Source organism: Cryptomeria japonica, chromosome 7 (assembly GCF_030272615.1).
Source record: "Cryptomeria japonica chromosome 7, Sugi_1.0, whole genome shotgun sequence".
NCBI classification, from domain to species: Eukaryota; Viridiplantae; Streptophyta; class Pinopsida; order Cupressales; family Cupressaceae; genus Cryptomeria; species Cryptomeria japonica.
Genome location: NC_081411.1, coordinates 646,036,502 through 646,108,590, shown reverse-complemented (window position 1 = coordinate 646,108,590; position 72,089 = coordinate 646,036,502).

The following is a 72,089-nucleotide window of genomic DNA, read 5'->3' as shown; positions in this document are numbered from 1 at the left end:
AGAAAGAAGGAACTTATGGGTTGTAGACAATGGTTGTTCCAATCACATGACCAATGACAAAAATAAGTTTATTAAGCTTGATGATTGGAATGGAGGCTTAGTAAGATTTGGAGACAACTCCTCCATCAAGATAAAAGGCAAAGGTAATCTAAATATTAATAGAAAATTGAAAGCACATGATGTATATTATGTAGAAGGTCTAAAACATAATTTTCTAAGTGTGATTAAGATGTGTGATAAAGGATATAAATTCACTTTTGACTCTACCAGTTGCCAGATAAGAAAAGAGAGTACCGGTCAGATTGTAGCAGAAGGTAAAAGAATAGATGGAAATGTGTACAATCTCAAGGAATTCTATGAGTCCTAATGCATGATGGGACAAGTGGATGAGAGTTGGATGTGGCATAGAAGATTAAGCCACATAAATTTTGATAATCTGGTTGCAATAAGAAAAAAGGGCTCTGTGAGAAATATACCACCAATCATCAAACCGGTAAGCACATTTTGTGATGAATATGTAAGAGGAAAGCAGACTAAATTGAGCTTCAAGACTAAGGAATGTAATACTTCAAGACAACTAGAACTAGTGCATATTGGTTTGTGTGGTCCAACTAGGACAAGAGCTCTTGTCCGTGAGAGATACTTTATGCTCTTAATTGATGACTAATCAAGAATGACATGGGTCACTTTCCTTCATGATAAATCACAAGCATTTTATAGATTGAAGATCTTTTGGAAGATGGTAGAGAAGGAAAGTGGATGCAAGCTGAAATGCCTAAGATCAGACTAGGGTGGAGGGCTCATATTAAAATGAGTTTGAAGATTATTGTGAAAGACATGGAATCAAAATATAATACTCATCCCCTAGGACACCACAACAAAATGGTGTGGTAGAAAGGAAGAATAGGACAATCAAGGAGATGGCTAGAACTATGTTGAATGAGGTAAACTTATCGGATATGTATTGGAAGGAAGTGGTTCATACTGCAGCATATACTTTGAACCGAGTTCAACTAAGAACAAACAACAGGATGACACCTTATGAGTTGTGGTATGACCAAAAACCATCGATCAAGTACTTCAAGGTGTCTAGGAGTAAATGTTGTTGGCATATGTTTAGAGTATATTGACATGATGATATTGTGTTGTCATTGATGTCAATATGCTGAAGAGTGAACCGGTAATATGCTGAAGAGTGAATCGGTAATATGTTGAAGAGTGAACCGGTAATATGTTGAAGAGTGAACCGATTTATTGAAGTTAAGCAACTAGCAAATTGAACCGGTATATGTGCAAAAGGTGAAGCAGTACATTTGTCCAAGTGAACTAGTATATGGAATGTCTTCTATCAAGGTTTAATATGGTATGACTACCGGTTGGTAGTCCTAGCCTCAAGGTTTCCAGTTGAAGTGTTTCAAGCCTGTGTGATTCAACCGATGACATTGTGTGATGAGTTAGCATTGTAATAGAGATCACATTGTGTTGCCACATCATCCTCATGCACGTGAAGGATCTTGCATGAAGGGGATTGATCCTATCTACCTCGGGAATGTTTGAAGTCCCTGCAAACGGTGAAGAACGCATGATGGGTTATTGCCTCCAAGAAGCAGTGAAGAACGAATGATGGAGAATGTCTTGAGATCTGTTCAAGACCATTGTATTCAAATGCAAAGTGTTCAATGGTCAGGATTGAACCGACTGAATTGCTCAACCTAAAGGTTTAGGGTTTATGCTACCAACCTATCTAATTCCAATAAGGTTGATGTTGTGTGTGTATATAAGTGCAAAGATACGTGATTCTTGCCAGACCAAATAAGAGAATTGATACTTGCAAAGTGTGTGCAGAAGGAAGGAACTAAAACGAATCTGCATTGGCATTGAGTGTTATTACCAGATCATTGTAATGCCTGTTGATCTCTAATCACTTCAATAGTTGGAAAATCCCTTAACAAGGTATCTTTAACCAGCTTGCCCTAAATCCTTTAACAAGGTGACTCAAAGCCATTGAGTTCATAAAATCCTCTAACAAGGTAACCTTCAATAGGGTTTAACCCTTAACCGAGTATTCTAGCCATCCCTTAACTGAGTGATCCCTAATAGGATCGGTTCCTAACAAAACCTGTTGTAATAGTCTTTAACCGGACTAGGCTCCTAATAGAGTGAACTTCTAAAGAGTTCAAAAATAGATTGTGGATATTCATCCCCACCGTGGTTTTTCCCAGTTGGGTTTCCATGTGAAAAATATGTGTGTCATGTGTAATGCCTCTTTCATGTGGTGTTTTGTTATTTCCTGTTTAGTGGTGAATCATGTTGATCTAGTAAATTATTGTATCTCTAATGATAGATTATCTATTTATGCATAAGGATAAAGTGGAAATGAGGGAGTAGGTTGTATGGAAAGCTAAGTGTTGTCAGTTTATGTCTTTCACGGTCTCATTATGTTTAACTGGTAGTAATCTAGTTTAGAACGGTATTAGTGTTTGCCTGTCAAGTGCACTATTTGCAGTCAAACCAGTTCAGGAAAAGTTTTTGTGTCTGTACTGATTCACCCCCCCTCTCAATACCGGTTTGGTACTCACTATTCATCATTGAGTTATCAAATGCTTCATTAAAAGAGATCAGGATGGCTTGGGAAACTTTCATTCTAGGAGTGATGAAGGTATTTTCCTTGGTTATTCAACTCACAATAAGCCCTACAAATGCTACAACAAAAGACTAAGAAGATTCACTGAGAGTGTGAATGTGAGAGTAGATGAAGATATGATTAAAGGAAGAAATAATCAAGCCAACCGGTATGTTGATTCTGGTGATGAAGGTGAAGAAGCTCAGTCAGACAATGAACTTGAAGAAGCATCCAATAAGGTCCCTAACTAGTATGTGCAAAAAAACCACCCAGAAGAGAAGATTTTAGGTAATAAGAGTGATGGTGTTCAAACTAGAAGAAGAGTACTTGTGCGGAATGATGAACAAGTCAATTTTTGCCTCATGGCTGAAATGGAACCTAAGACATTCAATGAAGCCAACAAAAGTCAGAAATGGATGGATGCAATGGAAGAGGAACTGCAACAGATTGAGAAGAATAAGACTTTGGAATTAGTTTCTAGACCGGCATACAAGAATATTATTGGCACAAAGTGGGTCTACCAGAACAAGATGAATGAAGAAGGTAAGATTGTTATGCATAAAGCTAGATTGGCATGCAAAGGATATTCTCAATTAGAGGGAATATATTTTGAAGAGATATTTGCATCGGTTGCTAGACTTGAGGCTATTAGAATGTTTCTAGCATTTTTTGCCTACAAGGGATATAAATTTTATCAAATGGATGTAAAGTTTGCCTTCCTATATAGAAATTTAGAAGAGGAAGTATACATGGAATAACTAGAAGGTTTTCTACTATTGGATGATGAAACCTGTGTGTGTCGATTGAAGAAAGCACTCTATGGTTTGAAGTAGGCTCCAAGAGCATGGTACTCAAGGTTAGATAAATATCTAAAGGAGAAAGAGTTCAGAAAAGGAAGTGTAGATAGTAATATATACATTAAAGAACATGGGAACCACATGATTATTATGGTCATCTATGTCGATGACATCATTTTTGGAGGCAACAAGGATACCTTTTCTAAAGAGTTTGATGATCAGATGCCATCAGAGTTTGAGATGTCAATGCTTGGAGAGTTGTCCTACTTTCTTGGTCTGCATATTTCATAGCAAGGTAAAGGGATATTTATCTCTCATACCAATTATGCCAAAGATATGTTGAAGAATTCCAAATGGAAGACAACAAGCCGGTAAGTACTCCCATAGTGTCTAGATGCAAATTGATCAAGGATGATGAATCATCGATAGTGGATCAAACATTGTATAGATCCATTATTGGTAGGTTGTTATATCTTACTTCTTCGAGGTCAGATATAGTGCAGGCAGTATGCATGATGGCTAGATTTCAAGCTACACCCGAACAGTCACATGTGAATGCAGTTAGGAGGATATTCTGATATCTACAAGGGACACTTGATTATGGATTATGGTATCCCAATCAAGGGGATTTTACCTTACATGCATACACTGATGTTGGTTGGGAAAGCTGCATTGATGACCAGAAGAGCACAAGTGGTGGTGTATTATTCCTAGGTAACCAGTTGGTCTCATGGCACAACAAGAAGCAGGATTCAGTTTCTCTATCTAATGCTAAGGAAGAATATATTGTTATTGCCACATGTTGTTCTTAAGTGCTATGGATGATGCAGACCCTAAAAGATATTCAAGTAGAGATGTCTGAACCCATTTCCATCTAGTGTGACAATTCCATTGCAATTAACATATCAAAGAACCCAGTTATGCACTCAAGGACAAAGCATATTGCCATTAAATATCATTTTCTCAAGGAGAAGGTGGTAGATCAGGAAGTTAAGGCAGAGTATGTCATTATAGGTGAAAAAGTGGTTGATATCTTCACCAAGCCTCTACTAGTAAGCACATTTGACTATCTGAGACACAAGTTAGGAGTTGTGTCACTTGCTTCATGCACTTAAATGTGTATGGAGATCTATGGTTCAGGGGGAGTTCACTACCATATGTTTTTTACTCTTGAACCAGTTGATGGAAAAAGTGGGAGATTTGACAAAGAGAGAGCTAAGTACTTGCAAAATTTTTGCCCTTTTCCATTGTTGTGAAAGGGGGAGAATGAACCGATCGAAGAAATGCAGAGTATGTTGACATCAATGCCAAAGGGGGAAAGTGTAGGCATTGTATTATCATTGATGTCAATCAATAAGTATAGAATGTCACTGGTATGAATGGTTACCAGTATGCAAGGTGAACACAAGATGAAAGAAGGAGATGTTACCGACATGGATGTTCACTGGTAAGTAAACATGACCAACAGTAACCCAACATAAGACAATAGAGAAGAGTATAATCCCTCAATACAAATGGTTATCACGAGGTGCATTAATGACATGTTTTACTCAAGGATAATATGGTATGAAGGCAAGTGTAATATCACTAGTAAATATACTTAGTGTATGAATTGGTGTGTTTGATGACAAGTTAGGTTGATCCATTGATAGAAAAAAGGAAAGCAGACATGAAGGATAACCGGTAAGGTGACATGTACTGGCAGGGTTAGTGAATCGGTGACCAAGCACCTATAGTATGTCTTGGTCGGTGAACGAATCTAAACCAACTCGGTGGACTAGACAGAGGTGGATGTCAACAAGGATGACATGTGGATACTAGGTGGCAAGCATCCTGAGGTTGGTGAAGTTTCCATCGATGTGGTAGGTGATCAACAGGTTGACTTTAAATAAAGAACCCGTAAATCATGGGTCAATGAAAAAAGAAGTGCAGCTCGAGGTGGATTAAGATGCATAAGGTTTTTGGTTATATAAACCAAGCAGGACAATCTGATCTTCATGCTCATTGGTCAAAGGAAATACCTGAGGCATTAACGGCGATTGACAGAGCAAGGCCGAAAAATAAGTTGGAGGTTGCTAAATATAGAAAGCATGTACAGATGCCATCATAAATGGTGATGATGTTTGATCTCTACAGATCATCAATCGAGGAGATGAGATCCAATCAAATTTGATATGGATTGAGTTGGCGGGGAAAAGCCCTAGCATGCCACCATTTGAAATTTGGTCTTGGAGGGAAAGCCAAGTATAAATATGTAGACCGAAAATGAAAGAAGGTGATGCTAGATGCTGAAAAGACAGAGTAATTGAGAGAGTAGAGAGTGATCAAAGAGAAGATAGAAAGCATCTAAGTGTTGGAGTTGTCTGATAGAAAGGTTGAACTGGTAGAAAGTTTATTAGAGATTTTACTGGTAAGTTTAGAGCAACCGGCAAGCTGCCAAACAAGAAAACTATTTTGTGAACCAGCAAGGGATATTTAGGAAGAAAGTTGTTGAAGGTGAAGGATAAAAGAGAGTGTACTGGTGGAGGTTATGAAAGAAAAAAATTAGGGTGGAAAGGATATAAACAGAGGATAGTGAACCAACAGAGAACTGAGTAGAGGAGAACCAATAGAGAAGAGTTAAACTGATGAAGTATTTAGATTGCATGTGCTACAAAACTCATTTGTAACAAGGCTACAAAAATTGTATTGATTTGATCTATTGTATCTCACTAAGTTGGAGCTCGGTGTAGGGTTTGGTACTCCTTGGGTTGGTGCCCTAATGTAACCATGTTTATTGTGAGACTGGATTGGAGCAGTAGTCTCCAACAGTATTTCTCACCGAGGTTTTTGCCACATTGGGTTTTCCTCATATATCTGGTGTTATGTGTTGTGTATCCTTGTGTGTTTTGGGACCATCCCCTAAAATTTATTTCGTCATATTTTATGAAACTTATAAATCATTACTCTAGAAAGGTATGCATCTATATTCAAGTAGATGTAAAGTTGATGTGTTTAGTATGTTCAACTAGTTTAGATTTTATGTTGAATAGAGAACTAGTAGATCAATCAAGTGTTTAAGAATAAATAATGGGGGTGAGTTCACATATTTGGAATTTAAAATTATTGTAAGGAAGCCAAGATCAAATGGCATAAAACCATAGTTTGTTCTCCTAATCAAAATGGTTTTGTTGAACACATGAATAAGACTATTTTCTAGAGAGAGAAAGGATTAGGCTTAGTAATACCAAGTTGGAGCAAGAGTTATTGGCAGAAGTAGTCAATATATTATACTATCTAGTGAATCGATCACCATCAGTTGTAATAGATTATAAAATTCCTAAAGATATTATGAGTAGCTCATTCTTGTGATTATTCAAATTTATTTTTTTTTGTTTGTGATGCATATGGTCTTATTTCTAAGGATCGAATTTATAAATTGGACCTTAAATCTAAGAAATGCATTGTCTTGGCTATGGTTATGGGTTTAAGGGATAAAGATTGTGGGATCCTGGTACCCAAACAATCATCATTAATAAAGATGTATTCTTTGATAAATATTCATTTATGAAATCAAACATTGTAGAAGTTGATATTAAATAATAAAAAATATGGCAATATCAATAATTTCAATTGTAAACTCATCCATCTACAAAAATTAGGGAGCACATTTATAAGATTTGAATATAAAGACGCGAATGCAAAAAATACATAGAAAAATGTGGAAATACCACAACCATCTCTAAGGAGATCTACATGAGTAATAAATCCTCCTATAAGGTATGATAATTTTGTTTCATCTGTTGCTTTGATTTTTAATGATGAGAAACCAATTTTTTATCATGTGATGGATGGAATTGAAAATAATAAATAGAAAATAGTAATGAAAGAAGAAATGGATGGCTTGGAGAAGAATAAAATATGGAGCTTGGTAGAAAACGCAAAGAGTAGGAAAGTTGTTGGCTTCAAATGGGTTTACAAAATGAAGAATGGTGCTAAAGATAAAATTTAAAGGTACAAGGCAAGAGTTGTGGTAAAATGATATTCTCAAAATGAAGGCATTGATTTCCATGAAATATTTGAGCAATTGTTAAGCTTGTTTCTATTTAGGTTGTATTAACATTAGTTGCATTACTTGGTATTGAGTCAGATCTAAACTATGTGTTAACATAACATTTTTACATGTAGATCTGGATGAGGACATATATATGGAACAACCAAAATGGTTTGTTCAAGATTGAAAGATAAATTTGTTTGAAAATCAAAAAATTGTTTGGCCTTGTGTAATCACCCAAGAAATATATATTTTTTTAAAACAAAAGTGGCAAGCCACTGAAATATATATATATATATATATATAAGAAAACTGATTCAAGAGCTCAATAGGGAAAGAACCAGGAAGAAAACCCTATATCCTTGCTCAGATACAGTGACAAAGAAGGAATGAGGCTATGAAAAGAAGCCACCCGATCCAAAAAGATAAATAGGGACTGCCCATAGAATGAGTCTCTTAGGGGCCAAAAAGAGGGTAATTGGTTGGGACGAGACCGAAGGAAACCAAAAATAAGCAAACCCCTTAACCAGTTACGTGGTGACCGAGGAGTGTGAATATGATTGTCTGAGAACTGATGAGTTGTGCCAACCGGTTTCCCATTATGTTGTACCAATGCTTTGATACCTATATGATGTTCTTATGATCGGTTCATAAAAAGAGAAGCTTCCAATACCGGTGCTAGTCGACAAGCAAAGAAGATGACTCCTCTATCGGCTTGGTTGTCATTAGATTTTCCATCCTACAAAAAAGAGCATATTCTAGGTAGCAAAAAACAAAACCGGAATAACTTTACTCGTTCATGACGGTGTCTTCCTGGGGCTGAATTGTAGGGGCATCAAAAATGGGCAGAAAGGAAGTAGTCCATCCCGTGACTTCATCCTGCACCAGTACGTTGAGGTCTGGAACCCTATCTGTAGTTCGACCCCTTTCCATAGGTTGCGATGTTTGCAAACAGGGGTCAACATTTTCTATTTCAGGATTTCCATTAGAGCCCCAACTTTAATTTTGACTCTGTGTATAATGTGGTCATCCAATTGTCAGGCGAATTGATGCAAGTCATTCTTCACATGGCAAATTTTTTGTCGTTCCAGGGCATTATTTATTCGGTCATAGAGTACCATGTAAGCATTGCTAGATTGAATAAAATGACATGGAAAGAGGCCCCCAAGGAGATCCGACCCCTGCCATGGATTATATTTTGCCAGGGCTTCATGGAATGGGGCCAGGGGAAGCACATCTTGCCTTATCAATTTGAAGAATACTAAATCCAGTAGAGGAATAGATTGTAAGAGATCTAGAGCATTTGATAGAAAGGAACTAAGAAGTTGATGAGGATACAAAATCCTTTTGGCTTGCGGAGATAACATCTCCTCACCGATGAAGTCTTTGACAACTCTTCTCAATTGTGGATTGTGTAATAGAAAAAGTTGGTCGAGGTCCCTGTCATTGATGTGTCCATGAAAAGCCACCGAAGATTTTGGAATTTGTAGTAAAATCCGGTCATTCCATGGCATATACTCCCAGTGGATTTGCCTGCATCCTGCACAAGAACCATTTTCCATATTGTAGAGCACAGTGATACTTCAAAAATTTAAATTTTTGAAAATTTCGACTGAGAACTGTGTGTGCAATTTTTGAAACTTTCAGCTGAGAATTGTGTGTGTACGAGCAGGCTGGTTCCATTTATAAACAAAAATACCATCTCAAAGTGCAATAAATGATCAGATTTTAGGATCATGTTTGCGATCCTTGCATTAATTTTGTAACCGTAATATAGTCTAGGGGATGTGTGAGAGGCCTAAGTCTATTTTACCCTGTGTGAAGTGATGTATTGAGAATCCCCGGGTACTTCATACTAAATTTCCATACATGCCATCTACAAAATGCATTAAAAGCATAAATGCAAGTGTCCTTTCAACCTTCTTGTTCACCGGCACCGGTTATGTGCTTGCATGCGAGTATTTAATAGGAAGTAGCTTGTGGTAAGAGTGTTGTACGTTCCTTTTGTACTAATTCGAGCAATTTGGGAAAAGAAAACAGTTGAGAAGGAATTGCAATCGACTCCACGAAAATGCCATCGCAACCCATGTTTACTAACAAGTCAGCAACAGACCTGCCCTCTCTTAGTGTGTGACTGACAGAGTACTCCGAAAAAGTGTTGAGAAGATCCAAGGTATGCTTCAAGACATAAGATAGCTGCCAGGTCTTAGATCTTTTAGAGGTAATTGAGTTGATAATGACTAAAGAATCCCCTTCTATGTGTATGTTGGAGAGACCACACTTCCTTGCTAGTACTAGACCGGTTAGTAAAGCATTTTCTTCTACCAAGTTATTCACACCCGGAGGGATGGGTGAAGCTTGGAAAGCACACATTTTGCCAAAATGATCTCGTACGCAAACTCAAATTCTTGATTTCCCTGTATTTCAATGAGAAGAGCCGTCAAAGTTGATTTCCCTGGATCACCCAAGAAATGTTACAAGATGTTCGATTTTTTCATTTGAGATAAAAAAATTATAAGAGGTGAGTGTGACCACTGCATTTACTTTAAAGAATTAAAAAATAGTTTACTCATTATCTTGTTGTTATATGCTCACAATATGCTTGTAGCAAGAAAAATTATGGCTGAAATTAGCAAGTTAAAGGTTGAGTTAGCCAAGATGTTTGATATGAAGGATCTAGGAGTAGAAAATAAAGTTTGGGCATAGAAATAAATAGAGATAGGCAATGAGGTTGTTGCATTGTAAATTATTGCCACTCATAATTTCACATTAGGTTTAGCACTTGTTTTGGTGGACATGCCTAATCATGTGTGAATGCTTCTATATAGAATTTTTTATGGAAAAGATAGGTCTAATTCTCCAGTGCTTGGTCCTTTGAACTACCATTTATGATAGTATTCTAGTGCTAATGTTAGTCTCCTGCACAGTTGCCACAAAATTTCATAGTTCAAATTTTGGTTTTAAGTCCTTAACAAACATTCCAACTTGATGTCATCCTAAACTCAAATAGTTAATACTTGTAAAGGTGTTACTTACATATATATGCATCCCCATTTCTACCTAATAAAGTATCTATATATTAATCTCTTGCAATGTATCTAATCAATCAAACTAAGAAGTGTGAGGAAACAAATGAGAGATGAACTATCAAGCATATTGTGATCTACAATCAAGTATAGTTTCTGATTTATTGTCCTTATCATATTATATACTAACATCTTGTGGAATTTTGAAGAACAAAACATTATCACCTTATGTGGGCTCCAAGCAAGGGTTTCATATCTAAGGTAATTATTTAATTTAAACTTTTTACTTTATTTGTTTTGCCTCTACTTTCTTAGGAGTACACACTCTTTATCGTCATCATCATCATTGTTGTTGTCGAGGTGGGAACACCAATGTTAGGTTTGGATAAGGTGAACCACCATACAAAACAACCTTTTCCCCTCTTTCATGTGTGTAGGATGAGATCTCAATTATTCTAATTGTGAAAATAGTACAATAGACATAATATACTGTGATAGAGATCATTATACTAGATCATACTATAAAACCTAAAGTTGTTAGTGCACTATGCTCAATTCCATCCAATTTTGTTCCAAATTTTAGTGATAGTTATCTAGAGCCTTGGCAATTCCATTCCTGATCATGATTCCCATCTATACACCTTTAAGCTACTAGTACCTAGCACTAGAGCCATACCTAGTTAGCTCCATATTTTAGCACAAGATTACTCTGTATCTCTTTCCCATATCTTCTTTCTAGGGTGATCCCACAATAGTGGTTTACACTTTTTGGCCAACTTTGATACTAAAATGAACATTTTGAAAAAAACTTTCACTTTTTGACACCTATAATTGCTAAACCATTAGGAATTTGAAGATGATGTAAACTAGTGGTTTGTGACATTTTGTTTGCAAATTCTAAATATATTTTTTTTCAAAAATATTTGAATCAGTTTGTATTCATTTTTCCATCTCCTTCGATAACTATTTTTTAACAGAAAACAACATTTTTAAAGAGTGATGTGCATTCTATAATGCAAAAAATAAATCTACAAAGGATTAAATTTGATATTTCGAATTCAAGTTTGTAACATCGATATCTAGGGCATGCAATTGGTTTCATAATGACATGTTGAATATTTTTTATTCTATTAAGTTTTCAAGTCCAACTAATTATAATTTAGACATAGGCGTATCTTTGAACTCGTAACTTATTCTGAATACATATTGAAATTCAATTTTATTTTTTTGGTTGGAAAGATGATATCAATACTTAGGACATTGATATTTTTTAGAATTTTTATGAAATAGTTTACAATTTTTCCATGTGTTGAACAAAGAGTTTTAATTTCAGGGAAATTCCTATGTTTAGTAAAATTTTAAAAAATCATAATAAACTCAATATGTAATAAAATTATAGTCATTAGAAAGCTTTCTTCGAGGACTCCCATCCTACATTCTAGGTTGTCAAGATTGTTCCATTTAAGCCTTCAACTAGAGATTGGGCAAGACATGCATAGAAAGCATGTTTGAGAGAACATCCCTTCGATCGAACCCATGTTCAATCAAACATGTTTGACACAAACATTTTTGTAACTGACGCGTTCACATGAACATAACTTATTTTAATGGTTGATGTTCATACAAACCTGTGGCCAACCAAAAATAAAATTTAATTAAAATTTCCATATAAATATAAAAAAAAAATTCATTAAAAATAAAATAAAATAGTAGATTAATTCACATTTTTTTGTTAGAGAAGGCATATTGAGGTGAATTTTTTTGTGTGAAATTTTTAAAGGTCATAATTTCAAAGGAAGGACATGGGAAATAAAAATACAAGGGCAAATAAGACACACACATCTCTCTCTCTCTCTCTCTCTCTCTATATATATATATATATATATATATATATAATTATAGGTACGGGTGAACTCACAATACTAGTTCCCACTTTTTGACTAACTTTGACACTTAGATGGACATTTTGGAAAAAAACTTCACTTTCTAACACCTATAACTTTTAAACCGTTAAGAATTTGAAGATGATGTAAACTAGTGATTTATAAAATCTTGTTTGTAGATTCTAAATATATTTTTTTCATTTTTTTTTGAATAAAATTTTATTGATTTTTCCATCTCCTTCAAAAAGTAGTTTTTTACAGCAAATAGAATATTTTAAGGGTGATGTGCATCCCAAAATGCATAACATTTTTTTCTGTAAATGATAAAAACCTAATTATTTTGAATTTTGCTTTGTAACATCAATACCCAAGGCATGCAGTTGGTTTGATAGTGATATGTTGAATGCTTTTCATTTTATTAAGTTTTGAAGTCTAACTAATTATAATTTAGATGTAGGTGTATGTTTGAACACATAACTTGTTCTATATATATCAAAATTCAATTTTACTTATTTTGTGAGAAAGAAGACATCAATACCTAGTGCGTAGATATTTTTTGAATTAGTTTACTATTTTTCCCAATGCATTGAACACAGAAGTTCATGATCGGTGAAAAACCTACATTCATAAGAAATAGAATAAAAATATATTATTGAAATTAAATATATTAAAAATTATACTATTTGGAAAGCTTATAATAAGGACTAAGACTTAAAAAAACAAAACTTCTAAATGAAATTCATTTGACCCCCCAAAATCTAATGTAAAATTAGTTTTTTATCAGCATTTGATAGATGCAAAGGAGACTCCATTGCAAGTATGATTTAGAAGTAGAGAGGTTCTATCCAAGAAATTTTGATCTAAGAGCCTTTGATCTAACTCTCTTAAATTAATTACTTCAAATGGGACCTCTTAAATCTTAAATCATTATATTTTATAAAACATGTATGATTTTAGCAAAAATGAGGATGTACCAGAAAGTGGGAACCATATATATATACACATACACACACATATGTATATATATACATATACATATACATATACATGTACATGTACATACACACACACACACATGTATATATATAGATATACATATACATATACATGTACATGTACATGTACATATACACATACAGATACACAAACATATACATATACATATACATATACACATACATATACACAAACATATACCTACACACACACACATGTGTGTGTGTGTATGTACGTGTGTGTGTGTGTGTGTATGTACGTGTGTGTGTGTGTGTGTGTGTGTAAGTATATATATATATAGAGAGAGAGAGATGCATGCATACATACATGCATTTAACTTTTGTGTATAGAACAGGCTCAACAAGAAAAATGTTCGCAAGCGGGAGTTGAGGCAAATTTAGATATTGGAGTAAACGAGGTTGAAGAAAACATCGTTAAAGTTAGCGAGGAGGCCCAAGTACAAATAATGGAGGTTGGAGATGGGTTAAGATCACTTCATTATATTGGTATGGATGAGCATATTGTGAATCTAGCTAAATAGGTCAAGAGAAATATTTCTTATAAAAAATTAGATCATTTACTTGAAATGGATGTGGAGCAATTGAAATTTATAGTGAATGACCTAGGCATACTAAAAGAAGGTCAATGATTAAAAGTGCAATGGAAATAATTTCTCATTTTGAAAATCTTGATACACTAGATAAAGCTCAAATATTATCAATTGTACTTGTTCATAATGAGTTAAAAGATGTATTTATCACAAGTACAAATAATCACCTATGGACACTATACACTAGGGATTACTCATGTTTTTGTTGTGACCATATTTTTTAAAACTATGAAAAATGTATCATCCAAGAGCTTGGTTATGTCAGTGAATGGAATTTGGTGCCACTAGTTGTTACTGACGCATATGATGAAGATGAGAATGAAAACTTTGAAGAAATTCCTATGATTTCTAGTGGTTATGACCATATTTTAGGACCGATTAGAAAAGGTGCACACGTGTAGAAATGTATATCTCACATGCAACTTTATAACTTAAATTATATTTAAGTCTGAGTTTTTCATGTAAATTTGTTGTGCAAGATATGTTTTTGTAGTCATAACAGAGGCTGGAAATATAGGATGTGTTAGTTATTATTTATTCTATTGCATAGAAGATAGTAAGAAGTTAACAAAATCTTAAACAAGTGATGGAATCTTGTTTCCAACAGGTTCATTGATTCATGTGTAAATTATTTGAAATGCATATTTTGAATTTATTTAAAAAATAAATTGTACATCTTATGTTCAAAGTAATTTTAAAATTATATGTTTTAAATATATTTTACAAATTCTCACCTTGGAATTTGTTGCTACCCATGCAGGCTTAGTTGTAGTGAAAGGGACGTATTTGAAACAAATCAAAATTGTTCAACATGGGATCCATTTTACTTAATATCAAACTGACAACAAGGTATGTCAGTATAGCCACCTAATAATTTCTATTGACCTATTTCTTAATATAGTTCCACGTTCATGTGGACGTCAAAAGTGGAGACTAGATAGTGAAGATCATGAGAAAATGTTAAATATTATTGAAGAACAAGTTGAACCACTTGACATGGTATGAGTATTTAGTTCTCATGTTAGTGTTTGAACTTATGAATTGAACTTATATCTAGAGTAGTGTTTTAATTCATAGTACAATGTTTAAACTTTTCATGATATGGCTTAAGGGGATGATGTTTCCTATGTGATTTTGTTTAGTTTTCATTGCAATTTTTTATGTGATCTATTTCAATTATTGCATCTGAACATGTTTAACATGATGTTTACTTGTCTTAAGTGGATGTACAGTTAGGACATGGCTAGAACTTAAATTGACATTAAATCAACAAATTGATTAATTGAATCCAAGTAATCTACATAAGACCCCTTAGGCCATGATGTCACATTGACCACAAGTAAGACATAAGACCCATTAAATTGATATTAAATTGAAAGTAGTTATGCATGTATGATATATTTATAATCTTTTGAGTTTATAAATTTAGCATATGATATTTATAAATTCTTATATATTTATAATTAGTTGTGTCTGTAATTGTTTCAACAATGAGGTATATTTCAAGTTAAATTCATGATATATGGCTAAAGGGGATGATGTCTCTTATGTAATATTGTTTAGTTTTATAAAATTTTCATTGCAATTTCTTAAGTGATCTATTTTAATTATTATATCTTAACATGTTTAACATGATGTTTAAATTTATTAAGGGGACGTACAATTATAACATCACTAGATCTTAAATTGACATTAAATTGATTAATTGACTCTATAATCTTTATTCAAGCTAGATATTAAGAACTACATAACTTATTTACACATGTATAACAACATATATTTAAATACTGAAAATTATATATTTAATAATAATTAATGTACAATTTAAACACGTACACATCTTCTCAAACAACATAAAATTAAAAATTTTCAGAGTTTAATACATAATAAATTTAACCTTGTTCACATACTCAAATTTTCTAGTTGACAATAATTCTAATTGAAATAAAATTGGTACACTTGTGACAAATTCAAATCCATGTATATATACATGTGTGTGTGTGTGTGTGTGTGTGTGTGTGTGTGTGTGAGAGAGAGAGAGAGAGAGAGAGAGAGAGAGAGAGAGAGAGAGAGAGAGAGAGAGAGAGAGAGAGAGAGATTCAACTTTAAAAGATTTTTGAAAAATCACCTTTTAAAGGATTCAACCAAAATTTAACAATGGTATCCCTAATAGTTGAACAAAAAATTATTATAACAAAAATGATATTTTTATTTAAAATTGTTGGGTGTAATTAAGACATTTTACCTTGGTTTATTTTTTCTTAGGTCCTAATTACACTTAACTTAAGCTTACTTAGGGAATTGTATAGGATTAGTTGGAGCATCTCCACTTTAGGTGGACATATCACTTTATCAATTTATCATATCCACCTTTAGTGATTTCACTTTTCCACCTTTGGTGGGTGTTCCACCTTTAGTGGTATTATCATGTGACCACTTTTCCACTTTAGGTGGGATGATAAATTTTTTCTCTACTTATCACATCATGAGACAATGACACCTGCCATTGTCTCATTCACTCACCTTGGAAATATAACCAAGGGGGTCTTTTATGTATTTTGATTTTTTATTTCATGTCTTTCTATTGCAGGTCAAAATCAAAGATTTGCAGGTGAATTCTAAGGCCACCATTGGATTCAGGAGATTCGAGAAAGTCAAAATTGCCTTTTGTTTCATCCAAAATGGACATTAAAGGCCAAATCTACAGTTGTTCAAAGTTTGGAGGTGGTTATCAAATTTGGGAGGAACCTACAATTTCTTAGCACCTTGGGCCAAAATTGACCCCACCATCATGCTTAAAAGGACCAAAACCTCCAAGATTACCTGTTCCTTTATCCAAATTAGAGTAGTTGACTTGGGGGCATCAGAAAAATCATCTTCTATGGAGTTATGAGCATCATAATAACATTGATCTAGTCAACACCAGCTTGGACCACTCAACACATAGCACATGGTAAGCACAAATTGGCGACACATAAAGTGACACGTGGTAGTACCACATCAGTAGTTGTACAAAGTGAAGGCTCAAAATTCTGAGGACATGTGGCAATCACCAATTTTCTAGTGATGCATAGTCAATAGCCCAATTAGATGCTCAGTCAATAGTTTGTGTCGCTTCCACATCAACATTGACCACCCAATCACATACTTATCTAGTTGGCAACACAATGTTCAAAAAATGGATGGGTATAGACTCCTGCATGGATTTTCCTATCACTTTGTTAATGATATTGTGTGTTTGAACATACAAAATTAAAATTATTTCCACCTAATGCATGTGGGATATTTTTTTTACCCCTATCATAGTTGATTGTTTTGGTTTTAAAGCTAATTTTCAAACACCCATATCTTGGTCATCCAAGCTCCTTTTCCTAATAATTTTTTTAATTTGTGATAATGTTTTGTGTACTCCATAATGGTATTGTTATTTTATGATATTGGTGGACGTATATTCTAGAAAAATGAGTTTTTCATATTTGTACCTATCCAATCCTCATTTATGGAACTTTTGAGGCTCCATTCAGGCTCATACGACCTCATTTTCAGGTGTTGTTTTTAAAGTGCATTTTTTTTGTAAGGAATTTAAGTAGAGGAACAAATTCCTGCACTAACCTTGAGAGGAGGGTAATGCAAAAACTTTTACACATTGTTACAATAGTCATAGAAACATTAAAAAAATTAACATAAATAACATTCATGCCACAACACAATGATTTATGTGGGGAAAACCCTTTTGGGAGAAAAACCTCACACACCAAAAGCCACCCAATATATTATTCAAAAATCAATAATATATTACAATATACTTGTAGAGAAATCTTATCACAAGAGTATCACCAACTAGAGGGTCAGTGCAAGAAGATGAGTCCACTTTTTGGCCAAAAAGTGGAAGTGTTTTCCCTGTTTTTCAGATTTTGTCTCACTTGAGCTTAAATTTTGAAACACTTAGAGATTGAATCTTGAAAAAAGTCAGTAATATAAAAGATAGCTCTCTGAGTGTACTTTTCAAATATGTAATTTATTTTAATACCCACATAATAAAAAATAACTTTTTGAATGAAGTTCTAAAAACTATGTTTTAAAAATGCCTGTTTCAGGACCATACCATGCATGTGTACGACCCACACTTTTTGACACAATTAAAATTATTTTCTCAAACCGTTTTGGGAAATGGTTTGTAACACACTGAAGATTGATGAGCATATTTTTCTGTATTTTTTTTTCAAATATTTTTTTTTTAATTAATTTTTTAATGACCGTAATTATCTTTTTAAAAATTTGACGTGTACGACCCACATAATTTGACATAAACTTAGTATTTTTTGAAATTGAAAAGAATTTTGTGTAGATTGATGACATATAATTTTTTTTTCAAAATTCATTAAAATAAATAAGTTATTAAATTAAGAAAATTAGTTAATATTTCAAATTTATGACCCTGATTTAGTATAAATTAAATGAAAAATATTTAAAATAATCAATTTTTAAATTAATTTACATATTTAGAATCTAGACAGTATAATCTGAAATGGGTTTCAATTTCGTATAAAAATTCTTTGATTAAAGGCACGTAAACTATTTCATTTCATCATATTTGTGCTTTCATTCATGGAGCTTTGAATTTGCAGGTTCATGTCTCAGGTGTGGCCATCCCAGGCCTATCCCGGGCCTAATCCCGAGGCAAGTGGCGGGTTGTGAATTCAAATTTTACATAACGGGCCCCCGTTTTATAAACGGGGGCCCGTTTATAAAACGGGGGCCCGTTTCATTTTCTGCCCGTTGGATTTAACAACGGGCCCCCGTTTTAATAATGGGCCCCCGTTATTTAAATAACGGGCCCCCGTTTTATAAACGGGGGCCCGTTGTTAAAATAACGGGGGCCCGTTATTAAAATAACCGTTGCTGTAAAAAAAAAAAAGATTGCATCAATTTACTACAATATCATTGAAATCCGTACTGACAAAGATTTTTTACATCATTTGGCAGTACTTTTTAATATTTTTTACGCGATTTTTTGAAGACAAGTTTGTAAAAATGGGTTCTAAGCAACGTCAAAAGAAAAAAAAGAAGACAATGACAGTGGACGAAATTCAAGCACAAAGAGAGAAGGAGGCAAAACGCCAAAGAGATCGAAGATCACAACAACGGCAATTGAATAACACTTTTGAAGCATCTAGTTCAGTGCCCGTTGTAGATGAGACCATTGAAGACATCATGATGGATGCAAAAAATATAGAACCACACACGGGTATGACTGTTGATGCAAATGTTGATGTGGATGCGAATCCTGGTATGTTTTTAAATCCTGATGACTATGATGCCAATCAAATTGCTGATTTAAATGAAGCTGGATATAAATTTCATACACCAATACGAAAAGAAATAAAAATTGAAAATATTACACCACCATCTCTAAAAGAAAATGAATGTAATTTGTTTACTATTGATAGCAATGTGCTAGATAATCTTAATGGGTTAGTTTCTTGGAGACAAATCAGAACACATGCAAACAGATTATATAAACAATTTTTCTATAATAAAAAGTTAGGATTCCAATGTCAATTAATGCTACAATTAATAAAAATGTTAAAAATGCGTAAAGTCATGAAAAAAATAGGTATTTATGCAAAACCAAAAAGAAAAGATGAATCATATAAGCAAGTTGTATCTACTGTTGCCAGTGCCATCGATTCTATAGGAAAAACAAGTCGATCTAAAGATAAGAATGCAGCACGTAGAGTTATAACGACTGCTATAGTTGACAAAATGATTGTTAATAAAAGAATGTTAAGTGATATAAGTGGCTATTTGAACTTACATCCTAGAACCTTGTCAAGAGCGGCCAAAAGAAGAGACACAATTGAAATTGATCCACTAAACCATTGTTGGAGTTTTAGTGGTAGACTTCAAAGGTCAGACATGAAATTAAATGATGAAACTAAACAATTAATTACAAAATTTTGGCATGATAACACTAGAGTTTCATCAAATGTTAGAGATGTTTTAAAGTTAAGGGTGGGATCAAAAATTCGTGATCCTCATCCAAAACATCTTCTTGACATGACTCAAACTGAATTCTTTAAAAAATTTAGTGATGAATCTGTGTTAATGAATTTACGAATTAGTCAAAGATCATTTGAAAAATGCAAACCCTGGTATGTTAAAATCAATAAACAAAGAATATCTTGTTGTTGTAAAACTCATGTCCAGTTTCGTTACTATTATGATGTTTTTCGATATATTCGTTGTATGTTGCATGGTAATGATCTTGTGCAGGATTGTGGTGTTTATGTTCCACCTAAAACTGTAAAAGATTTTATTGGAAGTTTATTTTGTAAACCACCTAATGAACAATTATTTCTTTCCAGTTCATGCATTTATGGTCTTTGCAATTTATGTGGGAACTATTCTTCGATAGGTGAATGTTTGCATGAACATGTTTCATCTGAGTTTGGACAAAAAATGGTTGATGTTAGGAGATTTAAAAATATAGAATACCCTCTAAAGGATGGAAAGATGGGGAAACGTTTAGAATTGATTACAGAACATAATAGTGTGAATGCATTTATTAGTGAGTTTAAAACTCATATTGTTCCAAAATATGTGAAACATTCCCAACATGCCCGATGGCTTGATGGACAGTTTCGCATATGCAAGAACACATTTCCAATTGGAACAATAGTATCAGTTGTGGATTTTGCAGAAAATTATACTCTAAAACCACAAGAGGAAACTCAATCACAATACTACAACTCAGTGCAAGTGGCCATATTTGTGCACATTATATATAGACATGACCATGACAGTACAGAAGATAACAGAAAAATTTTGAGGGAGTATCATTTCTATGTTAGTGATAATCGATTACACTCTTCAGAGTTTGTCCAACATTGTTTCGAGGTATTTTATGATAATCTTAAGGAAAGATAAATTGACATGAAACAACATATGATATGGTCAGATAACTGCACTGGACAATTCAAAAATGCAAGAATGTTTTATTGGCTATGCAAAGTTCACAAGATAACCAATGTCCAACATTTATGGAGTTTTTTTGAAGCGGGACATGGTAAGGGGGAACACGATGGAGCCGGTGCTTGTATAAAAAGAGCTCTTGCTAGAGAACAATTGAAATTCGAGGATGTATTGAAATTCAGAGATGCTCGTGCAGTTGTAGATTGGTGCAATTCAAAGTTGTCAAAAGGATCAACTGAAAACTCTGCAATTCGACGTTTCTTCTGGTTGATAGAGGAAGATAGTATTCCTATTCGGCATGATTGTAATACCATCATTGGATCAGCTAAATGGCATTCGTTTAAGAGTTCTAATTCAAACACATGGACTATATTCACAAGGCAACTTGCTTGCTTTTGTCAGTTTTGTGTTTTCGGAGATTGGGAATTTTGTGAGAATAAAGAATGGGTTGAAGAATGGCAACAAAGATCATTGACACCCATAGATGCAAATGATCCGCATGAAAGAACTGATGAAGATATGGATCAAATGTTTGCATCAAATGACTATGATCGCATTTCAGATCTTATACAACAAGGTAAAATTATTTTTGAAATTTGTTTTGATTTATTAAATAGTACATAAATTTATGAAATCTTACAGTGTATATTTTTGTTTTTATTTCTCATTAAATATTAAAATAAAATTGTTTTGTGCACAGGACATGTCTATGCTGTTGTTGCACCAGAGGACAATGAAGAGGGGACAGAGTATTGGTTGGCTCGATGTGTAGAGCCAAAACATAAGCTAACTACTCCTCGAGTAGATGATGATGGTTATGACTATCCAACAGGATCTGTGGTTGTTGTTGGCACTTGGCTACGCAAATATCTAACAAGAAAGAATGGATTGCCCGCATTTGAAGATTATGAATTAGAGAAAAAGATTATACATTACTCACATTTGGTATTTGGTAGTCTAGTGTTTCTTGGTTAGTGAGGAGGATCAGTAGATGTACATCATTAAAGTTTACATAAGGGTTGCATTCAAGTCTTGAAATATTCCATCTCTTGTTCAAATATATGTAAGAAGGGGAGAACATTGGATATATTACATCATTAGATAGTGGATATAACCATTGAGTTTTAAAATTAATTAGCCTCAATAAAAAAATCTCAATTTCTATATATTTCATAAATGCATAATTAGATAAATTATTACTTATAAATAAATCAATATGCATTTCTTTCAAAGAAACAAGAAACATACAAATAATAATAAGTTGTGATCTATATATCTAAATATGAAAATAATTCCATTAAAACTTTTACCTAGGTTAAGCATAAAAGTGATAATAAAACATAATCACCATGTTTTATTTCAACCTTAAAAGTAAAAGAACTCTACATATCCTAAAATTAGGACTTAATCACATCAAATAATTCTAATATAACTCAAAATACTCCTTCAACATATAAGATGATCTATGCTAGATGGCCATGTCTTACTTTCATTCCATTTATGGATTTCTTACATAGTAATACAAAAAATAACTTTCATCGAAATTAAGCATCTTTAACCATGAGATTATATATATCCTCAATTGTATATTCAAAATACTTCTTGGGAATTATATTTTTCAAATCTTTCAGATGTATATATAATTAGCACGCCATTTAGAAAACTCATTATCAATCAACATTATAAATCAAGAATATTTTTTATTTTGTATTAATGAATTATATATTTGGCATATTAGCTTCCTTTATGAACCTATGTAAACCAAACTCTAATTTTAGTAACTTATCTAGTTTTGCTCTAAAATTGTGTCCATAATTGATCCTTTTATACCATCACATGACATAATAGGACCTTTATGCCATGACATGGCATAAACCTAAGCCTAAACTTTCATATCTAAAATTTGAATAACTTAATGTTAATTACTTTTAAGGTTATATTAATTTAGTGGTAACTTTTGTATTGCCTAATGAGGATTAAGAACAATTTAGGTACATATGTTCGGTTTTATGTCAATTTCATTTTCGAACATTTTTGTTTTTGTTTCCATTTCATTTTTGGTTTTTTGTTTGTGTCGATTTCATTTTCGAACGTTTTTGTTTTTGTTTCCATTTCATTTTCGGTTTTTTGTTTGTGTTGATTTCATTTTCGAACGTTTTTGTTTTTGTTCCCATTTCATTTTTGGTTTTTTGTTTGTGTCGATTTCATTTTGTTAATTATCTAGGTTTGGTTTTGGTTTCTAAATTTGTTGATTACGGTTTAGGGTTAACTGTTCAAAAATATTTTACATCAAAATCAAGAATTTACAAATATAAAAAATAATTTATTTATATGCTACTATTAAAAAAAACTAAAATAATAAAAAAAAAACTAAATAATACACCAAAAAAAGAGAAAAATATACAAGAAAATTATGAACTGTGAAAATAGGTGACAGAATGTGCACCTGGGATAGTGGTGGAGGTTTGAAGTGGAAACCACAGCACGGGGGCCCGTTTTCGATATCTTCTTGTCCAACAGTAAAATGAAAAATTATCCAAAAAAAAGGGTAAAAATAGCTTTTCAAAACGGGCCCCCGTTTTTTAAAAACGGGCCCCCGTTTTGTTTAAAAACGGGCCCCCGTTTTGTTTAAAAACGGGGGCCCATTTTGTTTACAAATGGGGGCCCGTTTATTAAAAAACGGGGGCCCGTTTTATCTGGCTTCGGCACCCCGTGACCTTTCGGCTCGGGAGCCCGAACCATTAACGGGCCCCCGTTTTTTATAACGGGCCCCCGTTTTTTAAAAACGGGGGCCCGTTTTGCGGAGCGCATTTTCCAACGCGCAGACTTCCGCGAATTTGTGACTCATTAGCTTGCACATACCCTAGATATTCAATGTAACTCAGTAGCTATAAGACTATTACACACAACCTCCATCTCATGCACCTCATATTTAGGAGATACAATACATGAAACCGTCAAATGGTATTACAAAACCATGGGCTCAAACCATTGAATAAAGTGGATTTGATATTATCTCCAATCCTAGATACCCTATTGTAGGATTTTGCCAAGATCAAGGGCACAATGAAAAGCATAAAAGAGACAATAGAATGATAAGAACAAACTGTATTCTCATCAATATGCAAAATGATCAACTGGATTAACCAATACAATGAATAGAGGCCTGCTTATATAGGCAAGGCCATATGGATGTATGAGCACACAAATATGACATGTGGCTCAATGAGAAACAAGGGTAGGTAAGAAATACTAAGGGTAGGTAGGAGAAATAATATAATATTCCACAAGAGGTGGATGACCCACCGAATGTGGAGTGTAATAGCAAAATAAGACCACAAAAGGTGGAATTTCTCCTATAATCTCTATCCCTATGTGCACACTTCCCTAAGTGTCTCAAATCCAAACTATGAAGAGATGCATTATCCTAAGTTAACTTAAGTGTAATAATATCCAAAATGAATATTTATTTACACCAACACCCCCCCTTAAGTGCAACTTAGGGGAATGAAGACTCAAGTCAACAATGCAAGATGGGTCCCGACTACTAGGCCATGATAGGTACCCATGTACAATATGCAAATGCAAGCAAGACTATGCAATGCAATATCTCACAAATGGAGAAAGGGAGAAAACCCTATGGGAAAAAACTCCCCCCCAAAAGAGAGATGAATGTACAGAAGACTCTCAAAGAAGAAGGACAAAACCTCAAAGAGGAAAAAGTCCCCCCCATAAGAGAGGAAGGAGAAGTCAGCTGACCCCCCCTAATGACACATCTTGCACCCCCAAGAGAGCTTGCAACTGCTAGAACTTACTCTCGGTGAAAGGTTTGGTGAATATGTCAGCAACCTGCTCTGCTGTAGGACAATACTGCAAATCAATGACCTGCTCCTGGATGAGCTCTCGGATATAGTGCATATGAATCTTGATGTGTTTGGTCCACTGGTGCTGGACCGGGTTCTTCAAGATTGCAATAGCACTCTAATTGTTGCAATGTAGAACTGTCGGCCGTGGAGTGGTGAAACCAAACTTTGTGAGGATCTGCTGGAGCCAAATGGTCTCAGTCGCTGTGTTAACAGCGCCTCTATACTTAGCCTTAGTTGAAGAGAGAGCAATAGCATGTTGCTTCTTGCTCTGCCAACAAATGGGGCCTGAACCAAGGTGAAAACTGTAACCAGAAGTAGACTTACGATCAACTAGATCGCCAGCCCAATCAGAGTCTGTGTAACCAACCAAGCGAAGTCTTGTGCCTGCTACATAGTGAATCCCATAGTGATGTGTACACTAGATGTAATGAAGGATGCATTTGGCGGCTTTCCAATGAAGCTCATGTGGTTCCTACATGAAGCGGGAAACCATGCCATCTGCAAATGAAATATTAGGGCGTGTATGAGTCAAGTAGATGAGACTACCCACAAGCTGACGATACAAAGTGGTATCAACTGGTGGAGAAGAACACTGAGCCTCAAGCTTGACTCCTGAAAGAAAGGGAGTCAGGGCAGGCTTACAATCAACCATATGAAAGTGTGCAAGTAGATCAAGAGCATACTTGGGTTGTGATAGAGTAATCCTGGAAGGTGACTATGAAATCTCTATCCCAAGAAAGTCTATGATGAAGTAATTAATCCAAGAAAGTTTATGATGGTAAGTCTACTTCTGGTTACAATTTTCACCTTGGTTCAGGCCCCATTTGTTGGCAGAGCAAGAAGCAACATGCTATTGCTCTCTCTTCAACTAAGGCTGAGTATCAAGGCGCTGTTAACACAGCGACTGAGACCATTTGGCTCCAGCAGATCCTCACAGAGTTTGGTTTCACCACTCCACGGCCAACAGTTCTACATTGCAACAATTAGAGTGCTATTGCAATCTTGAAGAACCCGGTCCAGCACCAGTGGACCAAACACATCGAGATTCATATGCACTATATCCGAGAGCTCATCCAGGAGCAGGTCATTGATTTGCAGTATTGTCCTACAGCAGAGCAGGTTGCTGACATATTCACCAAACCTTTCACCGAGAGTAAGTTCTAGCAGTTGCAAGCTCTCTTGGGGGTGCAAGATGTGTCATTAGGGGGGGTCAGCTGACTTCTCCTTCCTCTCTTATGGGGGGGACTTTTTCCTCTTTGAGCTTTTGTCCTTCTTCTTTGAGAGTCTTATGTACATTCATCTCTCTTTTGGGGGGGAGTTTTTTCCCACAGGGTTTTCTCCCTTTCTCCATTTGTGAGAGATTGCATTGCATAGTCTTGCTTGCATTTGCATATTGTACATGGGTACCTATCATGATGAAATCTCTATCCCAAGAAAAATTAATCCAAGAAAGTTTATGATGAAGTAATTGTTACCAAGAGAAAAACAAAAACCTTGGAGCATCACCCAAATGTGAAGAAGGAGGCACAAGAACTTTTGAAAGGGGAAAAGCAAAGAAAAACCCCTTGTGATATTATGAATGAGGCAATGCCTAAAAATGAGAGAGAGAGAGAGAGAGCAAGAAGCTCTTTACAATATTGTCATTAAGAAGAAATGAGGAGACATCTCTTAAATAGAGATGAGGAGAGGAGTTACAAAGTAACTCCCAAATCTATGAATGCCACCATTCATAAAATGTGTGTGCCATGTGTCCACATCCTCTTATGGAGGAAATCTAATATTCCTTAATAAAGGAAAATAAAAGAAATGACTTGTCCTCACACATGTACTAGAGGACAAATTACATGTAGGAATTCCAAAGGAATATCCTAAACTAAATACAAATAAACCTAAGCTAAGTAAAGATTAAATATTCTAACACCCCCCCTTAAGCTTTACTTGGGGAGCTTACATCAAACCCTTCAATGGGTTGTAATCCAAGATTTTTACAATGAAATTGGAACTTTTCTTTACAAAGTGGCTTGGTCAAAATATTTGCAACTTGGTTTTCCCCTTTGCAATAGAGGAGTGAAACTTGCTTGTCTTCAATTTGTTCTCTAATAAAGTGGTGTTGGAGAGCAATGTGTTTTGTCCTTGCATGGAAAACTGGATTTTTAGCCAAGGCAATGGCACTTTGGTTGTCACAATACAATGGAGTTGGTTCGTGTTGAGGTAGACCCAAATCTTCAAGTAGTCTTCTAAGCCACAAGACTTCTTTGGAAGCATTAGTGCATCCTTTGTACTCAGCTTCAGTGGATCCAAGAGAGGTAGATTGTTGCTTTTTACTATTCCAAGAAATTGCTCCTGAACCAACAAAAAAACAATAACCACAAGTAGATTTCCCATCATTGGGATCTCCACCTAGATCGGAATCAGTAAAACCTTTTAAAGTAAAATCAGAATTTGTATCATAAAACAAACCTACATTCATTGTTCCTTTAATATATCTTAAAATTCTTTTAGCAACTTTAAAGTGTGTTTGTTGAGGTTTAGACATGAATCTAGAAACCAAACCAACACTATAAGCAATATCTGGCCTAGTAAGAGTTAAATAATTTAAACTTCCAACTAATTGTCTATACAAAGTAGGATCAACAAGAGGAGTTTGCATATCAAGCATTAACTTAGTGCCTAATTCAATAGGAATTGAAACATGATGAGCATCATTCATTTTAAACTTATCTATGAGATCTTGAGCATATTTACTTTGAGATAAGAAAATTCCCTTAGAGGTTTGCCAAATTTGCATTCCTAAGAAATAATGTAGAAGACCTAGATCAGTCATTTGAAATTTTTGATTAAGTTGAAACTTAATATCAGAAATCAAAGTATTGGAACTTGAAGTAAGAATCAAATCATCTACATACAAGATAATAATTATAATATCATCTTCACTATGTTTAATATACAAGTTAGGATCATTTTTACTTCTAATAAAGCCTTGAGAAAGAAAGAATTCATTAATCTTTGAATACCACTCCCTAGGAGATTGCTTTAATCCATAAATTGATTTCTTTAATTTACAAACTAAGTGTGCATTACCTTCTTTAATAAAACCAGGAGGTTGAGACATATAAATTTCCTCATGTAAATCACCATTAAGAAAAGCACTTTTAACATCCATTTGGTGAATAGGCCAATTCATTCTAGAAGCTAAAGCAAGCACAAGTTTAATTGTAGGCATTTTAGCAACAGGAGCAAAAGTTTTTGTATAATCTAAGCCTTCAATTTGAGAAAAACCTCTAGCAACTAATCTAGCTTTAAATTTACTAACTTGATTATTAGCATTCAATTTAGTTTTATAAAGCCACTTGCAAGAAACAAGATTTTTACCATGAGGCAAGGGAACTAAATCCCAAGTTTGGTTAGAAGTTAAAGTATCATATTCTTCCTTCATTGCTTTTTGCCAATGCGGTTGATTTTTAGCTTGATCAAATGTTTTAGGATCATTAGAATTCATAATAGTAGTCATTAAAGCATAATTACAATAATTAACTCTCCTAGCTTGAAGTTTATCCATTCTAGCTAAGTATTCATCACTATCTTGAATTAAAGATTTAAACCATTTAGGTCTTCTTTTAGAAGTAATGGATTCATCACTAGAAGAAGAGTCATGAGGAGTAGAGTTATTATTATCATCATCACTATCACTAGAAGGAATAGAAAGAGATGCATTAGGAGTAGGGTTAAGAGAAGGAGGCTGGTCCTCCACAAGCACAACTTTGGTTTGACCAAGTTCATCATCCTCCACTTTAGAACAATCATGAATGCCTTTTTCTGCAATACAAACATCTCTTGCAACTTTTACCTTGTTAGTAATAGGATTGTAAACTCTATAACCTTTAGTATTTTCATCATAACCAACAAAAATAAAAGGAGAAGATTTAGCATCTAATTTTTTTCTTTTCTCCTTAGGTTTGTGAACATAAGCTATGGAACCAAAAATTCTTAAATTCTGCAAATTAGGCTTTCTACCAAACCAAGCTTCTTCAGGATTTTTATCCTTTAAGGATTTGGTAGGTGTTCTATTAATTAAATATGTTGCACAAGCCATAGCTTCAGCCCAAAACTTGTAATCCATATTTTTAGCATGCAATAAACATCTAGCCATTTCAACAATTGTCCTATGCTTCCGTTCTGCCACACCATTTTGTTGTGGTGTATAAGGAACGGTAAGCTCATGTTTAATTCCAAAAGATTTCAAATAAGCATTAAATGCATTATTGACATATTCTCTTCCATTGTCAATACGAAGAATCTTAATTTTAGAACCAGATTGCCTTTCTACAAACATATGAAATTCAGTAAAAACATCAAGCACTTGATCCTTACTATGAAGGAAATATATCCATGTTCTCCTGGAAAAATCATCAACAAAGGTAAGTGCATACCTTGAACCTTGGATGGAGGGATTCTCCATGGGACCCAAGAGATCACTATGAACTAGATGCAATTTAGTGTATGCCCTTCAAGATTGACCATAAGGAAAGGGTTCCCTATGCATCTTACCACTCATGCAACCATTGCAAACAATTTGAGAAGGAACAATACTAGGCAATCCATCAACCATATGTGCTTTTTGCATCAATGAAATATAATCAGAATTGAGATGGCCAAGTCTTTCATGCCATATAGTAAAATCAATAGTAGTAAGCAAAGAATACTTTGGAGGAGCAAATTCATAGAACTTGAATAAGTTATCACTATCCATTTTAGCAGTAGCAATAACATGATTAGTGTTTGGATCAATGATATAACATATGCCCCTATAAAAGTTAATCTTATAATCTTGACAAAGTTTAGGAACTGAAATCAAATTTGATTTTAATTCAGGAACATAAAGAACATCATGTAATTTCCCATTAGGAACATTCACATCACCAATAGCTTCAACTTTACAACTATGATTATTAGCTAATTGAACAGGAATATTAGAAGTATCAGGATGCAAAGATTCAAAACATTCTTTATGAGAAGTAACATGTTGAGATGCACCAGAATCAATAATCCACTCAAGTGGTTGAGAAACATTATAAGTACATGTAAATGCATGACGAGATGAATTACCATTATTATTACCTTTCTTATAATGAGGTTTATGTTGATTATTTTGATTATTTTGATTCATGGGCTTTTTACCATTTTGTTTCTTAAAACAATTATTAGTAATATGTCCATCTTTCCCACAATATGTGCAATGGGGTCTTGTTTGAGAATTATTCCTTGGATTATTGTACATATTATTATGATTATTATTATGAGAATTGTTATGATAGGATTTAGAATGAGATTGATAATTAGAAGATTTATGATTATTATTATGATTATTATTATGATTATGATTATGTTTATTATTATTGGATCTAAAATTATTATTATGATTTTGATTTTTAGACATAAAAGCATGTTCACTACTTTTAAGAGTACCAAATTGAATTAATTTAGCTTCCTCTTGACGCAATAAATTACGAAAAATATCATATGTTAATTGAGTAGCTAAGCTAGGAATAGCAAGTTGAGCATGAATATTCGTAATAAATTGTTGAAATTGACGAGGAAGACATTTTTTAAGAATAAGATGAATTAAACATAAATCAGCAAGAGTAACTCCTAAACCAGTTAATTGACTATTAACAGAATCAAACTTTAATAAGAATTCATCCATAGTTTTAAAATCCGTATACCTTAGATCTTCAAGTTGATCTTGAAGTTGAATTTTTCGGGATTCATTTGAGCTATCATAAGTAGTTTTTAAAATTTCCCAAGCTTCATGCGCTTTTGTACAATTTCCAATTAAAATATACAAATCAGGAACCATTGAAATACCAATTAAACCAAGTGCTTCCTCATTTTGAGCCTTCCATCTATCTAGGTCAGCTTGAGGAGCAGTTGTAGCGGTTTCAAATGTTTTATCAGTCGCAACATCCAAAAGGTGTTTGAAACAAAAGATAAACGAGATATGTGTTTTCCATGAATGATAATTGGAACTATTTAATTTAATTTCCGGAATTAATGTAGACATGATAGCAAAATAATGAACAAATTATGCTTAATATTGAAAAAAATGCCCTCTTGGATAAAAATAAAAAAAAATTTAACCTCCTTGATTAAAAAACTAAACAAATTTGATTAACAAAATTTATTTTATTTTATTTTTTAAAATAACAAAATATTTTAAAATATTTATGAAAAAAGAATAAAATATTAATTTGAAATTTGTAATAATAAATTTTTAAAACTTAAATTTTAGTTAAACAAACTTTATTAAAAAACTTTAAATTTTTAATTAGAAAGAAACTATTTATATAAAAAAGTTTATATAATTAAAAAAATTGTTTTTTTAAAAAAACTTTAAAAAAACTTTTTATATATTAAAAATATGTATAAACTTTTTAATGTATGAATTAATAAGAAAAGAACTTAAACTTTTTATTTTAAATAAAGTAAGCTATACTTTATACGTGGAAGATAAAGACTTAAACTTCCAAACATTTAAAGAGTAAGACTTTTAAAGACTAATGGCATGAAATGAAATACGAACTAATAAGTTTTTCAGAAATAACGCATGTAACAAACTGTTACAAAGGAATCAAACGTACAAGCTACTGGTAAGAAAAATGATTGATTCAAAGACAAAGGCGTTTTGATTGATTCAAAGACAGAGGCGTTTTGATACAAGGTATGATGGGAGTGGAGTAGTCAGGAGAGGAGTTTATTCTCTGCAGCTAAAATGATGGGTATCTCGCAAGATTCAATGCACAAAAGACATGCAACGGGAGGAAAGAAGAAGCAATGGAGGAAAAAAAATGGAAGTACGAGCTGGGAAGACAGCCTGCAATGACAAAGCTCTCAAGCAACAAGACAGTTAGAAGGGTACGTGTGAGGGGAGCAAATTTGAAATGGAGAGCTCTAAGGTTGGATTCTGGTAATTATTCCTGGGGTTCTAAGGCTGCGACTAGGAAAAGAAGTAATGAAAAGATTTTTTTTTTAATCTTATATTGTCCAACGTTTATGCTGTGAAAGAGCAGTTTAGGTCTGAGGATTGAATATTAGGTTATAGTTTTTAAGTTTCAAGACTCGTCCAATGTTGCGATGGATGGAGAAATTTAAGAAAAAAAATGTTTTGCTGTAAGAGCGAATAACAGTGAAAGATACAAAGTGGATGGAGATTTTAGTAAATATGTAATAAAATTATTGACTTATTGCACATGCGAAGTTATGACTACAACTGAGTAAATGTGCCAACTTCCAGCTTTCCTACCATGAATGGTATAACTGTGTAAGAATGCAGATATTATTCCAAAAACACAAAACTCATGAACAACATAGCATAAATATTTTGAAACATTGAAAATGGTGTACAGATGCGGTGAATCAAATGACAACTATACTGTAACAAAGCAGACGTAGAACAGCCAGAATATTGAGGGATGCATTAATGCCACCAGAACTTAAGAACTACTGGTAGAAAATGTAAGATTTATTATGTAAAATTTAAATGTAAGATTTAAACCAGGCTGAAATAAGCACAAACAAAGATTGAAATAGATCAATAGATGTTAAAAAAAGTTAGTATTCTGTGAATGAGGTTAGAAAATGAGAAAATTTGATAACAAAATCCTGTAAGGAAGCTTAAATTTCTTTTTTTTTAATAAAAAAAGCTTGCAAGTAAACAAAATGTGAGAACCTGCAATATGAATCAGAGAAACAACTTTATGATTAAACTATTTTGGCAGCAAGCCTTCCAAAACAAATGAATATGAAATCTAAAGTATGCAGGAAAAGAAGTTAGCACCGGAGTTTTGGCGGCAAGCCTTCCAAAACTTTAAAAATAATTAAATTTAAACTTGAAAGAAGAAACTTTGGTGGCAAGCCTTCCAAAGCCCTTTTTTTTAATAAAAACTAACTAGAATAGGAGATTAAACCTACAGGCAAACTTGTTAACAAGTTTGAAAAAAAAGTTAAAATCTGAAACCAAAACCTGCACAATAGGAAATATTAGAAAAAGAACTTCTTCTCCTCTCAAGAATACCTCCAACAAGGTGAACTCCACAGAATGGTAACCTTCATCAATGTCAACTTAAAACAAGGATTAGAAACCTGCTCTGATACCATGAAAGGAAATAAAAGAGCAAGGAAAGGAAAAATTAATCCAAGAAAGTTTATGATGAAGTAATTGATACCAAGAGAAAAACAAAAACCTTGGAGCATCACCCAAATGTGAAGAAGGAGGCACAAGAACTTTTGAAAGGGGAAAAGCAAAGAAAAACCCCTTGTGATATTATGAATGAGGCAATGCCTAAAAATGAGAGAGAGAGAGAGAGCAAGAAGCTCTTTACAATATTGTCATTAAGAAGAAATGAGAGAGGAGACATCTCTTAAATAGAGATGAGGAGAGGAGTTACAAAGTAACTCCCAAATCTATGAATGCCACCATTCATAAAATGTGTGTGCCATGTGTCCACATCCTCTTATGGAGGAAATCTAATATTCCTTAATAAAGGAAAATAAAAGAAATGACTTGTCCTCACACATGTACTAGAGGACAAATTACATGTAGGAATTCCAAAGGAATATCCTAAACTAAATACAAATAAACCTAAGCTAAGTAAAGATTAAATATTCTAACAAGACCCAAGTCAATCATAGCAAATCTGTCATGCAAAGCAGATTTGACCCTGCTAATGATGGATGAAGTACTCCCTGTAATGATCAAGTCATCAACATTGAACACAAGTATCAAGTGAGAGTCATCCTATCGCAAAATGTAGACATTCGGATCGGAATGACACCTGGTGAACCCTGCAGAGAGAAGAACTGAATCCATCTTGGCGTACCAAGCCCTGGGGGCCTACTTAAGGCCATAGAGAGATTTCCTTAGTCTGTAAACCAAGGAAGTATCCTGGATGAAACCCTATGGCTGCTCCATATAAATCTCCTCATCAAGATCACCATGAAGAAAAGCACTCTTCACATCCATCTGATGTACAACCCAACCATGAGTTGCAGCAATAGCAAGTGTCAAACGAATGGAGTTCATCTTGGCTACAGGTGCAAAGGTCTTAGTATAGTCAACACCTGCAACCTGCGAGGAACCTTTCACAAAGTCGAGCCTTATACTTATCCACACTACCATCCACTGCAAACTTGGTCCGATAGATCCACTTACATCGAACCATCTTTCTCCCCTTAGGGAGATGGACTAGATCCCATGTGTTGTTCCTCATCAAGGAACTATACTCTTCCTCCATAGCTTGGTCCCACTTAGGAACCCCTGATGCTTCCCTAAATGTCTGTGGATCAGAAGTGGTAGCAATGAATGCATGTGGAAGATCTTGATGTTGTGATCGAGTTCTCCATGTATCTGAAGGATCCCCAACAAGAGAACCTACGGACTCAAGTGTCTGTCGAGCCCAATGAGGTCTAGGTGGAGGTGGAGAATGAGGTTCCTCAACTGCAAGTGGACCCTGCAGAGGTGTAACCCTGCGAATCAGAGTTGTAGGAGTCTCATCATCTGAATCACTAACATCACTATCCATAATGGAGAAAGGTGGAGGAGGTAGAGAGGCTAAGCTAGGAGAGCTTTCCTCAAAGTGAACACTCCTCTCAATGAACACCTCATGTGTCTCTAGATCCATCAATCTGTATGCCTTAACACCCTCAGGATATCCAACAAATATGCAAGGTCAACTCTGAGGTTCCAATGCATTGCATTTCTATGGAGGAATGCGAGCCCATGCTGGACACCCAAAGACTCTGAAATGTCTCACAACCGGTTTCCTACTAGCCCAAGCTTCAAAAAGAGTAATACCTTGCAAAGCTTTATGAGGAACCCGATTTTGGATGTGTGTGGCACAAATGATAGCCTCTACCCAAAAGGCAGGATCAAGAGAACATGCATGTATCATACAGGTAGCCATTTCTTTGAGAGTTCTATTCTTGCATTCTGCAACCCTGTTCTATGTGGAGTGTATGCAATAGAATGCTAAAGATCAATCCCCTCAAATGTACAAAAATCCTCAAGTCTCTTGTTCACATATTCCCTTCCATTATCTATGCGAAGAATCTTGACCACTTTCTCTGATTGCTTCCCCACACAAGTCTTGAAGTCCTGAAATCTATCAAATACTTCACTCATATGAATGAGAAAGTAGACCCAAGTGAAGCGGGAGTAGTCATCAATGAAGGTAAGAACATAGCAGGCCTTACTAAATGAAGGTGCTGGAAATGGACCTGCTACATTGCTGTGAACAACTTGAAGAACTTCCAAAGCTCTCCAAGTTTTCCCTTTATCAAACTTCTCTTCGGGATGCTTGCCCATGGAACAACCTGAACATACACCCTTTGAAAAACTGATTCAAGGTAGACCTGTGACCATGTCTTTAGTGCTGAGCTATTGAAGATAGCGGTAGTTGAGGTGACCAAACCACTCATGCCATAGCTTACTTTCTGAATTTGAATGAGTAAGCAAGGCCTTAGAAGGTGAACTTGGCACAAAGTGGGAGAATGAATAAAGCCTTGAGTTGTCATTGACTTGTCCCACTGCTACCAAGGCATCATCATCAAGTTCCTTTACCACAACTGAATCTGGTGTAAACTCAACCTTTTTCCCATTCCCATAGTGAGTGATTTGGTAGATGGAGAGAAGGTTGGTAGACAAGTTAGGAACATAGAGAACATTCTCAAATGTTCCATCATCCATGTCAACTGAACCTTTCCCTTCAACCTCTACTTGTGTGTCATCACCTATGTAAATGTGAGGAACCTTAGATGGCTCCAATGAAGAAAACTACTCCTTTGTAGAACCCATGTGATATGAGGCACCCAAGTCAAGTATCCACTACTGTGAAGAACCTGTTGTAGCCACAAATGCTTGCCCTTTTCCCATAGACTGTGAGGAAGAAGAAGGAGATGAATCCTTCTTTCTGTAGGTGGATGGCAAGTTGATGTTGTTTTTCTTGAGAAGATTGGTTAACTCATCAACTTGCTTTGCGTGGCATCGATGCTCATCATGACCATACTTTTCGCAATATGCACAAGTTGGTTTATCCTTCTTAGGTGGTGTCCCCTTCTTGGAAGAGGATGAAAAATCACCTTGTGATGGAGAGGATGATGGTCCTTTTTCTTGGTGTGGCTTAGACTTGGATTGCTTCTTCTTCTTGTTGGAATCTTTGCCTTGACTTCCTTGATTCCCTTGATTAGCCACCAAAGCCTTGGACTTTGAAGACTTGAGAAACCCCATGTTCAACAACTTAGATTGTTCCAATATCAACATTTCTATGAAAGCATCAAATGAAGGAATAACATAAGAACTCCCCACTATCAAACGATGAGTTTGGAAGCTAGATACAAATCCTGCATATTCTGGTGCAAGCTTATCCACAAGTTGAATATCAATTGAGCATCCTTTTTGTGAAAAATGAGGTCATCTGATACATACTTGTGTAAGGTTCCAAGAGCCATGCAATTATTTGTGAGCCATTCTAATTGAGCAATTGGATCAACCTTAGGATCAGGTGGTGCTGTTATTGTTCCATCTATGTAGTGTGTGAGACCCTTTTCCATTATGTGGAGTTAAAGGTGGAAATTTATTAGGACTCATTGCAACAAAAATGGAAAGAGCACAAAGAGAGGCACAATCACACAAGACACCCCCCAAAATTCACTCAATCAAAGAACCCCCCCCAAATGTGATGATTTTGGAACTTTATAAGTAGTGCGTATACAATGGGCCACTTGCAAAAAATGGCAAAGTGGACTTCTGATTTACAATTTTACAACTACCTCAATAAGGCCAAAAGAGTCTCAAACTGATAATGCAAGAGATCTAACTAAGATCCAAGCAATTTACAAGTACCTAATAGGCCAAATAAGACCAATATCTTAAAGTACAATTTCCACTCAAAATCTCTAAAATCTGATCATAGATTATGAAAGTAGACAAAAAAATAAGCACTTTCAAAAAAAAACGGCACCTGAAAAGGAGGTCGTATGAGCTCAAACGAGGCCTTTGAAGTTGCAGAATTGAGGATTAGATAGGTACAGCTGAGAGAATCCAAAAATTCCGAAAAACATGTGCACCAAAATCAGAAAATAACCACACCACTGCGAAGATCATGAAATTTTATCCCATTTCAAAAAAAAATTGTACCAAAAAAGGAGCAAAAATGAGCAAGATATGGCCTTTCAAAGTTGGATTGCAAAACTGAAAAGCCCAATGGAGAGGGGTCAAAAAAATTTCAAAAAGTACTGATGTGGTGCTGATGTCAGCAATTCACTATGTTAAATTTGATGGCCATATGACCATCGCAAAAACTTCACCTTCCTGCTGACTGGGCAGGTGACTGTGCAAGTCGTACGGATGATGTGGCAATTTGACAGTGCGTACGGAGGGCCTACATGGCGTGGGTGATGTGGCGTATGGGCGGCTGTTTGAGAGCCACGTGGCGGGGTCCTAGAAGCCGATTGGGCTCCTACGTGGCGACCGAAGGTGACTGGGTGGTCGCTAGAGAACCTTGGCTGGTGGCATGGACAGGACTCGGTGGCGTGCAGGTAAGGCAGCCGGCGGGAGAGAACCAAGACAGCCAGCAGGGAAGCGAGGCGGCTAGCAAGTACACGGCGCAGTGGCCAGTGGGTACAAGGCATGGCGACCTACGGGTACACGATGCAGTGGTCAGTGGGTACATGGATAGGTATGCTCCACCTGCGATACTTGCAACTCACGTACAGCGGGGGGAGGGGGGGGGGGGGTCTGCGGACCCCCAAAAAAAACACTTTTTGTTTTTGTTTTTTTAATTTTTTTTTTTCAATTTTTCGAATTTTTTTTTTGAAAAATAAATTTTATTTTATTTTTTTAAATTTTGAAATCCATACGATAATAGCCAAAATGGGGAAAAAAAAATTCTCACCAAAATAGGTCGACTTTATAGTCAAAATTCATGGAACCGGACTCCCGGATTCAACGGTGATGTCCAAATCGCTGTATGATGCCCCCAAAAAATGAAGATCCCCAAATCCGAAAATAGAAGCCTTCCACGATGTCTCCAAAAATCGATCAATGAAGCCCCAATAGCTCTAATACCATGTAGGATTTTGCCAAGATCAAGGGCACAATGAAAAGTATAAAAGAGACAATAGAATGACAAGAACAAACTGTATTCTCATCGATATGCAAAATGATCAACTGGATTAACCAATACAATGAATAGAGGCCTGCTTATATAGGCAAGGCCATATGGATGTATGAGCACACAAATATGACATGTGGCTCAATGAGAAACAAGGGTAGGTAAGAAATACTAAGGGTAGGTAGGAGAAATAATATAATATTCCACAAGAGGTGGATGACCCACCGAATGTGGAGTGTAATAGCAAAATAAGACCACAAAAGGTGGAATTTCTCCTACAAGCTCTATCCCTATGTGCACACTTCCCTAAGTGACTCAAATCCAAACTACGAAGAGATGCATTATCCTAAATTAACTTAAGTAAGTGTAATAATATCCAAAATGAATATTTATTTACACCAACACCTATGATATGTCAAAACACACATTAACACATGTACCTCCCTTTTATAGCTCATTTATGTGTTCTATGCATTTTTATATTTACTATTTCAAGAGACCAAATTTCTGAAGGCCATAACTTTTGAAGCGAGTGTCTGATTGATGAATTATTTGAAGCACTAGAAAGCTCACAACGTGTTCTATCACCTTGTAACCTGCTACCCCCGGTTACAACCACCTTTCAGGCCATTTCAAAGCCTCTAAAGCCCTCAAAATTGAATTTTAAACTTTTATCACAACTTAAAAAAATAAAAACTTTAATTTATCTTCAAATCTAGTTATGATCTTGCAACAAAAATTACCTGCATGCTTATCTAGTCAATCCAAAGCTTTGGGAAAAATTTCAAACCAATTTGTGCTCAAATGAAAAAATGTACTATAAATAGTAACCTTGTGTAAATGCAAGGTTGAGACACCATTTTCCCAACATTTTTGTCTACGTTGCTTTGGTTCTACCAGTTTTTCATTATTGTGAGTAAAAATATCACTTTTAGAATTTGGTCATTTTTGGCCTATTTTGTCATATGTGATGCTTAGATCTTAGTTAGGACTTTTGCATCAACAATTTTAGTTTGCTATAGCCTACTTTCAGCATTTGTAAACATTGAAATTAGAAGTCCATTTTTCCCTGGTTTGCAAGTGGCCTTGTGTCCATGCACTAAGTATAAAGTGCCAAATCATCTTTTTGTTTGGTGGGGGGGGGGGGGGGGGGTGTGGGGGTTCTTTGATTGAGTAAATTTGGGGCTCTCTCTCTCTCTCTCTCTTAGTTATGGGTTCTCCTAAGTTTCAACTTCTTACTCCACATAACTATGCATCTTAGAAAATACATGCTTGGAGTAAATTAATATAAAAATGACTAACTCATTACATTGATGGAACAATTGAAGCATCATTAGATCCTAAGGCTAATCCAAATGCTCAAATGAAATGGCTCACTAAAACTTTTATGGCTCTTGGAACTTTGAGGAAGTATGCATCAAATGATCTTATCTTTCACATTCACAAGTGTAAGACAGTTAAATATGTTTAGGAAAAGCTTGGTCAATTTATGGACAAGTTGATGAGGTTAGGGGCTATATGCTTGACAATTCACAAATTTGGATCCTAAGAATTTTGATACAATCCAAGACTATGTAACTAAAGCAGATGAGATAAGAGAAAAACTCTGTTAGGATTCCCAAAGATACTGAGCAAGGGGGGTGAATTAGTATCTAACTTGTTATAGAATTTACTTGATTTAAAACATGTAAAGCATATCAATATAGTATACCGGTAAACCAAAAATAATGTAGTAAACAAAGATAACAACAACCACATGAAAAGCACACCATAACACAGTAGTTTAATGAGGAAACCCGGTGTGGGGAAAACCTCGGTGGGATTTGTGACCCACAATATTCGCTTACTAGCCAATAAGTGAATATTACTCTTACAATAGGGGCCTGCACATGCAGGAAGGCCAAGTGCCTAGAGCTCACTACTCAACTACAAAATAAGAAGTCACACTAAATTACAAAATGGACTATACAAATCCAATGTCTTGTTGGCCAGGGTGTCGGTATCCTTCCTTTGTCTGGTGGTGTCATGTGTGTCGGTGTAGAATCTGTCATTGCCAGTGCCGGTATATTGTCTTGCCGGTATCATATGATTGCAAGATTGCCATCAATGACAAAACCTTCAATCACCTACAATTTCTCATTGGAGTGTGCATTTGCCAACAAACTCAAGGATTATTGCATTGATAAGAAGGATGCACAATTGGTCTATAATGTGTTGGAAAAGCTTCCATTAGAGTATGCGGCCTTTGTTTCTAGTTTCCAAACCCATTGATTGACTATGGGTAGTTCTTTCTGACGAGTCCTCAATTTTACTATTTTATTGATATATTTTATGCTCATAAAAGTCTTAATACTTTGATAATTAGTATGGATGGCAATAAACTGAAGACTCATATGTTATATGTTTTATGTTTTGACTTTCTAATTAAAAATTAAATTAGAAATAATATTTTGATACAAATGTTTGTTGTATGTGTGTCAAATTCACGATTATTGCAAGTTTGACAATGATTCTATGAAATAATGTTCATATCTATTTAAAAGGGAATTTGTTTCAAATTTTATGAGATAGTCGTTACTTGATGTGGCAATTTATTTTGGATTTGTGCTCACTATGTAGAGTTTCTAATTGCTCCAAAGCACTCTGATCCACTATTTTAGTTATGTTGGACTTTTCCTGAGTGTTGATTCATGTTAGTCACAAGTCATGGAACTCCTTGTTTTACTTCCTATTTCCAGGTGCAACATCTAGTTCTATGATTTTCATATTACTTGGAATTTAGTTATCTAAATGAGCACCATTTGTATTTGAATTTCAAATGAGGGTATATTTACCCATCTCTATAGCTAAGTTAGAAGTTAGTCTTTGGTCGGGTATTTTGTTTCCTTTTGTTGTATCATTTTCATACAGTTATGTCAAACATTTTGTTCTACTCCCATTTGGGGGCCCATTTTTATGCAAGTTTGAAGTAAGTTGATATAATTTCAATGTTTTAGTCCCTCCAAAGGAAAAGTAGGACCCGCTCTTTTAAAGAAAGGTGACTTTGTTTCATTTTGTTATTTTCATTTATTGGCGCAAATAATTTGTATGCTTTGTTTCAGTATTTTCATAATCATGGTTTGTTTTTTAAGCCTTCAGATTAATTAAAATAGAATGAATGTTGTCATTAAGTTAGTTTAGTTTTATGATATTATTCATGTTCTTAAAAAGCTTTAGTGTAATTTGTTGAAGTGAAGATTAGATAGAAGATTTATTGTGTTTCACTCATGGAATCAATTCACTTTCTACAATGTGTGTTCTTATATTAAAAATGTTTATTTAGTTCTTGCAATTGTAAAATAGGTTTCTTTATTGCAAAGTAGAACTAGGACTTTGCTTTCAATATAGTAGAAGTTAACTTAGAATTAGTTTATTTGAATTGTTAGAATAGATGATTCCATGATGGTTCCTATGAATTCATGTTTAGTCCAAGAGGTTCAATTAAGCCTTTACTTGTAAAATAGATTGCTAATTTATTAGAGTGATTAGAATTTATTGTTGAATATATTGGAATACTAAGTGGGGGGGGGTGGATTAGTATTCTCCAAATAAACACTCTCAAATTTTGAAACTTAATTTGATCTCAATTAACCTTAACATAAAATGATATGTGTAATAGAAATGAAACACAAAACATACACACCATATGAGACACACCAGATTTTTATATGTGGAAAACCTAAATGGGAAAAACCACAGAGAGAGTTAACTCTCAAGATAATAAAACTAGTTATATGGGATTACAAAAGGCTCATTGTTGGAGGGCTCACTACCCAAAATACAATGACTTACTGCTAGAAGGCTCATTGCCAATGAAAATAAGAATGAACTGATAAAATTACATTTACATATGCATTTGATCAGTTCTCGTGAATCTCAAACATCACATCAAATACTTGTAGTAGATCTAGTTAACAAACCCTGCAACTCATTCACTATCGGCCTACTCCATTCACACATAACCACTGTCACACTAAATATGTTCTTCTTCTTTGCCCACAAATATCAACTCTCTCACTCTATCACTCATCACCTTCTTTTTACTCATACCATGCTAACATAATATGTGTATGTATATATGTGTGTGTGTGTATTGATAATAAAATACATCAAGTCGGCCTCAAAGATACTCCAACTACAAGATCACATACTACAATCAACAGAGCAAAAAAACAATTAAAACATTCAAGGTCGGCTTGACCTAGAATGAACATATCCTCTAATTTCCACAAGAACACACTTCAGAAGCATAAAGAGAACAATTCAACTAAACATAAAAAAATTAAAGAAATGAATAGAAAATCATCAAAGGATTATCATTAGATATCAAAAAATAGACGAAACCAGAGTTCATAGAACCGTCAAACACTACACAACTTAATATATTTCTAGAGCACAACATCTAGAGCATGACTTTTAGAACACCAAAAATACAATACAATAATCTCAACTAATTAGCACCAACATACCAAAAATGTGCTATCATAACTAGAACAAGATGAAAATGTAGAGCGCTACAATCTTGGCAACTATCCACTGAATACCACCAGACTACATTATCATTCAATCATATGCATTTGAAGCATGAAATTGATTTCCACAACCAATACCAAAACTCATACACAATGAAAAACATATCCATGTACTAAAAATACACAATTTCAGAGCAATAGTCTACTGAGACTACACAATTATGGAGCAAAAGTCTACTGAAAGAGTATACTATCAAATACTTGCAACTACTATTGTTTGCCTTTCATACATACATACCTATCTTCCACTATTTTGCACTTACAATACTCTACACACTCAACATATACTACAAACACTACATATTGCAATATCTAGACCAATTTGGATAACCGAGATTTACATCAATGACAACCAATAGATTATTTCTAACAATCTCCCCCTTTGTCACTGATGGCAAAACACTTATACTCAACTTATCAAAAAATCTCTCCATATCTCCCCCTTAGATAATATTTCCTTAACTCTCAATATTTCTCCCAATACTCAATATTTCTCTCCCTTTGACATCAAGGACAAAGGGTAACAAAAGGTTACCAAAACTTCACTACAAAAAGTTCTTCAATTACGTTTTGCTTGAAAAATTCTCTTATACTTCTCTTTGAGTTTTGGAAGAAAGGTCTTCAAATAATTCATGATCAAAATAAGACTCATGCCTAAATTGTCATTTTCTACCAACACGTCAATAGCTTTTGATAAGGAAATTGGTACAGAAGGGTTCTATGCACAATTTTTTGCTTCAAAAAGGAGACTAGAAAGATGTTCCAATCTGCCTTCAACTAACTCCTTCGCTTTCTAGAAAGTATTTACCACATCTTCTTTCTGCCTCTAGAAATATATAAGGTTAGACTGCAAAGAGTTTATCTTCTTTCTTTGTTCACCATCTCTATCACTAAAAATGTGTAGTGCCCCTCCCTGATCCATCCTTTATGATAGGATGTGATAGTTACTTATGGACTTGTTCATGCTCTTGATGCTTACTGTTTCATTCTTTATATTGATATTATCTTTGACAATAGTGGATTCATTATGATTTCTATGGTGATATTGACTCTATGTTCTAGTTTAAATTAGTTTTATGATTAGCTTTGTGATTATTTTTCTATTTAGGACATGTGGTTCATGTTTATTTCTAATAATGATTTATCTTGTGCTAGACATGTTATATTGACAGTTGATACATTATGGTTTTATGTGGATGATGATATCATGTTATGTGCTAACCCTACTTCATGCTCATATTGGATATGTTGAGGTTATTGATGATGTTGTGGTTGCCATGATTTTATTACTAATGCAGTCATGAAAGGGATGATGTTATACCACTGATTTATGAGCAAGGTGTGATGTCACAACTCTCTTTCACTTGTTTGATTATCTATGATATATGCAAGTGTATATACATTATTGTATAGACGTGTGGTGTTTCACAGGATGCAAATACTAGACATCGACTCCATCTAGTTTCACAGGTTTGAGTGTGTCTCTAATCCCAATGGTAAGTTGATTGGAGGTGGAACAAGGTCTTATGAAACTCAAGGATTAGTTGGTGTCTTGTTAGTTTTAATTATTAGCCTTATTGTCTTGCTGGGTTCTTTTGTGGTCCTAGTTGGATTGTTGATTGAGGTGATAGTTCATGGTGTTATGCATATCTTTGTGTGTCAGTAATTAGTTATTCATGTGGGAGTATTGCAAGTTCTATATTATTAAAGTAATAGTATTATTTTGTGGACTATTATATTGGTCATTTTTCATGCATGGAAGATTCTTTATTTATTGTATTTTATATGTATGTAGGAGATAAAAAATTATGTAGTACAAATTAATATTTATAAAAAAAATGGGGAGCGAATTGCATGAGGATGCTCGCGACAAGAAGACCGATGTTGCGAAGGACAATAGCCCAAGGAAATCTATCAAATGGGGAATCCTGGAGGTTGATTGAGATAGCAATGGTGTTAAACAAAATGGGTTTGAAGAGAGTGATAGAAGCATTGGCCGGAATATAAACCGTTGCACTGAAGCGGGAATGGGCTCTGCATCAGGTGTTTTTTAAATTGATCTATCTGAATGTATTAAAAATGAGAAGGTGATTTTTGACCAACATGCGATCATTGCAAATTTTTTAGGGCCAAAACTGTCAAGAAAGGAAATTCATGCATGGGTATTGGAACAATGGGGGAGGCACATAATGGTAAAATTTCTTCCTAAGGATTTCTTTGTTGCAGTTTTTCCTTGCGAGGAGGGAAGAGACCACATCATTAACTTTTAGAATTGGTTTCGAAATGATCATCTCCTGTACATTCAGCCATGGTCCCCAAATTTTGACCCTACTTCGATGGTGGCGTATGATAAACTAGTGTGGATTCGCTTATATAACTTGCCAATAGAATATTGGAGCAAGGCCTGCCTAGAAATGATTGGAAGATCCCTTGGCACATTGTTAGAAATTGATGAAGAAATAGTGGAGGGAAACCTATACACATACGCAAGACTCATAATTGCAGCCATAAATGTAATACCTCCTTTAGTTATGCTCCTCACCACGGACGGGAATTGGAAGAAACATATTGAAATTGAGAAAGAAATTGAGGTATGTTCTCAGTGTGGAAGCAAATTTCATGACACCGCCAAATGCAAAATGTTTGTAAGAAAGGCATACAAGCACCTAGGAAAAAAAACAGAACAAGTATGGAAGACTAAGGAAAAAACACAAGTACAGGAAACCCTTCTTTTAGAAGGCCCTAAAACCAATAAATGTAAGGAGAATCAAGATGCCCGTTCGGATACTCCCATCAAAAACACCTCAATGGATGGTAATCAAATCCCAAACATTGACATAGTGGTGTATCCAATTGATGATCTCATTGTGGAGGAAGACTTGCAGATATCTGAATCGGACACTGCTGAGTAGGGAAGTGATGACGATGACTTGAATGTTGTAGACCCAAGACACATTAGCCAATCTGCAGACATCATACTCAGAAGAGAAAAAGCCACAAGAGGAAGTAAAAGTCACAAAACATTTCAAGCAGAGGGCAAATGAGAAGGGCATTGTTAGCATGATGAAATTATTGAATCCAGACAAGGGAGGCAAGGCCTCCCTTAGGGGAAGATGAGGATGACTTCATGGAATGTCAGGGGCCTCTCAGTTCCTAACAAAAAACACCTGGTCAAGAGAACATTGGTCAGGCTTGATTCAGACGTTTATGTTCTATAGGAGACTAAATTGAATAAGGACAAGGTGCGTGAATTCATCAAATACTATTATAAGTGGGAAGGTATATTCCAGGATGCTAGGACTTCGGTTGGAGGCTTGGGAATCATGTGCAATGCCACCAAAGTAGATGTACATCCCATTGCTTCCTTTGATCACTGGATGGCATGCATCATTGTCTGCAAACAATCCAGCATATCATATCCTCTATTTAATATCTACGGCCCCTACAAGACGGAGGAAAAATTAAAAGTTTGGAATGCGGTCTTCAATCAAGAAAGCCAATTGGACAGTGGTAAGGTCATCGCTGCTAGGGACTTCAATGCTCTCTTAGACATTGATGAGAAGTTAGGAGGCCTCCAAAAGCCCACCTAAGTGATGGATGATTTTTCAAGATTTTGTAGCAAACTGCAAATTGGTAGATATCTTACCAAAGAATGGTAGATTCACTTGGACTAATAGAAGATTAAATTTTGCAAATATATTAGAAAGGCTTGATCACTTCTTGGTGGGGGAGTGGTGGATAAATGGAGATTACTCTTTAGAAACTAAAATAGTGCCTCAAGTTGGATCAAACCATTTACCTTTATCTTTATCCATTGCATACGAAATGCGAAATCAGAAGAATTATTTTAAGTTCCAAAACATGTGGTGGAGGGATGAAACATTCCTTGACAATCTAAAAATTTGGTGGAAGGAAGGCAATATATACTCTGGCTCCCCCAGCTTTAATTTTATCAAGAGAATGCAGTATTTAAAAAGAGGGATTAAGGACTGGAATAAGAACTCATTCAAAAATATCTTTGCGGAGAAAGGTAGAATCAAGGAAAAGTTAGAATAAATTGGAAATAAGGTAATGCAATCTAGCATGACCAATGAGGAGTTTGAAATGGAGAAGGCCCTAAAAATGCAATACTTGGAAATTCTAAAGAGGGAAGAACTTTATTGGAAGGACAAATCTAGGGAACTTTGGATTTCTAAGGAGGATCTCAATACAAAAAAATTTCATGCATCGTCAAAAGCTAGAAGGATCAACAATAGAATTTGCTCAGTTAAGGATAAGAATGGGATATTAAAAACCTTGGATAAGGACTTGGAATGAATTGCTCTTGAATATTATGAAGAAATTTTGGGCAGCTCAGTGGTAGGAAATATGGGCATGCAACCAGTCATTGACCCCTTGATATCTAGCCCTGACAGTGACATGCTCGTGGCTCCTTACTTGTTGGAAGAAATCAAGAAGGCTACCTTTGCACTTCACCCACACAAGGCACCTAGACTAGATGGTTGCACCATTGAACTCTTTCAAAAAGGATGGGAGTTCATGGGAAAGGATATATGGGCTATGATGGAAGAATTTCGGAAAAAACACAAGTTTGTTAAAGAAATGAATCACACTGTTATCTGTCTCATTCCCAAAAAGGTGGATTGTGACTCCATGTTTGATTATAGGCCAATATCACTGTGCAACACTATCTACAGGATAATATCCAAGGCAATGGCTGAAAGATTGAAGAAAGTGCTCCCAAAGTTAATCTCTGAAAATTAAAATGGGTTTACTTTGGATAGGGAAATTACGGACAACATTATCTTAGTTTTGGAAGTCATTCATTCACTACACAAAGAAAAACTAAAAGGTATGATCATTAAACTTGATGTTGATAAAGCTTATGATAAAGTTATAAGGAGTTTCTTGTGCGAAGTCCTTGTCAAATTTGGGTTTCCAGAAAAATAGATTGAATGCATAAAGTTTTGTATTAGTACTGTTAAGTTTTCAATACTCATGAATGGAAGTTTAAGTGGTTTCTTTGAAGCCATGAATTGCCTACGACAAGGGGATCCTTTGTCTCCTTCACTGTTTGTTCTGATGGTAGAAGTATTGGGGAGAATAATAAAAAAGAGGCATCATGAAGGCATTTGGATGGGAATCAAAGTCCATGATCAGTTTGAGGCAATCACACACTCCCAATTTGCTGATGACACTATCATATTTGGTGAGGCTTCCATTTGGGAAGCTTCAGGCATTAGGAACACACTAGAGGAGTACACCTTGGCTTTGGGACAAGTTATGAACAAAGGGAGGTCCCAATTGTTCTTCTTTAACACCAATAGGCAAGCACAGGGCAGAATTGCACAACTCTTGGACATAAGCATTGCGGAGCTTCCGATCAAGTATTTGGGGGTGCAAATTAACAAAGGGTGTAGGCAACCTCAAATTTGGGAAGATGTTACTAAGTCTTGTCAATCTAAATCTGAGAATTGGAAAAATAGATGGCTGACTCAAGCTAGTAGAATTACCATGATCAAGTTCGTTCTATCTACAATACCTATATATAGCATGTCATGTTTCAAAATGCCATTTGCGGCTAGAAAAAGTATGAACAACTTATTAAAGAAATTTGTGTGGGATGGAGCCAAAGACAATAGGAAAATTCCACTGATCAATTGGGACACTTTATGCCTTATTAAGGAAGATGGTGGTGTTGGTCTTAGGAAAATGGAAGTACAAAATTCTGCTCTCGGGGCAAAGCTAGCTTGGAAAATGTGTAAGGAACCTCAGAAAGTATGGTGTATGTTGTTCCAAAAGAAGTATCTTGATTCATAAGACACTAATAGAATTCTCACAATGGCTAACTCGGAGAGGGGCTCAACAACCTGGAACTTCTTATGGGATAGTAGACATATTATCATAGACCACATCTCATGGAAAATTGGTAATGGTTGCTCCGCATTGTTTTGGAGAGACTCCTAGGATAGGTTTGCTGCATTAGCAGATTCATTTGAAGACAATGGATGGGTTGACATGGTGGAGAATTGCATAGGATAGCATGTGTGCAACTACATGGAAAGACTGGTTGATCAGAATGGCCTGAGGAAGTGGAAAAAAATCAACACTGAAAATCCTTCATTATGTGAGCAACTATGGAAAGCAATAAAAGATAGGAAAATACCAGAGTCTATGGAAGAAGATATCATAATTTGGTATGTAGTGAAATCCAGGAGCTACTACTCCAAACTTGGATATGAAGTTCAGAGGCAAAGAGGCTCCATCAACACTTGGCCACACAAATTGTGTTAAAGTCACAAAGTACTCCCAAAAGTCAGGGCTTTCCTATGGATCGCTCTTCATAATAGAATCCTAACCGGGGATAGACTCAAAACTATAGGTATCTTGGGCCCTAACTGTTGTGTTATGTGTTATGCAGAGGAAGAATCATCAAATCATCTACTTCTTTGGTGTCCAGTGGCAGAATATTGCTGGAATTGGTTCCTTAAAAGTATTAATTGGGTGAGAGTTAAAAATGAAAGACTTTTTGACTTCATTCTTGCTTGGCCAAACAGATAGAAGACAAAATGGTGTGATTTATGGCTAATTGGTCCTTCATTAGTAGTATGGCATATTTGGAAAGAAAGGAATAGGAGAATCTTCAAGGAGGCATCATTGTCACAAGTCATGCTTGTGGAAAAAATCAAAACTGCAATAGAAGAAGTAATAAATGGAAAGAAAATACTAAGCAGTCCTAAAATATACACTAATTGGGATGCACAAATGGAGAAGAGATGGACCTTTAAAGAACGACCAATATATGTCCCCCCATCAAAGCGTCTTGATAGAAATACTATCAGATGGAAGGCCCCTCCAAGGGGTTGGACAAAATTGAACTTTGATGGTGCCAGTAAGGGGAATCTGGGGGAATCAGGTATAGGAGCCATAATCCATGATGAGCAGGGCACTATCCTTCATGGGCTATTTGGGGGCATTAGAGTCACCATGAACAATGAAGCAAAGATTCGTGCACTAGAGGCAGGACTCCATATTTGTATTAGGTAGGGACTATCTCGAATCATAATTGAGGGTGACTCACAGATTATAATAGATGGGATCAATCGGTCAATTTTTCATAACTGGAAGCTTAATAAATGGGTTCCCATGATAAAAGAGCATCTAAGAATAATTGAGAGCTACAAGATTGGGCATGTCTACAGAGAAGGGAATCAGGTGGTTGATTACCTTGCGAACCTCGGAGTTGGAGGAAATGATGACCTTGTTTACTTTTGGGAGGCTTCTGCTATGGAGTATATCAAAGGACAATGCTTGAAGGACTGCCAAAGATATCCACGACAATGGATTGGGTAGCATGCCTACGATAGTTTGACACTACTAGCCTACCAGGACATTGTGGTGGCACCTTGATAAGCACTCGTGAAGTACGAGACTAAAACTTCAAGCAAAAAAATAGGCTCTTTTGGTGGTAGGATCACATGGCCCCTGAATAGTCCATCATGATGCCTAGAATTAGCCACCACATCGATAATGGTATTATGCAAAATGGGAGATCCTAGCAGGATATGGTTAGGACATAAATGATTGATGTCTCAAATCATGGCCTTATATGTCGATCCTCCCGATGATGGCAAGCTATGAAAGTGTGAGTGTCATTTTTGGGAGATTTGCAGAGACAAATTTGAGCAATAACATATTTTGGAATGGTCAGTTGCATGAACTATGAAAACACATTGAATATGTAGTTGAGAAACATATTCCTCATAGAAGACTATGTGTATGACTCTGTTCGGGGGCTCATGGGCATCACTCTAAATTTTGGAAGGCACTGGTGTGATGCTTTGGTGTTGGAAGTTGTTCTCCTATCTTTAGTGGATATCATCGACTCTGGGGAGCATGTGGTTGAATTGCTTGCAGGATTTATAAAACCATTCATCACGGACAGCATTGCCAACGCCATCTTAAGCATGGAGGAGGCTATCAAAGTGAGCATACTAAAAGTGTACTTCCAGTTTAACAATTACCTACACTCTGATACTGAGGATGACCACAAAGAAGAAATCAATGTGGATGGTGAGGATAGTGAGAATTTTGCAGGGGATGATTTATCTGTTGACAGTGATACCATTCGAGAGATGGCCCACAAGGAAGTCTGGAAGGAGGAATGTGAGAGATTGAAGACATTCAGAGATAATGTGTGGGAGGTATTTAGATGTGCAGTATTCAATTGAAACATGGAACCTTTTCAAAGAGTGACTGAGTCTGATGATTTGTGGCTTTTGAAGAACTCCACCAGCAATGCAATCAAGATTGGTGAATTTGCTACTGTGATATATCAAGCCACTGGGGGCAATTATAATTTTGGGGTAGTGTTGGATGATATATGTAATTATGGTCTATTAGTATGGGAAAAAGCAGGGAGTGTACGGTTGACAAGGTTTCTCTTGTCTAAACTATATGTAATTTTTCATAGTTTTAAGCAATATAGGGTGCTATCCCCATTAATGATAGCACATACCTTAAAAAAAATGTATGTAGGAGATATTAATTAGATTAAGTTTAATTTATATTATTGAAACATTTATGATTATATATGAATTTGATTATTTGTTTTATTGGTCATTTGGAGTTGTTGAAATTAATTAATTATTATATATAGCCCATTGGTGTATATTATGAAATGATGGTATATTTATTTTGGGAGTTCGTAATTATTTGGTGGAATTATATTGGTTAAGTATTTATGCTTATTTGTGCATTTATTTATTTATGGTTTTATTTATTTATTCATCTATTGTTTTATTTATTGTTTATTTATCTATTGATTTACTTATTTATTGTTTATTTATTGTTCATTTATTTTATTTATTGTTTTAATTATTTAGTCATTTGCTTTATTGTTTATTTATTTATTGGGTTATTACTTATTTATCTACTTACCCCTTGCTATGATTGGCCTTTTGGGTGTTGTGGTTGTGAGATAATATTATTTAATTGTTTATTCATTTATTTATTTATATTGCTTACTTCATTTTATTATTGGTTTTGGGAGTTCTAATTTGGAGATTAATATTATTTTATTATATCTTATTTCATTTGTCGTGATGGTTGGTAGAATTTGTTATATTTTCCATTATTCGGAGTTGGTTGTGATGGGTTATTATTTTTTATTAATTTATATAAATATAGAGTTTTAAGATTTTTTGGGGTTGTTGCTTCGTTGAATATTTTTATTCTAGAATTTTATTGCTTTGGCTAGCAACAAAGTTTTCTGTGATTGAATGAGGATTGGAGATTGTTTGTGATTTTGGATTGAAGTTGAAAATTGGTCTTCTACAACTTTCTTTTGTCCATTACTTCTGTAGACGTATAAAAATGACCATATTCCTAAATGAATATTTTATGTTCATTTCTCTATTTGATTAAATCCAATTAAATTAAATTATCCACATTCCTCTATTTAATTAAGTAAATTACTCAATTTATTTAAATTAAATTCACTATACCCATTTAATGAATAAATCATTTTATTCAATTAAATTCCCCCTATCCACTTTTAATTAAATTCAAATTTAATTAAATAGTTATCCTAAATTAAATAAATCTAATTTATTTAATTGCAACCAAATTGAATTAAATTATTTCAATTGAATCCTATTATCCCTCCATCCACTTGCAAAATCCCAAACCCCTTTCTAATCCCTTCTAGAATCTTCTAATCACTTCTAATTAACCTAACCCTCCTCTAAACTTTGTCATATCCCTAAGCAAAGGGAAGTCACTTCTCAAACCCTCAAAGTCTTTGATAGCCATTAAAGGCTTTCAACCTTCAACCACTAAATGGCTCAAAGTCTTTGATAACCATTGAAGGCTTTCAACCTTCAACCACTTAATCCCCAAAGTCTCCAATAACCATTAATGGTTAACTCAAACCCTCCCACATGGTTAAAACATTTGTTTTGACTCAACCTCTACCCAACCCAAAGGTCTCATCAGGCCATTAATGCTTTGACCATGATTATCTCTTAATCATTTGCACAAAGGTTTATCCTTGGATTAACTCTTAATCTAGTGGGTAATCTTAATTTAGACTTGACCCTTAGCCTTTAGATAACCATGAGGTCTTCTCAAGCATTTAATGCCTCCAACCCCTTCTCTCAACCCAACCGTATGTTGACACTGGTCACCATTTCATTGGTGCCAATTGTGCACATGGATCCCCAACTTTCAAACTCAACCCTTGATTAAACCATTCAAACTTGACCATCCATTGCCCTATTTGTGCTATAAATAGATCCCTCATTCCTCCATTCTAAACAATCATCTTTCAAATTTGAAGCATTACACTTATGTTCAAATTCTTTCAAGCTTTCTCATTTCGTATATGCTCATCATTTAGCCTCTTTTAGATCAGGAATTAGATTAAATATGCATGTTTTCTTTATCATTTTAGTTCAATCATAGACTAAATATAGTATGCTAGGATAGTATTCATACTAATCTTGTCATCTTATCATTTAGTTTATTGCATTTTAAAATCATACATAGCTTATAACACATTTCATTTTAGAAATCTATCATAGCATCCCTCATTCTCACATTTGCCATCCCTGAACCATTTTGCTTAGCGATCTGAGAGTAAAAACATTGGTTTGAGGGACATTGTGAGATAGAGAACCATGGGACCCTCCTTGGGAAGCTGAGTAATACGTTATTACTCCATAGCTTGCACCAAGAAGTCCTGTATGTGTGTGTGGACTAGTTATTTTAGAATATTTTCACATATTAAATTCTACTAGCCCACTTTTTGATCGATTGGAGAAATTCACGATATGCATGATTAATTTTCACAGTATGAGCTTCACGAAGGTATTTGTGGCACACATTCAAGTGGCACTACTCTTGCTAAAAAGCTTCTCAGGATGGGATACTACTGGCCTACAATGGAGAAAGACTCATATCATTTCGCCAAGAAATGTCCTAAATGCCAAATCCATGGCAATCTGATACATGCACCAGCCCAAGAACTGCAGCCATTCACAACATCTTGGCCCTTTTGTTAGTGGGGACTAGACCTCATTGGAAAAATTCATCCTTCATCATCAAATGGACACAAGTTCATTATAACAGCAACAAAGTACTTTACTAAATGGATAGAAACAGTTCCCATGACCACAGTGACCGGGAAACAAATTGCCTCTTTCATCCTAAATTATCTGATTTGCAGATATGGTATTCCAAGTTCAATCATCACAGATAATGGATGGCCCTTCAAGAATCAAGATGTCCAAGAACTATGTGAAAAATTCAAAATCCAACATCGGTTCTCTACACCATACTACCCATAGGGAAATGGTCAAGCAGAGGCATCTAACAAGACAATACTGAAAATCCTCAAGAAAATGGTGAATGATGCAGGCAAAGATTGGCATGTACAACTCAATCCAGCACTTTGGGCATACCGACCCCTACAGGTGCAACACCATACTCATTGGTATATGGATCAGAAGCCATTTTGCCCCTAGAAGTAGAGATTCCATCTCTCAGAGTCTCTTTGAAAGGCTTAATCCCAAATGAAGAGTACTGAGTTAACCGACTGCAAGAACTTGAGCTATTAGATGAAAGACACCAACATGCTTATACCCATCTCAAAGCATATCAGCAACGCATGTGCAGAAGCTACAATCACAAAGTCATTCCCCGCAACTTCAAGGTTGGTGACCTAGTCCTCAAAGAAAATCCAAGAAATCAGCAAGATCGAGAAAAGAAAGGGAAATTTAAGCCTAACTGGTTAGGTCCCTATGTCATCATCTTAGTTTATAGATCAGGTGCCTATCAGCTAACAACTTCTAAAGGAGATGTGCTCGATGACCCAACTAACAACATTCATCTGAAGAAGTACTATACTTAAAGTAGCCTAATGCACAAAAAAAGCCAAAAATAAACAAAAAAAAATTCAAAAAACCAGAAAAAGCAAAAATACAAAGTACAATAAAAACAAATGGTGAAAACCTGGTAAACAAGCGCCCTTGTGAAAGAACGGCTCCTCTATCTATCTCCATGCCATCTTATCCATCAAAACACTATCGGCCATCGCTCGACACTAAGCATATATTCATTTAGGATATACTTAACGTAGTCGCTATCCTAGGTTATCCATCTATATCTATCCTCTTACCACATCCCACCATGGCTTGGTAATCACTATACATGATCACATCAAGAGGCACACTCAGCTAGGGGCATTCATTGGTTCACAAACTTGCAAACATTCCAAACATCATAAAATATCGCAACAAAATCAGAAGCCGGACATCCAACAAACAACCCTACACTTCATCGCAAAGACCAAAACAAAAACAATTCACACAAATACCAAGGATGGATGATTTTCTGAAGTACTAGATGTTGCATTCTTGCATAAAGTCTTGACTAGTTTTTCATTTTGAACTTTTTGAATTTTTGGATTCTCTTCCTTGTCTCACTAAAGGCTTCATAGTTAGAGGTCAACAGGAATTTCTAATATTTTCTTAGTCTTCTGTCTGGGAGGTGATCACTTGTACTATGTGAATACATGCCTCGAGATGTGATACGTCGAATATCACTGAAGGCTTGATTCCACTTCACGCATACAAATGATCTAATCTTGTCTGTTTACGCAATATGCACTCAGGTAGTCCTGGTTCAATTATACCTTGACGCTTGTGCTATCTTGCAAAATCAAATATCATGTAAACTTTACTCAGGTCATTATGGTTCAATTATACCATTATGCTTGTATAAATTTTCAACATATCCTAAACAAATCAATGCTCAATGAGGATATTTACAAAGAAAGCAAACATATGGTTCTATCAGATGGCAAATACCGAATGAGGGATGCTCCAAAAACAATTAGTTGCATTTCATTATTGCATATCACTTTACCAGTAGTTTGCATATCATTTAACATCATTTACATATCACGATACATTTAGCAGCATATTAAAAACATACATCATTTACATTTTCAAGATACATCTCACAACATATAAAAAGCATACATCCTGCATCATACATTACATCATGTATTTAAAGCATTACATCATCACATAAAATAAATGCATCCATATCAACACATCACATGATCAAAAACATGGTGCCGTATATATATATATATATATATATATATATATATATATATATATATATATATATATATATATATATATATATATATATATATATATATATATATATATCTCAAAACTGATCAAAATCTACAAAATGTGTCCACACACTGTGTCCCGTACAAATGAATAACAACTGTTCAAAAATACAACAGAGGCCATGTCTCTCAAGTATGACTATCTCCTGATGGAGATGGTCTCGCTCCAGATGCACTCGCCCCTGGATCTCCAGGAGGGTCCTGTCTCGGTGGACCAGTCACACCTCGGCTCTCAGACCATGACCCAGTAGCTCGAGATCGGCTAGATCTCGACTGAGCAAAACTCTCAACTCGGCGATCCCTGGGTACCACCACCTCATAATGCCGCCTATAGTACTCTGTCTCCTGCACTCTCAGTGCTAACTCTCTCAGGGTGTCTCTCATGGGACCACCCGCCGCTGCTCTCTGCATGCTCGCCACCACCTCCTCCGCTCATCCTCTCCGCTCTATCTCGGTATCTCTCTCAGTAGTAAACTGAGAAATCTGCCACTGATAGGTCAAAATCTGTGCCTGCAGCTGCTGCACAGTCACCTGTAAGGTCCGGATCTGAGAATCCTCCACATGTCCTGGGACACGAACCCGTAGTGGTACTTGTATTGGAGGAACCCCTCCCACTCGGCCTGTCCTCGGTGCTAGAGGTGGGAGCACATTTGTCCTCCTCCTCTAAGCTGGTCGTATGGCCTCCTCTACACCACCCACTGCAGCTAACACCTCCCCCACTCTCCCCTCTCCACTGGCTCCAATAGCCAATCCACCTCTCCCCCTGTCTATCCTCCCCTGTCTGACTGCTCTATCCACCCCCCTCCTACCTCTATCTCCTCACCTCCCTCTGGCTCCTCTAACTCCTCCTCCTCCTCCATCATCCCTGTCATCTCCATCATCTCCCCCATCTCCCTCCTCCTCATTTGAGTCAAATGCTAGCCTCATCTCCTCCGGATTCGAGATCCTAGCCACCACCCGTGCAGCAAACAATCGAGCGAACTTGTCTGTCATTCCCACATCCTGGATCTCTGGGGCATAGTCCTAGATCTTCCCGGCCAACCCCACAAACTCCTCCACTGCCACGACACTATCAATAGTCGGCCCCCAATCGGCCACATCCTGTTGCCGCCATGCATAAAGGCACGCTCCCTGTGGAATACCCTGCTGGCGCCCGAACTGCCTCAAACCTCGGGTCACCACAAACCGCTCAATGACGAATGAGGTCCTCCCAATAAGATACCTTGTCATGAATACAAAGGGCATCTCTAGCCCATCCTCTTCCCATACCTCGCATCCTGTATACGGTCTCCAGGTGACCGTATCTATTTCATCAAAAACCCTCCTCCAATGTTCTAGTTTGCCCAGCTTACGCTGGACAACTAAACCTCTGTATCCGTAGGCATATGCTGCACCTACGGGCCTGTCCCTGTCTGCCAGTGGCCTCGCTGCTGGAATGTGCTCCTAGCACCATACCTGTAATAGGGTCACTCCCGCTGACAAGCTACTGTAACCGAGGTATACTACCTCATGCAGACTCCTGTATAGGTGAGCTAACATAGCTGACCCCCATGCAAATCTCCAGCCCTATGTGACCATCTCCTCCAAAACTAGTCCCCATCCCACCGAGAATCCCTTTGACCTGTGATCAGGACAAAGGAATCCCCCAATGAATCCTGCCAGTACAGATGGTAGTGGTGCATAGTCCAAATCTAGAAACTCCTGCCATGGAATCTCATAGCCGCAGACTATATCATCATGGAAAATCCGACGCAGTGCCTCTGTGCCACCCTCCTCTGACTGCTCATATGGTAGTAGTGCACCTACCACAGGAATGCACAGAATCCGGTAACAGTCCTCAGGTGTCACTGTAATCTCTCCAGTGGCAAAATGAAAGGTATTCGTGTCGCTATGCCACCTCTCTGCCAAAGCTATCAAAAGCCCTCGGTTCACAGTGAACCGAGGCATATCCAAGAGAGAGGTCAATCCACATCTCTCAATAATGTCCAAATCTTCCTGTGACAACCGCGATATCAATGTCCATGGTCTGGGGAATCTCTCCCTCGACTATACCACACTCAATCGCTCCTGTCAACAAACAAAACATATCCAATATCAATTACCACATCACAACAAAGATCTCAAAATCAAACTCACATCACCAACATGAAATAATTTGCTCATCTACAATCAACGTTCAAAATCCTATCATTTCATGTCAACTTGTAAAATAACTCAAGTTCTCAAAAACCATATCAAAACTTGTAATACAACTCAAGTCTCCACAATCACATAAACTTGTAAAACAACTCAAGTTTCCCACCCATATCAGCTTGTAATACAACTCAAGTTTCCAACCCATATCGGCTTGTAACACAACTTAGGCTTTCACACACATTGAACTTGAAACAGAACACGCAAATACATCATATTCTAATTAACAAAACACATTGATATCTATACATAACTTGGAAAATCGCAAATCACAACAAGTTATACAAACACTCATATTGAATAAATTCATCAAAACACGACAGGCAAACAAAACACATTTTCAAATCAGCCAATTCTGCAAAAATTTTCAGATACGCTAAAATAGTTATCCCATGCGCTAAAACATCCCCACGCGCTAAGCTGTCTCTCCTACGCGCTATTCTATCTACCCTATGCGCTAAACTGACTCTACGTGCTAATATTTTTCCCACATGCACCACCTAACCAATCCTATGCGCTAGACTCTGTCCACGCGCTAATCTACCCCTCCTAGGTGCTACCCGTTTAGCCCTATGCGCTAGGTTAGTCCTATGCGCTAAACCCCCTTCCCTATGTGAACCCCTGCGACCCCTATGCACTAGGTCACACCTATGCACTAACCTGTTGACGCGACGCGCTACCCGACACTTTCTCTGCGCTATTCTACACGCACGTGCTAACCTACTAGTTTTATGCGCTAGCCTATCTTTTTTGGACGCGATCCCTAAATTTAACCACCATGCGCTACTTCACACTTCGTATGTGCTACTGTAGACTCTAGACGCGCTAAAACGTCAAACCTGAACTTTGAAATTCGAAAAATGCCTAAAAATGACAAAATAAAAAATCAAAAGAGGGTCAAAAGCGTTGACTTACTGGTGGTCCACGCGCTACAGGTCTTCGGTACCTCCGAACACGCTCGAATCGGTGTCTGTGATAAGGAATAGGCATTTTCTCTCCAGAGCAAATTCTCTTTCTTCAAAGTCAACAAAGCACAAATGACTTTAAATCAAGCCCTTTTCCCCTTTTATAGGAGGAAAATGAAATTAGGGTTAGCCGTATGGACCTGTAATATAGTCGCGGTCTCCCCTATACCAAAACAGTTGTAACTTATTGGGAGATGAATCAATTTTCACACTTTTCACATGCACGAAATCATATACATCATTCGCAACTCATCAAATTAAATAAAAAATTATCAAAAATTGATTCATCTTCCGAGGGGGCATCACCATCAAATATCAAATCTGGGGCATCACATAAAATCTGGGGCACGACTGACAAATTAAAAGAGTGACACAAAACTTGCATTTGATCATAAATCATGATAAGGCATCATTTTCTTTGAAATAACATGTGCACACACGTCACTTCAAAGAGGGGCAAAATGTAGACGTATAAAAATGACCACATTCCTAAATGAATATTTTATGTTCATTTCTCTATTTCATTAAATCTAATTTAATTAAATTATCCACATTCCTCTATTTAATTAAGTAAATTACTCAATTTATTTAAATTAAATTCACTATATCCATTTAATGAATAAATCATTTTATTCAATTAAATCCCCCTATCTACTTTTAATTAAATTCAAATTTAATTAAATAGTTATCCTAAATTAAATAAATCTAATTTATTTAATTGCAACCAAATTGAATTAAATTACTTTATTTCAATTAAATCCTATTATCCCTCCATCCACTTACAAAATCCCAAACCCCTTTCTAATTCCTTCTAGAATCTTCTAATCACTTCTAATTAACCTAACCCCTCCTCTAAACTTTGTCACATCCCTAAGCAAAGGGAAGTCACTTCTCAAAACCCTTAAAGTCTTTGATAACCATTAAAGGTTTTCAACCTTCAACCACTAAATGGCTCAAAGTCTTTGAAAACTATTGAAGGCTTCCAACCTTCAACCACTTAATCCCCAAAGTCTCCAATAACCATTAATGGTTAACTCAAACCCTCCCACATGGTTAAAACATTTGTTTTGACTCAACCTCTATCTAACCCAAGGGTCTCATCAGGCCTTTAATGCTTTGACCATGATTATCTCTTAATCATTTGCACAAAGGTTTATCCTTGGATTAACTCCTAATCCAGTGGGTAATCTTAATTTAGACTTGACCCTTAGCCTTTAGATAACCATGAGGTCTTCTCAGGTCTTTAATACCTCCAAACTCTTCTCTCAACCCAACCCTATGTTGACACTTGTCACCATTTCATTGGTGCCAATTGTGCACATGGATCCCCAACTTTCAAACTCAACCCTTGATTAAACCTTTCGATCTTGACCATCCATTGCCCTATTTGTGCTATAAATAGAGCTCTCATTCCTCCATTCTTAACAATCATCTTTCAAATTTGAAGCATTACACTTATGCTCAAATTCTTTCAAGCTTTCTCATTTCATATATGCTCCTCATTTAGCCTCTTTTAGATCAGGAATTAGACTAATATGCATGTTTAGAATAATTTCTTTATCATTTAGCTCAATCATAGATTAAATATAGTATACTAGGATAGTATTCATACTAATCTTGTCATCTTATCATTTAGTTTATTGCATTTCTAAGATCATACATAGTTTAAACACATCTCATCCTAAAAACTATCAGTGCATCCCTCGTTCTTGCATTTGCCATCCCTAAACCATTTTGCTCAGTGATCTGAGAGCAAAAACATTGGTTTGAGGGACATTGTGAGATAGAGAACCATGGGACCCTCCTTGGGAAGCTGAGTAATACGTTATTACTCCATACCTTGCACCAAGAAGTCCTATGTGTGTGTGTGGACTAGTTATTACTCCATAGCTTGCACCAAGAAGTTTCGACATTACATGCTAGCATAAACCATCAAGCTAGTAGCAAAAATTGATCCTCTCAAATATCTACTCAGCAAGGCCGCTCTTACAAGCCGATTGGCTAAATGGGTCATGATTCTCAGTGAATTCGACATCCAATACACAGAAAGATGAGCCATCAAAGGACAAGCAATTGCAGATCAGTTGTCCAAAGCACCCCTACCAGGAAAACAAATCATGGAGGTTGAATTTCCAGATAGGGATGTTCTTGACCCTTGACTAGACTTGCTAGATTTATGACCCTTGACTAAAGAGTCTTTCTGATGCCCCCTAGGGAGATGAATCAATATTTAGTTCAATGTATGCGGGAAAAGTGGGTTGGTAGAATTTAATATGTGAAAATATTCTAAAATAACTAGTCCACACACACACACAGGACTTCTTGGTGCAAGCTATGGAGTAATAACGTATTACTTAGCTTCCCAAGGAGGGTCCCATGGTTCTCTATCTCACAATGTCCCTCAAACCAATGTTTTTTCTCTCAGATCACTGAGCAAAATGGTTCAAGGATGGCAAATGTGAGAACGAGGGATGCTCTGATAGATTTCTAAAATAAAATGTGTTATAAGCTATGTATGATTTTAAAATGCAATAAACTAAATGATAAGATGACAAGATTAGTATGAATACTATCCTAGCATACTATATTTAGTCTATGATTGAACTAAAATGATAAAGAAAACATGCATATTTAATCTAATTCCTGATCTAAAAGAGGCTAAATGATGAGCATATATGAAATGAGAAAGCTTGAAAGAATTTGAGAATAAGTGTAATGCTTCAAATTTGAAAGATGATTGTTTAGAATTGAGGAATGAGGGCTCTATTTATAGCAAGAATAGGGCAATGGATGGTCAAGATTGAATGGTTTAATCAAGGGTTGAGTTTGAAAGTTGGGGATCCAAGTTTGTAATTAGCACCAATGAAATGGTGACAAGTGTCAACATAAGACTGGGTTGAGAGAAGGGGTTGGAGGCATTCAATACCTGAGAAGACCTCATGGTTATCTAGAGGCTAAGGGTCAAGCTTAAATTAGGGGGAAAAGTGGGCTGATAAAACTCAATATGTGAAAATATTTCAAAATACTAGTCCACACACACACACAGGACTTCTTGGTGCAAGCTATGGAGTAATAACGTATTACTCAGCTTCCCAAGGAGGATCCCATTGTTCTCTATCTCACAATGTCCCTCAAACCAATGTTTTTGCTCTTAGATCACTGAGCAAAATGGTTTAGGGATGGCAAATGCAAGAACGAGGGATGCACTGATAGTTTTTAGGATGAGATGTGTTTAAACTATGTATGATCTTAAAAATGCAATAACCTAAATGATAAGATGACAAGATTAGTATGAATACTATCCTAGCATACAATATTTAATCTATGATTGAGCTAAAATGATAAAGAAATTATTCTAAACATGCATATTAGTCTAATTCCTGATCTAAAAGAGGCTAAATGAGGAGCATATACGAAATGAGAAAGCTTGAAAGAATTTGAGCATAAGTGTAATGCTTCAAATTTGAAAGATGATTGTTTAGAATGGAGGAATGAGGGCTCTATTTATAGCACAAACAGGGCAATGGATGGTCAAGATTGAATGGTTTAATCAAGGGTTGAGTTTGAAAGTTGGGGATCCATGTGCACAATTGGCACCAATGAAATGGTGACAAGTGTCAACATAGGGTTGGGTTGAGAGAAGGGGTTGGAGGCATTAAAGGCCTGAGAAGACCTCATGGTTATCTAAAGGCTAAGGGTCAAGTCTAAATTAAGATTACCCACTAGATTAAGAGTTAATCCAAGGATAAACCTTTGTGCAAATGATTAAGAGATAATCATGGTCAAAGCATTAATGGCCTGATGAGACCTTTGGGTTGGGTAGAGGTTGAGTCAAAACAAATGTTTTAACCATGTGGGAGGGTTTGAGTTAACCATTAATGGTTATTGGAGACTTTGGGGATTAAGTGGTTGAAGGTTGAAAGCCTTCAATGGTTATCAAAGACTTTGAGCCATTTAGTGGTTGAAAGTTGAAAGTCTTTAATGGTTATCAAAGACTTTGAGGGTTTGAGAAGTGACTTCCCTTTGCTTAGGGATGTGACAAAGTTTAGAGGAGGGTTAGGTTAATTAGAAGTGATTAGAAGATTCTGGAAGGGATTAGAAAGGGGTTTGGGATTTTGCAAGTGGATGGAGGGATAATAGGATTCAATTGAAATAATTTAATTCAATTTGGTTGCAATTAAATAAATTAGATTTATTTAATTTAGGATAACTATTTAATTAAATTTGAATTTAATTAAAAGTGGATAGGGGGAATTTAATTGAATAAAATGATTTATTCATTAAATGGGTATAGTGAATTTAATTTAGATAAATTGAGTAATTTACTTAATTAAATAGAGGAATGTGGATAATTTAATTTAATTGGATTTAATCAAATAGAGAAATGACCATATTCATTTAGGAATATGGTCATTTTTATACATCTACATTTTGCCCCTCTTTGAAGTGACGTGTGTGCACATGTTATTTCAAAGAAAATGATGCTTTATCATGATTTATGATCAAATGCAATTTTTGTGTCGCTCTTATGATTTGCCAGTCGTGCCCCAGATTCGATTTGATGTGTGATGCCCCAGATTCAATATTTGATGGTGATGCCCCCTCGGGAGATGAATCAATTTTTTTGAAATTTTTTGATTTGATTTGATGAGTTGCGTACCTTGTTTAAAGTTAAATGTGTGAAGCCTGATTTGTGTTACAAGCTGATATGGGTTGGAAACTTGAGTTGTGTTACAAGCTAATATGGGTTGGAAACTTGAGTTGTGTTACAAGCTGATATGGGTGGGAAACTTGAGTTGTTTTACAAGATTATGTGATTGTGGAGACTTGAGTTGTAGTACAAGTTTTGATATGGTTGGTGATAACTTGAGTTGTTTTACAAGTTGATATGAAATGAGAGGATTTTGAACTTGATGTAGATGAGAAAATTGTTTCATGTTGTTGATGTAAGTTTGATTTTGATAGCTTTGTTTTGATGTGGAAACTGATATTGGATTTGATGTTGAGATTTGATATGATAATGCCCCCTCGGGAGATCGTTTGTGCACACAAAGCATGAATGATCTCTCAAAAGAAGAAGAATGTTGTTTGAAAGATAGAAGAGTAGATAGTGATGGCATGCATGGGTTTGATAAGATTGATTAGATTGATTGGAATGAGAGCAAGTCTGGTTTCAGGTATGACACCTCCTGTATAAGACATGGATGATTGAGCATCTGGTTTCAAGAATGATACTGCATGTATAAGACATGGATGATCGAGCGTCTGGTTTCAGGAATGATATCACCTGTATAAGACATGGATGATCGAGTGTCTGTTTACAGGAATGATATATCCTGTATAAGACCGATCAAAACATCTAGTTTCAGGAATGATATATCCTGTATAAGAGCTGATCAAAATATCTGGTTTCAGGAATGATAAATCCTGTATAAGACATGATAGAAGATAGTTTGGAAGAATGATAGAAGATAGTTTGGAAGAATGATAGAGATAGTTTAGAAGAATATAGAAAATAGTTTGGAAGAATGATAGAAGATAGTTTGGAAGAATGATAGAGATAGTTTAGAAGAATGATAGAAATAGTTTGAAAGAATGATAGAGATATGAAAGTGATAGAAAGATTCCATGATGATGTGATAGATATGCATGCGAGGGATGCAATGATGATTGATGAATGATATTTTGAAAATGAGATGTATGATATGATATGCAACTAATTGTAAAATGATATGTAACTATGTTTTTTGTAGCATCCTCATTCTGCATTTGCCATCTGATATAGCCATTTGTTTGCTTTCTTTGTAGATATCATCATTGAGCATTGATTTGTTTAGGATATGTTGAAAAATTATACAAGCATAATGGTATAATTGAACCATAATGACCTGAGAAAAATTTACATGATTTTTGATTTTTCAAGATAGCACAAACGTCAAGGTATAATTGAACTAGGACGACCTGAGTGCGTATTGCGTAAACAGACAAGAGTTAACCTTTGTCCCATACAAATCCAAAATGTCCTCAACAATATGCCACCTGATTTCTTCATAGGACAAATTTGCATGGTAAAAGACTTCACTCACAGATAGAAGACAAATAAAACATCGCATTCCTTCCTTGCTTCTCTAGTCGTAAGACATCCTTGAGTCACTTAGGAGATATGATAAGCAAAAATTAACAACCATAAGTAATCATGCATGCTATTGGAATGTATTCTTGTCAATTAAAACATCTTGCAAATAGATCTTTGTTTAGTTGAAATCAGTTCAAGTCTATGATGTTTAGCCTTCTCACATTGTCATTTGGCATTTGTTGGTTGTTTTGATCCTTGTTGTCTTGCTATATTTTTGGTCTGATGTTGAAAATCTTGAAGGAAAAATTCCCCTAGCGAGGTCAAGATTTTGCCCCTTGCTGTTGATACTACTTTGATATAAATATGTACACTGATCACCTAGCCATGGTGGGATATTATTTGGATAATTGTTTCAGATAAACCAAGGGCAATGACTACACTAAGTATGTCCAAGATTGATAAACATTTGTGAATTTCTGGTGATGCCTCAGATGGGTGGATATGATATGTATAATATGATTTGTGAAACATGTATTTCCATAAATTGATAAAGATAAGGCTTACCAGAACAAAACCCAGTAGTCATACTGATTGATGTCATTGTTATGATTTGGTTGATGATTGATAAGAATGTCTGGTTTCAAAGAGTGAGTACCCCGTATAAGACCGATCTGTCTGATTTCGAGTGTACCTATCCTTGTATAAGACATGTTGATGTTGATGTTGATTTCAAGTAATGAATTGATTAACAAGACATGTGATAAGTTTGATTGCAGGCTTTGAGAGTTTGCCTATTGTTGATCTGATTTGATGGATGGTCCATGTGCTCAGGCTTTGATTTTTTTTTAATTTTTTAATTTTTTTTTTTTATATATATATATATTTTTTTTGGATTTTGTCGATTTTGAGTTTTTGGATATTTTGATTTTTTTGAGTTTTTAGATTAGAAGAAAGATGTATTTGGTTGCCCCAATGTATATTAAGACAAGGAATGGATGGATGGATGACTGAACCATTGAGGTGGAAATAGTTTTGTTGTCCATAGTTTTGATCAAGATCAAGGATGAAAAAGGGGATATGGATAGAGATAGAATATAGATAGCACTGGATGATGAAAGCAATGAATAGATAGGATAGACAGATATGGATTAAAGTGAAGCAAGATTGTAGAAAGAGTTGGATGATAGAAGAAATGAATAGATAGGATAAGGGATATGGAGTAAAGTGAAGAAAGATTGTAGAAAGAATTGGATGAAAGAAGAAATGAATAGATAGGATAAGGGATATGGATTAGAGTGAAGCAAGATTGTAGAAAGAATTGGATGATAGAAGATATGAATAGATAGGATAAGGGATATGGATTAGAGGACATGGGAGATATGGTAGGAAGAATAGAGTGGATGAACTTTGCCCCCAAGCATAGAGGTTTCCATTTGCAAAAAGGTGATATGTAAGATTGTCATAGTATTTAGCACCATATGAATAAGTGTTCTCGAAATTTTCAAAGATAGAGACCCAACCCACACTTAGAACCTCTGGAAATTTCAACTGAACATTTCTAGCAACTAGGAAGTAGACTCAAAAGGGAATAAGAATCCCAAACTGGATCAAGGTACTTAGTCTTTGATTACCCATGTGTGTGCAAGTGGGTTCATTCTGGCTCATATGATCATTGTAATCTTCAGAATCCAACATGGCTAGCTACATGGGTTACCTTGACTTCAAAAGCATCCTGGATAGAGCCTTGTTGCTAGTGAGCGTCCATAGCCCCGACGAGGTTATCGCTATAATCTCACAAATATTGCTCCATTGCCAGCCAGACATCCATAGCCCCGATGGAGTTACTTGCATGTTCCCATAGCCAATCATTATGATATTGGATTTCATTGCATTTTTCTTTTCTTGATATTCATTTTCTTGCTCATGCTTTTGATATATATATATATATATATTTTTTTTTTTTTTCTTGCATTGGCTTGTAAGTGATGAAACTTACACGGGTCTGATAATTACAGTGGCGCTGAAGCAAGATTTTAGATTTTTCACTAGCCATGTCTTCAATTTAAGAGATCACGATGATTTAGAGCAATCAATTAAGTGTATGAGATATATTAATCAAAAGATGTTGGTACCAAGATATGATAAGTGGTTCTTTTTTAGATTGAGTGTGTATCCCAACCAAAAGAAAATGTTAAAGAGGAACAACCTCGGATTCTAAAGAGTTTCATGAATAGATATCTAGGAAAAGGACTGAACATGAGATTCGAGCATGGGCAAGTATGTGAAAAAATGACATAAACACCTATCTCACAGATGAAGGATTTATGCAAAGGATTGAATGAAAGGGATGGAAGGATAGAAAAGAGGTGTTGGATAATTGATAGAATGTTTGAAGATTTGTGCAAGGATAGATAGAAATGTTTTCAGGATGAGTGTTGGTACTTGAGAAGTGATGAAGAGATGGAGGAAAATTGAATTTTGGGACAGAAGGACCCTAAATAGATAGAGGAAATGATAGAAGAATAGTTTTGGAAAGATATTTAGATAGAGGGTTGAAAGAAGTTCAAAGATGTGTGCCTTTGTTGATCTTGCTTATGGATCATTTGAGGTGATGGATTTGTGGATGGAGGGAAGTAAGGACCCAAGATGGATGAAAGGGATGGAGAGTTTGATTGTGGAATGAAAGGACCTAAGATAGATTTAGAAGAAGAAGAGTTTGACTTTGGATTGAAAGGACCTAAGATAGATTTGGAGGATGAAGAGATTGATTTTGGAATGAAAGGACCTAAGATAGATTTGGAGGATGAAGAGATTCCTTGATCTTGATCTTGACTTGGAGTAGGATCATTTGAGTTTGTGCTTTTCTCTTGATTTTGATTTAGAATAGTGGAGGATATGGAAGGGATATCATGCTCTTGCTTAAGAGATGGATGTTGAATGGGACTTTTCTCTTGAGATGAAAGAGGGTCATTGTGGATGGAATACCAAAATTTTAGGGGATCATCATAAGATTCTTGATAGGTGGGATCTTGATAAAAAATGGGATTAGATTGGAGAGCCATGATATCATGATCTTGATTTATGCTAGGACTCATTTCCTTTGACTGAGTTTCTTTGTCAAATGCGCTGGATTTGTTTTGGATATAACGTTTGACGTGATGAAGGAATACCTGATGAGATTTGAATAGTTGACGATTAATGTATAAGAACTTGTTTCTTTTGATGAATTTGGAAAAACTAGGTTGTTGTTTCTTCAACGTGATGTTACGATAGAGGTTCTTTCTTCTCAGAATAAGGGGATTAGTCATGCATGAGTGATCAATGGTTTCCTTTTGATTGGTTTGGATTTAGTTGATTCTTGTTTTTGAAAATTTTCAAATCTTACTTTATCAGAGTGAAGGTTTAGATGTCCCTTCACGATAAAACGTGTCAAATGATATGGATAAAAGTCTCTCGATCTGGAAACTTGATTTGACAATTTGAAAAGTTTAAACAAGTGTTTTGAGATAAAAATTTGTAAGATGGTAAAGGATTCTGATGATACCGATGATGAATTTTTCCGGATTATGATAGGAGAGACATCTTCTATTGCACAATTCGTTTAGGATTCTGACAACTTCGTTTGACACAAATTTAGCTTGAGAGAAAGTTTTAATGGTTTGTTTTTGTCACTCTAGTTTGATAAAAGATGATTTTTGATGAAAAAGTCTTCCAAAAATGTTTTTGAAATTTCAAAAAATTTCTCGGTTTTTGCCCTCTGTTTTTCTATTTTGATCACGTGCTAGAACAGAGTCTATATGCACTACTGAAATTACCAAATGTACTAAAGGAATAAGCACATGCGCTAGACTGCCCCCGGACATGCGCTAAAGTTCAAACTGTTAAAATTTGTTTTTCTGGCTATTGAAAAATCTATGCGCTATCCTGGGTGTGCGAAGCGCTAATTGTTGGACTTTATGCGCTAATGTTTGGTCTCCACGCGCTAAGTTGTTTCTTCCACGCGCTAAATTGTTTTGCTAATGCGCTAAAGGATTTTGCACTGATTTGTCTTGGGATCAAACGCTACTGTTTGGAACCGATGCGCTAACTTGAGGTTTTGATGTGCTAACAAAAGTACTCTACGCGCTAAGATGTTGCTCTTATGCGCTAAACTGCCCTGATTTTTCCTTGGATTTGGTTTTTGTGAATTTTGAATTTTTGTTGCGAATTTTTCAAGTTTGATGGATGATTTCTTTTTGGATACTCAAGCTTATTATGTCGAATAGATAAATTCTTGATCACTTGGTTTGATATTCCCCTAACTTTGTTGGGTGAAAGTCTTTCCTAAAGATAGTTGAAATATTGATAACCATCTCAAAAGATGCTTTGTTGGATTTGGAAATCTTCTCCACTTTATGATTCTTCCTTGTTTGAACTAACATTTGAGTTTGATTGTTGGATACTTGCAAGATATTTTAACATTTGTGACAAGAATACATAGCACACATGAAGACAATGATCATCCTAATGCTAAACATTGAGTGTATATTCTTTTGAGGATGTGTTCAAATCCCCGATGTTATCACTAGTTTGATCTACAACAAAAGACATATCAGATAGACTCTTTATTCAAAGGTCATTGACAATATCATAGCCCACTAGTCTCGATACTCCGTTAGCTCAAACAACCTTGTCACCCCCTAAAGGACACCCATTTTTTTGCCTTTTACCAAAATTTAACTCAAAGTGAATTACTTCACAATTGAGTAGTTATCTTGGGGGATATATGGTGAGTAATCTTGGGGGCGGATTATTCACCACCCTTGCACTATGATGTTATAAATGTCTGGTTACTGACTCGGCTCAAAGTTTCTAATTCTATGGTTCGTAATCAAGCTTCTTGTTCGGCCATCAGTAATAAACTCCCTCAGGAGGCTTCCCAACCTTTAGAACAAAGGCTTTACGTATCTCAAGGATACTGGGGGAAGGCTAATCACTACGTGCAACCGTTGAAAAGGATTTTCGTCACTTTCCACATTTGATTATAGTGGGTTGGAATTCTTGGTGTCAAAGTCATTCTCCACTTAGTTCGTTCCCTTCACATCGGCCATAAATGGCTTTAAGAGTTGATTGCAACTCCTCAGGAAGGCAGGCTTGCTAAAGGATGTATTGCTTGAATGAAATGAAGCTGTAAGAATGGTCTGGACTTTTGATCACCCAGTTAAGGCGAGAGCATATTCCTACCACTTTCGAGACAAAGCAAATCAAGTTGGTTTATTTTATCCTTTCAATTCAGTGATTTGTTAAAATCTATGCAGAGATGTTGCTCCACAAAAACATGATGTTCATTTTATTCCGTCAAAACAATGATTGTCTGATCTATGAAAAGAAATTGTCAACAAAGCAAATTTTTGATTTTGCGGTCAACAAAAGAAATCATTTTTAAAATAAAGTAGCCTGCTCCACCTGTAAGAAAAATGTTAGAGTCCTGCCAACAAAAAGGAAAATGTCAGATGATTTGGGGGACTTCTACAAGTCTAAAATTTCAATTCGGTTACAATAAAAAAAAAATTTGTCTGTGATGCGCTACAGAACATACTGTACGCGCTACAATATATGTTAGATGCGCTAAAATTAATGATCAAAGCGCTACTCTGTTCTCTGAATGCGCTACTCTGTGTGTTGGAAGCGTTGTTTTGTTTTCTTTTCTCTTTCCTGCCCTGAGGCTCTCAGGAAAATTTGGAGATTTGCATGCGCTAACTGTTGAATTGTAAGCGCTGGATTATAGTTTACAAGCGCTGAGCTGTGGGATGGATGCGCTATTCTGTTTATCGCATGCGCTAAATAGTGAACTGAAAGTGCTACTTCATTTTTCCCGCGTGCCTTCAAAAGTCATTAATTTGAAAAACCGATTTGTTATTTGGGGTCGGGCCCCATGGTGGGCGCCAGAAATGTATGAGGGAAAAGTGGGCTGATAAAACTCAATATGTGAAAATATTTCAAAATACTAGTCCACACACACACACAAGACTTCTTGGTGCAAGCTATGGAGTAATAACGTATTACTCAGCTTCCCAAGGAGGGTCCCATGGTTCTCTATCTCACAATGTCCCTCAAACCAATGTTTTTGCTCTCAGATCACTGAGCAAAATGGTTTAGGGATGGCAAATGCAAGAATGAGGGATGCACTGATAGTTTTTAGGATGAGATGTGTTTAAATTATGTATGATCTTAGAAATGCAATAAACTAAATGATAAGATGACAAGATTAGTATGAATACTATCCTAGCATACTATATTTAATCTATGATTGAGCTAAAATGATAAAGAAATTATTCTAAACATGCATATTAGTCTAATTCCTGATCTAAAAGAGGCTAAATGAGGAGCATATACGAAATGAGAAACCTTGAAAGAATTTGAGCATAAGTGTAATGCTTCAAATTTGAAAGATGATTGTTTAGAATGGAGGAATGAGGGCTCTATTTATAGCACAAATAGGGCAATGGATGGTCAAGATTGAATGGTTTAATCAAGGGTTGAGTTTGAAAGTTGGGGATCCATGTGCACAATTGGCACCAATGAAATGGTGACAAGTGTCAACATAGGGTTGGGTTGAGAGAAGGGGTTGGAGGCATTAAAGGCCTGAGAAGACCTCATGGTTATCTAAAGGCTAAGGGTCAAGTCTAAATTAAGATTACCCACTAGATTAAGAGTTAATCCAAGGATAAACCTTTGTGCAAATGATTAAGAGATAATCATGGTCAAAGCATTAATGGCCTGATGAGACCTTTGGGTTGGGTAGAGGTTGAGTCAAAACAAATGTTTTAACCATGTGGGAGGGTTTGAGTTAACCATTAATGGTTATTGGAGACTTTGGGGATTAAGTGGTTGAAGGTTGAAAGCCTTCAATGGTTATCAAAGACTTTGAGCCATTTAGTGGTTGAAGGTTGAAAGCCTTTAATGGTTATCAAAGACTTTGAGGGTTTGAGTAGTGACTTCCCTTTGCTTAGGGATGTGACAAAGTTTAGAGGAGGGTTAGGTTAATTAGAAGTGATTAGAAGATTCCAGAAGGGATTAGAAAGGGGTTTGGGATTTTGCAAGTGGATGGAGGGATAATAGG